Here is a 54,663-nt window from a genome sequence, read left to right on the forward strand (position 1 = left end):
TACGTCAAAATGGTTTGTGTTAATTATTGTTTAATCCATTTTTGTTATTTCTGTATTTGTGTAAGTTTATGTTTTAGATTATTTCTATATGATTAGTCATATATTGTTGATTTTGTGACACTAACAGAGGTAAATAAGTAATCTCTAAAAGCTGTGTGTGTTATGTTTTGTTTAGGTGTTCTAGAATAGTTGATGCACAAGAAACATTTGTAGGAATACACACAAAGGTCTACAATTTCTCAACTAGTGTATTGTACTACTAATGATGGGTTTCAACATGCACTGCAATTTAGGTCGACTGTGTCTGTGGACAAGAAAACTTATACTTTTCTTAATACGTTTTCACATCAAAAAGTAGCTGAGTAAGATGTAGCCAAACTTGCACTCGAGAACATATTACAAAAAGTAAAATATGAAATTTGACCTCTTATTCGTCAGGTTCGTTGCTTTAAGATTATACATTTTGACTTTGAGCATGTGCAACTCTTTTTTTTTTTTTGTTTTATATATATATATTTATTTCAAGGGTTCATATAACATTTTAGTATCTTAGGTCATAAGGTGTTAATTGCCGCATTTGAATTATTTTATTTTTATTTTTTATTTAATAGTTAAATAAATATTTATTAATAATTTCTAATTTTTATCTTTATTTTAAAATATTTAACGAGAAAAAAAAAAAAAAAAAAAAAAAAAAAAAAAAAAAAAAAAAAAACTGACCCATTCGTTCTCTTTCGGTGGCCTCCCTGTTAAAGTAGCATCATCGGTATAAAATATAATACAATGATTTTTTAGGTCTGCCGACTATGGCTGCTCCGTCAAAAGTAAATAGATTTCAAGAACCTGTTTTTATAAGACGGCCTAGAACTGATAGTCAAACTCAGCATATTATTGGTCAGGTTTATTATTATTATTATTATTATTATTATTAGTCTTTAGTCTTGCGGTGGCGTGGGTAAGGGTAGTGCCATTGCCATTGGCGGACCCCTGCAGATTCGAAGACCCTTCGGAGTGAACAAGAATCGTGCCAATCGCTAGCCGACGAAGAGAATAAAAAGGGTCTAAAGATCCTTCGTATCGTATCGTTTAAGATTTGGTCTCTAAATAGAAGAACTAGATTAAACTCGTTCCACTCTATGTAAAAATAAAAAATATAAAAAGACAGCCAGTGGCCGAAAGGTAAGACAGGCGTGATGAAAGATGAGCTAAAAAAGTTGGACCACGTTCATGACATCGATAGCACAGCAATCCAATAGCAATGTAGAATCAATATAAGGGGTGATTAATCATCATCAAGCCGTGGACCTATTATTTCAAAATAATAATTAATTTTAAAAATTAGAATTGTGAACCTACATTTATTACAAATTGAATGTGGATGTTAAAGCGTGCTATTTTTTGCAAAGCTATTGCGATGAATAATAAAGGATCAAGACACATAAATAGGATGGGGTGTGGGGTAAATTAGTAGCTTATAATTTAACTTTAAGATAAGGTTAAAAATCAAGATAAAAAATAAAATTAAGAAAAAATAAAATAAGTTGACGTAGACTCATAAAAAAAAAGATACAAATTATTAAATAGAAAGAGACTCAGACTTTTAAAAATTAAAGATTTCATGAGATAAATTAAATTCAACCATTTTAAAAAAATAAGGAGCACATCCCCCGTATATCGGTTTAACATTCATGTCACGGGTTACATTGTTTAAATTCGTGCGTTAAAAAATGATTTTTTTTTTTTTTTCTTTTCATAAAAAAGAGAAGCGGGGGAAAAATAAAGTAGTGGAAATATTCATTCTTTTCTGGTCGTAGACTCGAAAAGAAAACCAATACTGCAAGTAATTGTTGTCGCTTACAGTAGACGACGCCGTTTGTGCATTGTGTTAACACAAAGACCGACTCTCCTGTATTCCTTTCTTTTCATAAAAGACAAAAGACGAAAAAACCAAAAATCATCAGCGACCGGACCGCCATTGTAGTTCAACGAACCAACTGAAGTATTAAAGATCACCGACAGTGTCGGTGTCGCCGATTATGGCGGCGGCAAAGCCCAAAGGCTCCCGATGGAGCTCCGAGAAAACGAACGCGAGGGTCTGGCTCTACTCGGCCCTGCTCACCCTGCAATATGGAGCTCAGCCTTTGATCTCCAAGCGCTTCATCGGGTACCTCCACTAATTTCTTCCTCCAATTCAATACGCTGATCAATATGCTTCCATTTAGTAAATGGACGTTTCACAATTTCTCGGCTGGTTTATTGGCTGTTCACTCTTTGTTGCTGTTTGAATTGTAGGCAATTAGTGGGAGTAGATTATTTGAAATTTGGGTTTGTTTAAAATAATAGTTTTTGGCTTCGTTTTAGGGTTTAGGAAGTGGCTATTTGGTTTCTATAATGGAGAAATCTCCTTGATTTTAGTCGCTTTTAATTTCTTCAAGATAATAACGCAAGATTTGATTTTGGTTTGGAAACTGATTTGGTTAGATAAGAGTCTGAATAGATGTATTGAAGATGGTATGCGTACAACAGCGGCGTAATTGAGTTCGGATGACACCAAAAAGTTGTTTAGATCTGATATAGTTTCATATGGTTTGGCAAGATTTAAGTATGATAACCCATCAATGTACCGCAGCCGCTATACTAACATCATCATAGATTATTAATGCTTTCGTTCCATTATTTTGGAAATATTCACCATGGTGCAGCGAGAATATGAGAGGATTGGGGTCTGGAGTGGTGACTGCTACAAAGCAGTAGCAAAATTAGCTCAGAGCCTTGCCTCAGGCAGTGGAAGTCACTACTTAAAATCACCCTCATCCCCATTCTTGGGGCCAAAATTGATTCCAAATGAAAGAAAAAGAAACTAAACTAATCATGTGAGTTATGCAGGGATTTGAGCTTTTGGCATAGTATTGGATGGATAAGATTAGAAAAGGAGTTGAGAGGTGATTCGGTGGTTCAATTAAAAATATTGAAGTGACTATTGGAAGCCTTGAAAGGTTATGTTTTTTTTCTTCTTCTTCAAGACTACTCTTAAGCTTGTGGAAGTTTTCTGATAATATAACTTGCTAAGTAATAAGGACCCTAGAGTTTCTATTCATTACATGTTTGATTCCTTTGCCATTGCTGCACACTTTCCGCTATTCATGCCCATATTCTGATCTTGTTCATTTAATAACTCACACACCTTTGAGGGATTGGATTGAATGTGTGACCTTCCCCGGTGCCATTTTGTCAAAAGACATTAACATAATCTAATTTGCTTCTTCTTCGAAGTTCATGTTTTCAGATATGTGCTGTTGTAGGATGCAAACACCTGTGATATCTATTTATTATCGTGCAGTTCTTATGGTCAAGAAAGCCACTTTTTAAAATTATCGAAAAGAAAGAAAGCTACTTTTTAAAATCAGCACAAGATTTTATCATTTTGTTTTTGTCAGTGAGTAATTTTGTAATTATCACTTGCAAAGAAGTATCTGTGTTACCGTTTTACATTAATGGGATTATGGACTAGTTGATTCCTCACCTTGCTGTGCAAAGATTTAGTGTTTCTGAGGAATTGAGTCCTTTCTGCTCAATTTAGTCACTTTATGTCATAAAGAAGTGGTTGTTCATATGTGAACATATGAGGTGCAAGCCATTTTCTCATATGCAATTTTCTGCAGAAAAGAAGTTATTGTGACGTCATCTGTTTTGATGTGCGAGATAGCAAAGGTGATGTTTGGACTAGATATGAACTTCTTCCTCTCTGTACTGATTCCATATGAATTATGATTTTTGTTGTTTTTTCTGATTCCCTGACAAAGATACGTGTATTAATATGTTTTTAGGTAATATGTGCCCTAATTGTCATGGCAAAAGATGGCGGTTTAGAGAAAGTATACAATGAGTGGACTTTGGTTGGTGCGTTGACTGCATCAGGACTTCCTGCTGCAATCTATGCGCTGCAAAATAGTCTACTGCAGATTTCTTACAAGAATCTTGATTCACTCACTTTCTCAATACTGAACCAGACAAAAATAATTTTCACTGCTTTGTTTACATACTTGATTTTGAGGTATGTTCCATGATGGCATCTCTTGCAATGGTAACTTTGTCAGTTGGTCTTCATGTCAAAGCATAAAAACTTCTATGAAAAATTATTAGTAGACCCCATAAACTAAAATAGTGTTTATGTTCATGGTCTCTTGCAACTGCATTTAATCAAAAGACTTTAGCAGAACTTGTAAATCAGAGTCTGTTGTTAAATTCTCACTGCCCACATTACCATTATGGGGTCATATTTTACAGAAAGGTGCAAAATAATCGATATAATATTGATGTAAATAATGTACACTAGTCGCCTATAGACACATTTGTGATTGTGTAAGAATTCTTCAGCTACAATTTTATTTATTTCATGAGTATCCTGTAGAGAGGAGAGTGTTTTCTTAATAGTTCTATGGTAAAAGTAATTGTTTGACTTTCCTTCAATTACTATGCCTTTCGTTAGCAGCATATAGGGGACATATAAATTCAATAGTGCGATTGTCCAATGTTGATGTAGTTTTTCTTGTTCTTTGAAGGAAATGTCTACATTTGAAGTTCTATTGTACACTTTTTTATTTCCAATCCACAAAAATGAAAAATTATCTTCTAGAGGCACTTTCATTTTTTGATTACATCAATTATTCGAGAGACAAGCCACGTTAGAAATTATTTTTTATTCTATTACAAAATGGATAAAAAAAAAGCATGCTGGCAACTTTGACTGGAAAATTAAGGATAATGTGTTTGGATAAGCTAGTTATGCAAAATTCGAGGTTGTGCATGACAATAACTCTAGGCCAAATTTTTGGGAACACCATTTGCAGGCAGAAGCAATCAATTCAACAGATTGGGGCCCTATTCTTGTTGATAGTTGCAGCTGTTCTTCTAAGCATAGGTGAAGGCTCTAGAAAAGGATCTAGAAGTGGTAGCTCTGATCAAATATTATTTTATGGAATCATTCCTGTATTGGTTGCTTCTTTACTCTCAGGACTGGCTTCTGCTTTATGTCAATGGGCTTCTCAGGTTAGTAAAGCATTTCTTTTTCTTTAATTACAGTAGTACTTCCATAGTCTCTTCAATTTCCCTGTAATTAAATTGTCCTTTTATCACAGGTTAAGAAACACTCATCGTACTTGATGACTGTAGAAATGTCTTTTGTTGGAAGCCTGTGCTTGTTGATTAGTACCACTAAGTCTCCAGATGGAGATGCTATCAGACGGCACGGATTCTTATATGGTTGGACTCCTCTCACGTTGGTAATGATCATCTTGCTCTTGTAGAAAGCAATGCCAACCTATCTATAAGTATGATCTGGCCTTTCTATTGCTGGTAGTAAAAGTATTGGCCACTCGGTGAAGAAGTACTGTAACCATCTAAATAGTTTGTAGGACCCAAAAGAGTTACATCATAAACTGTTACCCTCTTGCTTATTGCTTATAGCTATCGTTTGAGGCAGAAAAATTTATATTTCCATTCTTTACAATTATCATGCCCTCTCAATATCTGTATACCATCAACACTTCAGCTTTGGATTGACATACATATGGGTGTATGCCTCTCGCTTTTTGATGAGCTGAATATAGGTTGAATCTTACACGCACAGGCCTATTTTTTTTTTTTTTTTTTGTGGTTTTTTTTTTTGGGGGGGGGGGGGGGGGGGGGGTTGATATCAGATAGTTATGCTTGTAGTATTTGGACCAGACCTAAAATTGTAATTGTCTGTTATAGTATTAATTGATTGTGAAAATCTGCAATTCTTACGATTTGTGAAAAATTTTTGGTGGCAGCAGTAGGTAGTTAGAAATTTCAAGAAAGTACATCAAGAAACATGATCTTGAAGGGATTTTTTTTGTTGTTTACTAGTTTAAGTTCATTAAGGAAAGAGGCACCAATGCCTGGGATATTCAATGATGTGGTGTGGGCATTGTGTGGATCCAAGTCGAAGAGGGTAGAGTTTGAAACTCCTTTTGGGGAATTGAGTTGGCAGCGTGATAGCCAACAGCAAATAGTAGGGATTCAGAGGTTTTATTGCTGTTACAAGGCACTTAATTATTAACCCCCACTCCCCCCCCCCCCCCCCCCCCAAAAAAAAAAAAAAAAAAAAAAAACGGTGCCTGGGGAAAAAATATGAGAAAAAGACAGAAGGCCCAAAAGAAATGAATCCCACTTACCTGCCCCCCAAAAGAGACCCAAAGAGATACAAAGCCCTTGAATGGGTATAGATATAGATACCGATGTGATTTAAGCTGGCCAGGACACCCAAGAATATAAAAAAAAAAGATATAGATACCAATGTGAATTATATCTCTTCTCTCACTAGTACCTAGAATTAGACATGCTTCTTGTATACTTCTGGTGTACTTCGTTAATGTCTTTATTTCAATAAAATTTTACTTTTACTATCAATTTTTTTTTTTTTTCCCTTTTGACACTGCAGTTGCTATTAGATATTATTGATGTGCATCAACTTCAGACGAATTTAATTGTTTTGTTTTATTTCAGATACCAGTTCTATCCAATGCCTTCGGTGGAATTCTTGTTGGGCTAGTTACAAGCCATGCCGGAGGTGTTAGAAAGGCAAGTTTGATTCTGTAAACGTAAATAATGTTCAGCATGGAACAATGATAAGAAAAGTACTGATTTAGATTGCTCATGCACATCTTTAGCTTTGTATAATTTTTTCACGAGTAGACTGGTTAAGTGAGAGAGGAGGGGGGGGGGGGGGGGGGGGGGGGGGGACAAAGAAAGGAAGAAAAAAGAAAAGAGTGAGATGTGTCTCCTAAATTAATCACCTTACTCATACATTCTGTCTGGTATCCATATGATTCATATTGACAGAACAGAAACGCCAAGTTACCCCGGATCTGCTGTGTTGTTGGCAGCTGAATTTATTGGCTTAGCTCTATTATTTCAATGTAACATGAGGGTAGGAAATTATACTGTTGAATACTTCTTTTGGGACTAGGACTACTGGATCCTTGTTGTAAGGTTTGAGATACAATGACTGATACACAGATCTATCTAATCAGCATAAATGTCTGTGGGAATTAACTGGGAGGATAGTTCTTTCTTTCTTAAACTATTCTTGGATTCTTCTCAACTTTCACTTATCTAGAAAACTATTTACCATTATATAAATGCTGCTAACTGTAGAAAGTATTCCAAACATGATTGCAGGGGTTTGTCATTGTTTCTGCACTTGTTGCCACGGCTTTGCTGCAGTTCGTTTTTGAAGGGAAACCGCCTTCATTTTTCTGTCTTGTGGCTCTGCCACTGGTACTTTGTAGCATTTCAATATACCAGAAATACCCGTACCAAGTTAAAAAGAAGGAATCATAAATTGTCACCATGTTACCACGAGGGAAGCTGTTTGATTAGCCCCTCGGCTCAGCAATTGATAGGGTTTTTCTTTTGCCCATTAAAGTGGTTTAGTCAGGTACATTTATTTTTCCTTTTTGAGAGAGTCAGGTACACTTAATGAAGGGAATTGAGAAGGCTTTCTATGATGCTTTCATCAAATCCGCAAGGATTTTGCTATGCTTATGACGTCCTTGAGGAGTTACAATCTTCTTCGAAGATGTTCGATTTCATTTTACTGTGTAATAAGAAGAATGGCTGTATCATTACGAGCTTTAGGTAGCAAGAAGAAATCAGATAAATCATAAATACATTTAGAATCCATAGAATTATCGTGGTCTTGAACTTTGCACTAAAAGCTCTTCTTGTATCCACAACTTCAAAGACTGTTAAAACTCTGCAAAATCATGTTTTCAGCAACAAAAATTATATTCGGTAATCGTACCCAGCGTTGAGGATTAGTAAAACGGTGTGTTTGGGAATTAGTAAACGGTATGTCGAAGGATATGATGAAACGATGCATTGTCTATAGATTGTTAAAATGCAGCGTTTTAAGTCATCGTTATAATTCTTGTAATTTTCATATATAAATAAGGGTGAGGGGTAATGGAAGGTATCCCGAAGTTGATCGTGAATGTAAACGGGAGGGTTGGATTTTTCTCGAACTAAATCCACTTTCTTGATTCAAGTTACCCATAACAATTGGTACCGGAGAGGTTGATTCTCTCATGGCGGAAGAGACGTGATCGACGACACTGAAAGTACACCAGGAGAACAAGCAGTGGCAGCAAGAGGCCATATAGAGACAACTAGGCTAGAGGGGGGCCATGGCGCCCCTAGCCTTAAAAGTAAGAAAAAATAGTTTCTATATTTTCTTACAATTCATAATTTTTGCATCCAAAATATAAGAATAGTCATAAAATACCAAAATATAAAAATATACATAAAAAAATACCAAAAATATGACACCAAAAATTTTAAAAGTGTTATGAAACTTAATGAAAAGGAAAGAGTTTCAAGAAATTGAGAGAGAACGAGAGAGGAGATTCTCTTATTGATCTGTTTATCATATAACATCAATATACTCATATATATAAGATTACAAAAGAGACTATGCTTTTGACGACTAGCATTATACATTTGATGGCTAGCTCACTATGCTAGTACTATGCACTATACATTTGACGGCTAGCTAAATGTGGTCATACAATTCAAGATAGTTTATAACACTTCCCCTTTGGATGACCATATTTAAAGAATATGTTTCGTTAAAACCTTGCCAAGGAAAAACCCTGTGGGAAAAAACCAAGGGCGAAGGAAAAAGAGTACAGTATTCATGTGTATCGTCGAGTGCTTTAGGATTGCTTCATTAAAACCTTGCAAAGGAAAACCCAGTGGGATAAAACCTTAGCGAAGGAAAAAGAGTACAATCCGCACAAGTTTTCAAGACATTACTTCTCCTGAAAAGTGCATGATAATAGGTCTTCAAACCTCCGCATTCCAATGTTCTGCATAATCTTCTTAAATGTTGCAATTGGTAATGCTTTAGTGAATAAATCTGCCAAATTTTTACTTGACCGTACCTTCTTGATATCAATTTCAACTTTCTTCTCATGAATTGCAATGATTTTCTTGTGTGTATCTGAAAGATAACTTGCATCTGTACATCCAACTAACTGTGGACTTGATCCATGTTGATAAAATAATCACAACTGGATCTTTCTGCTCATCACTACTCTTCTGGAGTTGTACTCTTCTGGAGTTTTTGTAAATAATACAGTTAGTGGAGAATTCATCAACATTAAACCGCTAACCTCCTTTTTTAATAAAAACTGTAGCCAGCCTTTTTAGATCAGACAATGTTTTGCTTCAAGATAATAAAATAATATTTCACAAATATTCATACTTGTGTTTCTATCTTTTGATAGATGTTTTGTGTGCTCCCTTTTATTTCTTCTTTAATAATGCACACTTCATATCAAACCCATAATATGAATTTAAAATACTAATTGTATTAAAAGATGGTATTTCATGACTAATAACATCATCCATCTTCCCCTTGAAGCCGCAAGGGTTTCAGATTTATATTTCAAATATATGCAGTTTTTATGAGCTCTTCTGGAACCTCAATGACATTTAAATCATATATATAAACTGCAATAATAGCTTGTTTCCATTTGCGTTTGGATTGCTTTAGATCATATAAGGATTTTTGAAACTTGATAGAATATATATTTCCAGATGTATTCATATTAGAAGTTTCAGACATTTTCTATCCTTCAGGGATTTTCATATATATATATATATATATCATGATCCAATGATCCATATAAATATGCATTTAATCATGCATATCCAATATCTCGGTAACTTTTAAGCTAATAAAAATCTTAATATGATTTCAACCACTTTAAAATCATATCAATATTGTTTATTTCAAATTTGGCCAATATTTTACGTCGTATTCTTCGACGGTTATTGATTCACTTTCATCATTACTTTTGGTAGTGTCAATTGTCATCTCATATGGAAATACGTTGTCGACAACGATTTTATTTCTATTCATAATTTCTCCATTATTCATGGAATGTAATGAGATCTCGTTATTTTCAGGTATCTGTCCCTCTTTAAGGGAAGACATTTTCATGAAAAACCTCTTCAGGAGACACTCTTCAAGAGTTTATATAGGAGAATTTTATACAGAGAATTTGGATGGACTTTATTGCTTGTTTTGTGGGTATGACCTCTTCAGGAGCACCAAATTATTTGTGCCTTTATCTTTTGAGATATTCTATCTTTTGTATCGATAAGTCTCACATGTCTTTATACATGTCTTTAAACTGCTGAATTTCTTAATTATCCTACAGGGACTTCAATCCTCGCTGGGATTTTAGCAGCTAGAATATGAGACATTTTTATCTTATTGTATCCAAAATTTAATTATCATCTGAATTTCTGGTTCACATATGATAATCAAGATAACGTCGAATAATTTCATCTTATTTGCTTTAAGCAAATTTTTCTTTCCACTTCTGGTGGTAAGACTTTATAGTAAAAGAATCTTCTGGTTCTTTTATGGACGTCCATATGAAAATCATTCGACTTATTGTAATTCATTTTGGATGATCAAGATAACTATGAAAAGATACAAATATTTTGAATCATATCACCTTTTTGATGCATCATAATATTTGATTCAATAATTTGTATAATATCATCTCAAAGAGAAACCTTACAGTTTTTCCAATACGAGCTTCTGGCCCGAAAAGATATTCATTATCACGTCCAATCTCTTAGTTTATTTGAATGAAATGTATCATTCTTTTCACTTCAGGGAATAGAATGATATAAATTCATTATCATTCACTTCAGGGAATGATGTAGATATAGTAAGACGTGACTAATGATTCTCATCAAAAGCTCATTATTTTGCTCAGTCATTGAAATACCATATATAAATTTAGAATATATTGTGAACGTTTGCATTTCATATTGCTACTTTAGGAACATACTCGATATTACTACTTCAGGAGCACATTCGAGACGTTCATTCAAATATATATTTTTTCCACAATTTCAATTATGCAACTTCAGGTGCATAAATCATAATGAGCTTTTGGTACAAGTATCAATCATTTAAACTATGAGATACTCACAAGCTATTATTGATTTAGGGCGATCCTTCAAGGATGCTCCATTTCCATGCTCAGATAAATCATATCATCAATAAATAAAACTTGTATCTAAACTATGTAAATAAACATAGAATTTATCAAGTAATAATAATGAATATAATCATAAATATTCACCTTAACAATAATATATTAAAAACTTACTTAAAGTTGAAGATCAATAACTTCAGAATCATCAAAACCATACACACGCAGCGTACTGAATGATTCCTCACAACCCCTCTTCCTTGTTGATCAGTCTGTCTCCATGCTTTCTATCTTAATACAAAATTTTATTTATAAACAAATAGTCAAATAAGATAAAGAAAGCATACAGTAGCAGGTTGCAGGAGTGTAGGCGGGCAGCAACCATCATAGGGCCAAAAAGTCCACCCACTAACCTATTATATTTATTTTATTTTATTGTAAAGATAGTTGGTCAGCTCATCTTATCAACCTAATGGACCCCTACTAAACATGTGAAGACAAAAATAGTAGCATCGATCTATGAATTATGAATCTACTATAGTTTTCTTTCTTTGACTAGTTAGCATGTTATGTTTGAATAATATTTTGCAATACTGTTACTGTCTTCCACGTGTTTCCGGTTTTAATGGCTCGTTTGAGAGAAAATTTGTTCATGTATTTCAGGCTCTTCCAGCTTACGCTTCTTTGATGGGTATCAAGGCTGTGATTCTTACGTGATACTGATTCAACTCGAGAATCAGCTCCCCTTTACCTCGACGGATTTCGGATCGGTGCTCATAGATCTTGAATCGATCACCATGGATAGCATCAGATCTGCGCCTGTGATTTGTACACAGAGCTACGGATAGAAAGACAAGAGCTTCCTGCGGTGGGTCACCGGTGGGGGTCTGGTGGTGTTTGGGTTGAAGAGAGTATTAAGAGCAGAATACACGGAAGACATAGAAGAAGAGAGAAAAATTCAATCGTCAATCCCCTCAGAGAGTTCGCCAAAATCAGAGATGGCTTTCACAGAGAGAAAGGAAAGAGAGCGACGGAGTTGATCTCCTTGTTAGCCTTCTGGCTGAACCAGTACAAGCCCAGCTGCATCATCAGCGCAGCGTCGGCACCTCCCGAGCTGCTTGGTCTGCATCACGAGGTCGTTGTTTTCCTTGGCGCGTCCCGATCAAGTTTGCAAACGTGGAAGCGTGGAGCTTGTTAATCACCATAGGCCCAGGATTTGCAAGAATGAGCTGGGCCGCCAATCTTTGTTTCCGTTTAGGGGTTTTCATGCTCAAGTGCTATCGATCCGTGAAGCTGATGCTCCGACTGGCCAACTCGCGGGTGTGCAGTGTCGGCGGTTACGGTACTAGTATTGTAGTGGTCTGTGATGGGTTAATCCATTGGTGCGCATGACGTCGTACACCGACAAGTGGCTGAGCACAAAGTTAAGCAGGTGGAGTAGATTAGAGATGAAAAATATCACGGCCAGAACCACTATAATGAAAAAAAAAAACAGTCGGACTCATTCTATTACCAGAGCTTCCTCATCATAAAGATTTGAGATTGGGTTTTAAGATCGGGTCTTAGCACTAGAAACTCAGAACCCAATTTTGACAAGGATTAGAGAAATTCAATCATGCTGATAACGTGTTATGAAACTTAATGAAAATGAAAGAGTTTCAAGAGATTGAGAGAGAACGAGAGAGGAGATTCTCTTATTGATCTGTCTATCATATAACATCAATATACTCATATATATAGGGTTACAAAAGAGACTATGCTTTTGACGACTAGCACTATACATTTGACGGCTAGCTCACTATGCTAGCACTATGCACTATGCATTTGACGGCTAGCTAAATGTGGTCATACAATTCAGGATAGTTTATAACAAAAAGTTGAAAATTTTAGTTAAAAAATATACAATCCAAAAAATATTTCTTATAAATTGAAGGAATATGAAATTAAATTAAGTTTATAATGTATTTTTCTTATAATTATAAATAACAAAGTGTATAATATTACACATTGGATAGGCGTAGATCAATGTGGCCCCCCCAAAGTAGAGTTTTTGGTTCCGCCACTTACTTGATAGCCAACAATAGACAACTCAAACTCTTACAGACAGGTTAGACCAAGTGCATGATATGATTTGAACTTTAATTGAACACCAATGTATTATTCTTTCTGGGGAAGTAACTCAAGAACCACAATTAATAGTCCAAGAAGATGGAATTTTTTGTCTAAAGGGATGCGTCTAGAATTTCTCCATTTCTGTGGGAGTAATTTGACAGGGTGGTTTTTAAAGGTAACTCAATACTTTGAATTTCATTAAACACCTCTTAATCAAATGTTGTTGATGGCCTCGTATCACATGCAGGGTAAGGCCTTGGTTTGGTATCAAGATGTGGTATTGGGGGGTTGGGGTGTTTAATCCATTGGGTGGGAGTCATTCGTAAAATCCTTGCAAATCAGGTTTGGCCCAATGGATTATGATAGCCCTATAGAAGACTTAACTAGGCTTAAGCATACATCCACAATGGTTGCTTACAAAACCCAATTATAGGTTGAAAAGACTTTTAGAAAAATATAAGTTGAGTTGCTTTTTGAGTGGGTTTAAGGATGAGATTCGATTGCCAATAAAGATGCTCAATCCCATTAATTTAGTATCTGGTTTGACCAAGATTCAAGAGGAGTACATTTGGGGCTTGAGGAAGGCATTGAGGACAGCAAATCAGCAATGGTTGTTGGTGATTATTGGTCTTTTGGGACTGGTGATGAAGTGTGAAGATTTTTTAGAAGAGTAGTGTTTAGAGCAGGAAGATTTTTTCCTCAAAAATAGATGATAAATGAAGGAAGAGATTGTGTTACCACTGTGAAGAGAAGTGAAATCCAAGCCATGTTTGCAAGAATTCAAGAGTGTATCTCTTGCAAGTGGAAGATAATGCAGAACATGATGAGTTAAATCAAGACAGTGGAGTTGATTAAGATATACAGAGAGAAGAGTTGACTAAAACACATGAAGAGAACTTAGAAATTTCCATACATGTAATTTTCGGTTCTCCTAGTGCTAATACAGTGAGGTTGTTGGGGGGTGATTGGAGTACAATCTGTGTTAATCTTGGTGGATTTAGAGAGTACACATGACTTCTTGGGTCCCCTAGGATTGCACAAGTGGCAAGGTTGGAAATTGAGGAAACTACTAAGCTGAAGGTGGCTACTGGTTTTCTCGCATTTACTAAGTAGGAGTAAATGTGAGAAAATCACGCTTAAGGTTCAAAGAAATAAATTCCTTGTTTCCTTTCATATAATAACATTGGGTGGATGTGATATGGTTATTGGAATCCGGTGATTGAGAACACTTGGACTCATTATTTGGGATTTCCTGAAAATGATTATGGAGTTTTAGTTAGTGGGAAGGAAGACTCTGCTGCAGGGGTTATGCACTGATGACATATCTGTAGAGGATGACAATACTTTTTTAAAACTATCTCCTAAGGAAAAAAGAAGGGGCTGGTTGTTGCAATTCATGCATGAGGAAAAGGAAGAGCATACTGGTAGTAATCAACAAGAAGTGGTGGGATTACTTGAGGAGTTCAAGGATGTATTTAAGGAGCCTACTAGGTTACCACCTTCAAGAGATTGTGATCATCAAATTATTCTTAAGGAGGGAACACACCACATCTTAGTAAGGCCCTATAGGTATCCATACTACCATAAAACTGAGATACAGAAGATAATGTAGGAGCTTTTGCAATCTAGGGTGATCAGGTCTAGTTAGTCCTTTTTCATCACTTGTGTTATTGGTCAAAAAGGCTGATGGGAGTTAGACGGATGCGTAGCAACTATAGGGCTATGAATCAAGAGACTATTAAGGACAAGTTTCAGATCCATATGATAGATGAGCTACTGAATGAGTTTTTGGGGCTGAGATATATTCCAAACTCGATCTGAGGTTTGATTACTATCAGATTAGAGTGAGAGCCCAAGATGTTCCAAAAATGACTTCTAGGACCCATGAGGGTTATCATGAATTTTTCGTGATGTATTTTGGGCTCACTAATGTTCTTGCCACTTTCCAAGGACTGATGAATAAGGTTTTTTTTTTTTAAACTTTTTTTAGGAAGTTTATATTAGTTTTTTTCATGACATAGTGGTATATAGCACAAGCCTCATTGATCATTTGAAGCATTTGAGGGCAGTTTTGGAGATTTTGAGAAAACACAACTTGTTTGCCAAGAAGTCTAAATGCATATTTTTTTGACTGGAATTGACTAACTTAGGCATTTAATATCAGAAAATGGAGTCAAGGTTGACCCAACCAAGATCTCATCTATGTTGGAATGACCACTTCCAACCTCTTTGGAGTTCTTAAGAAGAATTTTTGGACTTACTAGGTATTACAGGAAATTCATCTAGAACTATGAGTTGATTGCAACCCCTTTGACTACAACCCCTTTGACTTCCTTATTGAAGAAGAATTCATTTGAGTGGAATGAATTAGCAACTGCAGTTTTTCAGGAATTGAAAAATGCTATCATACAACCACTTGTGTCGAGGCTTCCTAACTCTTCAAAAGGTTTTAACATTGAATGTGATAATGTGATTCAAGTGGAATAGGATTGGGGGTAGTGTTGATGCAGGAGGGGCGCCCATTACTTACTTTAGTAAGGACTCCAGGGTTAGGCCTTACTTCTTTTTATTTATGAGAAAGAAATATTGGCTTCACTTACTGCTGTATAGAAGTGGCAATCATACCTGCTTGGACAATCATTCAAAATCAAGATTGGCCAACAAGCATTGAAGCTTTTGTTAGAGCAAAAAGTGGAAAATGAGGCCCAACTGAATTGGATCACCTAACTTATGGGATATGACTTTATATATATATATATATATATATATAGAATATAAGAAAGGGAAAGAGAATAAAGTAGCAGATGCCCTGTCAAGGAAGCTTGAAGAAGAGGAGGGAACACTAACTGTAATCTCATTCCCTACACCATTGTGGATTGAAGAGTTGAAGTAAAATTACTCACAGTCTCATAAAATTTAAGAAATATACTCGAAGTTGTAGAATGGACAAGAGAGTGATATGCATTACTCCATTCAACAATGGTTGTTGCTTAGAAAAGGCAAGATGTTGGTGGTTCTAGGTTTTGATTTCCAAGACAAAATTTTACAGCACATTCATCATAACCCATAAGTAGGTCATGTAGGCCATCACAAGACCTTGAAGAGAGCTAAGATGGAATTTTAATGGGAATGTATGCGTGGGGATATTAAAAAGTTGGTAAGGGAGTGTGACATCCGCCAAACTACTAAGTATGAGGCTACATATCATGCTAGTTTACTGTAGCCACTAAGTATGAGGCTACATATCATGCTAGGTTTTGATTTCCAAGACAAAATTTTACAGCACATTCATTATAACCCATAAGCAGGTCATGTAGGCCATCACAAGACCTTGAAGAGAGCTAAGATGGAATTTTAATGGGAATGTATGCGTGGGGATATTAAAAAGCTGGTAAGGGAGTGTGACATCCGCCAAACCACTAAGTATGAGACTACATATCATGCTAGTTTACTGTAGCTACTGTCAGTTCCAGTCTGTCCATGGACTGATATATCCATGGATTTTATGGAGGGTTTACCACTTTCACATGGATATAGTGTGGTATTTTTAATAATTGACAGATTCACCAAACATGCCCACTTCTTTCCACTCTCTCATCCATACTGTGACGCCCCCAAATTCCGTTTGGGATCGGACGGACATTTGAAGCGTCGAGACATGCAACACAAGGTTACCTGCCCCCGTTCATGACATATAAGATGCAATATTCCTAACATGCATCTAACAATATGCAATATTCGCAGCGGATAAATTTTTTTTTTAGCAATACTATGCACCAAATTGAAAATATCCCAAATGCTTAAAACATACTTCATACATAAAAATCCATTGAACAACTAAGATCACAACACTAGTCCAAAATGGTTATGATCCAAAAAGTAGTAGAGATGCAACTCAATCGTACAAGTAGTAATTTACGTTAATTACTATATCAACATTTATGTCGCACCGTCACTTAGTGAACTGTGTCTAGTTGATCAGCTCCTGATTCTCCTTCAAGTCCTGTAACAAGATCTACCATTCGGGAGAAATGGTAGTTGAGACTACCAAAGTGAGATTTGATTACAAATCTCAGTAAGTTAACAAAAAACTTCCACACAAGCTAATGATGCATGGATGACAGTAAAAGTATAAATGTATAATCAAATTCATAAGTAATTAAAGCATAACTTGGAGTACAACATAGCATAATTGACATAACTTAAATTGAAACATGAACTGAACTTGACTTGACATGAACTTGATCTGAAACTTGACTTAGCATGAATTTGCTTTGAAACTTGAATTAACATGAAAAATACATACTCCACAATTGTTGTGGCTCCATGTATTCTACGTGTAAATACATACTCCACAGTTGTTATGGCCCCATGTATTCTACACAAACTTGACTTAACATGAAAAATACATACTCCACAGTTGTTGTGGCCCCATGTATTCTACGTGTAAATACATACTCCACAATTATTGTGGCTCCATGTATTCTACGGAAACTTATTCTCTAACTGTTTAAATACATACTCCACAGTTGTTGTGGCCCCATGTATTCTACGTGTCACAATTGCTGTGTCTCACGTAGTGTATGCGCCACAATTGCTGTGACCCCATACATAAGTAATCAAGATGAAACGTGACTGGAATATGAAATGACTGAAGCCCTGACGTAACATAACGTGGCTTGAACATAACTTGAAATACATGACCAACTTGAGATAGAAACATTTCGTAACATGGCATAACATATAATAGACAACATATTTAACATGACATACTTGCAACAGTGAATATTACATGACTTGACATACATGTAATAGATGACATACTTAGCATGACGTACTTGTAATGTACAGTAATACATAACAGAATATATTATGTAACAGATAAAAATTGATGACAGAATAAATTCTGTATAATAGACAATTACGTAATAACTTGGCATGGCATGACATATATGATAACACACATACATGCACTGTAGTTCCTTTACTTAGCACACATACACAGTAGACTGCTAGTAAGTTAAAAGCTAACTTACCTCGATCTCCGCGTTTCTTATAAAACTTCAAGTGCGATCACGAGGAACTGTAATTAGTAATTCTAAAAGTTAGAACTAAATCACTAATAATTTGAAATATGGAAAATACTAACTTAAAGAGTAAAATTTTCATTTTACTCTCTACATGTGGGAAAATGACCGTTTTACCCATAACTTAAGGATTTTGCATACTAACTCCAAAAGTTTTCAAAATTTACATTTCTCATGTAAATTTTGTCCTAAACTTAAATATCAACTCAGAAAAATTTAAAACAAAACACAACTATGAAGAACACACTATGGCCGAAACATCCATAGGTTATTTTTCTTATTTTTGTTGCAATTCCTTCCAATTTCAAAACTCATGCTTAAACCAAAATTTTGCAACAAACATCTTCCAATCCTAAGTTCAAAACCATACTTAAAACATCCATTTAGAAAAAGCTAATAATTAACACCAAACTGTTTTGTAAAAAGATCCAAGCACTTGAATCACAAGTTTTAACCTTAAATCAAAACATCTCCAAGAATTTCAAAAATCAAATCTTATTTCTAACATATTCATAATATCATCCTAACATCAACCATGCTTTAAATCATCAAACTAAAGTCACCAAAATCACAAAATAACATTTGGAGTTTTTAGTTTTACACTTAGTCCAAAAACAGAAACTTTTTCCTCAACTAGTTTTGATAAATCTCTTGATCTATGACTTATAAATATATGATCTTCAAACCAAACCATCACATGGTTTAAAAAGATGTCTTAAAACATATATAAGCTTCTAATTCAAGATCACATGGTTAGAAATTAACCAAAACATAAATTTAGCCAAGAATATCCACACTTTGGCTTATTTGAATATCTCTTTGCATAAAATTTCATATCTTTAAAACTAACATCAAATATCTTCAAAATAATAATATAACATGTATATAAGATACTTAGGATTCTCTAATAAAATTATTAAAGTCATTAGAATAGGTTTAGACCACCAAAGAGTTAAACTTTTTCAAAACAGAAACTGTTTTTCTTCTTCCAGTTTCTAAGTTTCTAAATCTAAGAAAATCTTTCATCAAAACTTTTAATCATGCTAAAATCCTCAATCAATAGTCACATATACATGTTAACAATACTCCATAAAAATTTCGGACCAATATCTATCCATTAGCTTGGTCAAAAACTTCAAACTATAACATATTCTCCAATTTATCTCCCAGAATGACCTTTTTATAGTTTACATAATATTTGACTGACCAAATGATCTTCAAATGGGGCAAATAAGATATCCATGTAAACTAGACTAAAAAATGAACAACTTATATGAAGGAGACTTTATGATAAAACACTTACAAAACCTTCGAAATGGGTGTGCAAAAGACCTCCTAAAAGCTGTCTGAGAGAAAGTGTTTGATATTCTTTCAATGGAAAGTGTAAATGAAGATAATTTCGTGGGGAGAAGTGGCTGGAGATACTTATGGATGAGATATGGAAGAGATGTGGCTGGAGTTGAGTGTAATTTTCTCCTACCCAAAATATCTATAAAAGATTATCTCATAATATTCTATCCAATAGTATCTACAAAAAATCAACTTAAGATATTTTTATCTAATAATATTTATAAAATCAACTCAAAATATTTTTACCCAATAATATTCATGAAAATTACCTCAAGATATTTCTTTTTATCCAATAATATCTACAGTTTTGAACAGACGTTTTGTCCGAAAATGTGAAAAAATGTTATTGCGCCATAAGACTTTAAATAATCCTTCGAGTCTAATGGCACCAACCATAATACATTTTGATACTTCTAACTATCTCCAATAATCAAAAATACACTTCTGATACCATAGTAAATAATAATACTAACTATGTAGTTAGACAAAAGCCTATACGATTAATGGATTCGTGAAAACTTATGGGGTTTTCACGAGGTTCCTAAGTTAATAGAAATTTCACAATTGAATTTCTAGCGGGCTGTTACACATACACAGCTAGTAAGGTGGCTCAAGTTTCTTTTCTAGGGTGTTCAAGTTACATGGGATGCCGAAATAAGTGATTTCAGACAAAGATGCTGTGTTCCCTATTGTATTCTGGAAGGAACTATTTCAATTGCAAGGTACCACGTTAGTCTTTAGTTCTACCTATCATCCACAAAGAAATGGACAAATTGAAGCTCTTAATAAATGCCTAGAAGGGTATCTAAGATGCTACATTGGAACCAAATAAAAAGATTGGAGTCTATGGCTTCCTATGGTTGAGTGGTATTATGACACCACAAATCATTCCTCCTCTGGAATGTCTCCCTTTGAAGCATTGTATGAATATCCTCCACCAAGGCTACTTTCTTATGTTCCGACCATTGCAAACGAGGCTATTGACCAGCAACTTCAAACAAGAGAGGAAATTATGATCTTGTTGAGGGAGAACCTACTTAAGGCATAGCAGAGAATGAAGTGGTTTGCTATCCAGAAGAGGACTAAGAGGAGTTTTGAGATAGGAGATTGACACTTTTTGAGGTTGTAGCCCTATAGGCAGAAGTCAGTTGCCTTACACCATAGCCTGAAGTTGGCACCACGTTATTATGGTCCTTTGAAAGTCTTAGCAAGGTTGGGAGCTGTAGCATATAAGTTGGATTTACAAACTTCATCGAGAATGCACCCAATGTTTCATGTATTTTGTCTCAAGAAGAAGTTGGGGTAGCAAATTTCACCACTACCAACTTTGCCACTAGTGGACCGAGATGGAACCATTCAGCTAGAAATTGAAGCAATATTAGACAGAAGGATGAATAAGGTGAGGAATTAGGCTAAAGCTGAAATTTTAATTAAATGGAATAGTGCACCTCTAGAAGACATCATGAGAGTCCTTGTGGAAGTTATGTGATCTTTACCCTCACCCTGTGGGTAAGGTTATGTGAAGAAGGGGGGTTCTTGTAGCCTTATGGTCAAGGCTTTTTCAAGAGGGGGTGAATGTTATGGGCGTGGAAGCAACTACTAAGTTAGAGAAGAAGAAGAAAGGACAAAATGCAGTGTTGAGGATTAATAAAATGGTGTGTTGAGAACTAGTAAACGGTATGTTAGATGATAGAATGGTGCGGTGTGTTTAGATTGTTAAAATGCAACGTTTAAGCTCCATTTGATAGTGTTTAGTACTATTTATTATTTTATCACTATTTTTTATTATTGTTTAATATTTTATCATTATTTTTTTAATTACTATTTATAAAATATGTAAGATTACCTTACTACCCGTACCCAAACGTAGCTGTTTAATTCTTGTAATTCTCTTGTTGTATAAAATTATAAATAAGGGCGAGATGGATGATAGAAAGTATTTTTCTCATATGATGGAAAGTATTGGAAGTTGATTGTGAATGTACACTGGGAGCCTTGGATTTTACTCTAACTAAATCCGATGCAATAAAATCAAATTTTGTTCGTTCTGAATTTTTGTTCTTGCTCTGTTTCTTTACTTTCAAGAATGAGGTTTGCTACGGATCAACCACTGTTCACAGCTAATCCATAGCACACCTTACGTGTAAAAGTTTTTTTTTTTTTTTTAAACACAAAGTCGATTCCCTCTCTCAACTCACCCAACCCTGTCGTGCGCCACCTGCAGCGCCACCGACCACCTCACCGACTCTTCCTCACACTGGCGACCCTCCAGTCATCTTTGACCGTCCACGGCAGGCCCCACGCGCAGCCCCCTCTCCTCTCCCGAAATGGGTCTTATATGAATTTAGCCACCATGCCGCTGCCGTACGCCAGCCCAGTCACCACCACCGCCGAGCCCCACGACCTCCCAGCAACCCCTACCGTCGAACCCAAGTCACGGCAACCCTCTCCTCCCTCTCCATTGCATCTCACAACCCGAAATAGGTCTCCCCCTTTCTCGCCTCCATGCCGCTGCCACCGTACGCCAATCCAGCCACCACCACCGAGCCCCACGACCTCCCAACAACCTCCACCGTCGAACCCAAGTCACGGCAACCCTCTCCTCCCTTCCATCGCATCTCACAATCCGAAATGGGTCTCCCCCTTTCTTGCCACCATGCTGCCACTGTACGCCAGCCCAGTCACCACCACCGAGCCCCACGACCTCCCAACAACCCCCACCGTCGAACTTAAGTCAGCAAACCCCTCTTCCCTCTCCATCGTAGCACACATAGTCCCGGTAGTTTGCCATTTTTGGGAGTGGATGGCTTGAGGGTGTTGGGGCCTTAGGGAGAAATTGAACAATCTGCTTAGCCACGTAGGGTGTGTTTTGGCTGATGCCAAACAGTAGATGATGCCAATACTTTTTCTTCGAGAATACCCGTGGGCCGTAACACAATCCTCGTTTAGTTCTAATAAAGAAACAGAAACAAAAACAAAAAGACAACTGAATCGTGGCGGCAATGCTGAGAATGAGATAAAGCCTGGAACAATCCAATCCCTCCCTCTTCTTTGGGGTAAACGAATCAACAGATTGCTTCTCATCACTCTGTGACTCCTACACACCCTCCGCTGTCTTGCAGATACTCTTGAGTTCGACGCAACATAGAAAGCAAAAGTACGGAGAAGAGAAAAGAGAGCATGGTAAGCTGATTGCGAAGACGAGTGGTACACGTGGCGAACCTCCCAATCAAGCTGCTGATGCCCAGCACTTTCACTAACATCAAAGAGATCGCACTTAAGACCATCCCTTCTGCTTCCAAGAAACCAAGCGCGTCCTCGATTCCCTCTACGGCTTCGAGGTCGAGAAGTTTCAAACCCTCAACATGGAGCTCAATAGGAAGAAGAAGCGTGGCGGCCTGTTGGTCGCAAACCCGACCACAAAAAGGCGTACGTGACTCTGAGAAACCCTCTCTAGAGCCAGATGAACAAGCAATCCAAGTCGAGCGTGATGGAGAAGGCTCGGGTCGAGAAAGTAGGGGACAGATTCGGCAATCGCCAGCATGGAAACGTGGCGAAATTTCCGTGGAGCAATATGAGGTTTGCTGGTGATGCGAAGTAGACTTTAATATGAAAGGTCAAATTTTAACATGATTTTTTTCCCTGTTGAGATTAGTGAGCAATGGGATGTTGGGTGTCTAATGCCTTTTGATTTGTGAACCGTTTGATGATTTAAAATAAGTTAGTCGTTTGAGAGAAAAGAAGAATTAAAGAAGCCTTTAGATGGAAAGTGGATTGTGGAGGATTAAGATTTGGATAAAGAGAATTCTGTGATTGATATTGGAGCTCCTTTGTCCAAAAATGCATGATTGGCGCTTCTCTAAGAATTTTTGCTTACCGACTATGCATGGTATATAGTTTTTTTAAGTGTGGTAGAGCAAACCATTTTGCTTGATATGTAAACGGTCATGTATCATGTTCACAAAATTGTGCTTCATAGAATGTCTATCATTAGACTGTAGGTTCTATGAAAATACCATAAATCTAGAATTAACATATGAACAGAAGTACGATCTTATAGAATTAGATTTTGACAACGGATAACTTTTGAAAATGGAAGATGATCATAATAGATTGATTCTGCATGTGTAAGAGAAGTGGTGAGACTGTGGCTCTTCTACTGCATTGTAAGATTTCTAGAGCGTTATGAGATGGTGTGTTCTGCAGATTAGAGCTAACTTGGGTTATGCACGCCACAGTGGTTGTGCATTTGGCCAGTTGGACAAATCTAGGAAGTATTCCACAAATTACAGCCTTGTGGAAGATGATTCCTATCTATATTCTGTGGTGCTTATGGCAGAAGCGAAATGACCAGATGCTTGAAGACAAGGAGCGCTCATAAGAGGAACTTAGATCTCTTTTTATTATAACTTTATTTGTATGGGCCATAGCTGTAGATTTTAATGGCCTCACTGTTCATGACTTTTTTGTTTCTATTTCTTATTCTTAATAGGTTTTACCTCTTGTATACCATATTGTGTACTTGGGCTATCCCTATTCTTATTAATACAATCCTTTACTTAAAAAAAAGAAGAAGAAATATGATCTTCTCTTTTTCATCGCTAACTGATACAAATTCCATGTGCATCTGCTATATTTTTTGAGCTTGGACAAGCGATAAGGCAGATTTTCATATTTCTCTGCATGATCCTCTGAAGGCTTTTTGATGGACTTAGCATTTATAGTACAGGGTGTTTTTTCGGATGGTAAGTCAATTAGGAAATGGAGAACCTTCGTCTGAAGCGGTTGGGTATCTGCTGTCCAGCTCCAGTTTCTTTCCCATCCACTCTAGTATGGAAAGAGTTCTTGATCTTCCTCCAGCTGAAACTCCATCGGAATATGTTCGTTTGCTTGTTGCCTAGCTTTTCATACTCCCGTTGTAACTCAGAGTAGTTGTTCTGCAACTCTGCCATATTCATCTTAACAACTTCAAGCTCTGTCTTGAGCTTCTTTATCTCTGTGTCTGACTGGTTTCCCTCCTGTTCGGAGATATTGCCGCTTGGTGCTGGCTCTTTCTCTTGCATTACTGCCCTCATCTTTACTTGTTCTGAAGACAGCACCTGCACGATTCATCTTTATTACTAGGGAGAAATGTTAAATTTGATATGCATCATACTGGTATGCACTGTGCGCATGGGTTTTATGTAGATTGAGTGCATGTATTCCTATTGCTTTTCTGAACGACTGAGTTTTTTTTTTTCAGTGCATCTTTTATATTTACCACGTTGGCAGGGGCTGTGCTCCTGAGGTTTCTGCAATATTGCTATTTATCTGATGTGTCCTTTATATTACTTGTCTCTTTGACTTTTTGCTGGAAGTACTTTGTCGGAATGATGACATTGGGGCCCGGTAATCACACTATCTAATGTTAGTTCTAAAATATCTGGTCTCTTCCTTCTCTTGTTAGTTGAAATAGTTTCATTAAAACCAAATATTTAAACTTTGCAGGATATGAAAGACCGACTGTTATGACCTATTAAAAGACCTATGAAGGTTATGGAAGATGAGGCTCTAGAGTTCTTGGAAATAATACCTGGACAATGGTTCGTAGAGGTAATCGATCATTTTGTGCAGCATGCATGCATGCGTCAAAAGACAGTTTCTCACAGTTCATTATTTTGCACAGCCTTCTCCGGTCATGCTCAGATAGTGAAGGATGAGTCTGAAATGTAGATTACATTGTAGAGTTTAGAAAAGAAATATTACTTTCACCCCCTTGCCCAAAAGGAAGGATATTATATTATACAAGAAAAAGAAGAATGAGAAAAAGTTAAACAGGTAACCTTGAGGTAGGTGTCAATGGCCCTGTAGAGACCATCATGGCATGGTCGAGCATTTTCTGGTAGTGATTCAGCTAAAACCTGAAACTTAGTGATAGAGAGGTTTGGGTCTGTTGCAATCTCAGCTAGGTAATTATCTAAGATCTTACTAATATTGCATTTTCTAGACTTCTGTTGCTGTTGCTGCTGTTCTTGCATCAAAAAATAATCCAGTATCCTTTGCACAACATCTATGTCATGCATTGTGCATTGTTCTGAACTGCACCAGCCATTGATGAAAATTAAGAAGTATTGTTTTTATTTTACTTATAAAAAAAATTAACTAGTATTGTTAATTTGATGGATTATGATTAGGTTTTTCTGGATTATAATGCCAAATCATACAATGTAAGAAGAAAGAGTAAGCAATCACTCACTTTAGCAGTTTGCCTTGAATGGCATTTTTATAACTAGGGACCAGAAGATCGTTCACATTGGCATCTTCCAACATCATCCCGAGTCTCTTTTCCAACTCTGAAATCAATGCTGGTGTTGCAGAATATAGCATTGCCATCTTCAACATCTTGAACAGGAACTTGCATGAAACAGCTTCTTGTTGAGGAGGAAGTAAGCTTACTAGGCTTTCAATAATTTTTTTTTGCTCCTTACTGTTTCCACTGCCCCCTTTTTCACTATAGACACTAAACGACAGCTCAATCTTTCCATGCCCATAACCTCTTAGTCCTCCTAACTCCATGTCCATACCTGGCAGCCATCTATCTGCGTAGTGCATGATACATTTACCTATGATCTCTGGTTTTGTTCCCTTTGACCTTATTGCAGCTATAATCTTTATGAAATGATCCATATGAAGGGTAGCAACATCATCAAACCACCAGCCTTCTTCAATAAGTTCATCTTCAGTTAAGATTTCTCTAGAAGCCTTCCAAGCTATTGAGTCACAACATCTTCTGACTATCTGGAGATTTTCAGCCCATGGAGATAGAGTTTCACAGGATTTTAGAACAGTAATGGTGTCTTTCCAAGAGGAAAGGACTACAAATGTGAGGAAAGCTTCTGTCTTGGTGATGAGATTTCCAGCTTCAAACTCTTCCGTCATCTCTAGAAATTCTGATGCACATCTTAGTGGAGCAATGTTGTTAGAATTAAAGCCTACTGGGAGACCATAACAAAATTTTAGAACAAATGCAAATGTTTCTGATCCTCCTGGGAAGTTTTCAAGCTTGACGTCGTACCCCGAATTTAAGATTGAAGGCTGAAGTTCTAATCGGTGTATGTAGCCACATTTTGACACCAAGGGATACTGTTTCAGGAGAAAAGAGTTAATATATCTGGGTATGGGATGGGGTCTCTTACCCTTTATGCATCCCAATTGATATGATTTAGAGCTATACAAAAAGAAGTTTTACACTGATGATCCAAGAGGGAGGATCGAGACAAGAACACTCACCAGTAACAAAAGACAACTATGACTCTAATTGTTTTGGCTCATTCCTTTCAGAATTGTGAAAAATATGTTCAGAACTTATTTTTCACGAAAATCTATCAAAAAATTATTCAACCATGTGACTCTTGTACGATTATATGCTATATGATCCTAGTCAATACAATTAATTTCTCTAATTAATGAACAAATTAGATCGAGTGCAAAGTGGTGTCTTGACGTGCATGAGCCTGATGTGTATTAACCTTTGATATATCTTTGCTTTTGAAAGGTCAGGATTGTAGCTTTCATATAGCTAGCTTGCCAACAAGGAAAAAAACAGTTATCTGGACTTTAGAAATTGAGATGTATTTTGTCTTGTTTATATACGGTTACCTTGTGAACATTAAAGGTGATTCCCTGAACTTGGACTGATAAATCTTTAGGCATTGGTGAAGGAACAAACCTGAAAAGAAGATGGCACGGGACACAGAGATGTGAAGCTGTTGAAAACACAAAAGAATTGGAGGAAAAATAAGCAACAAACTTGTTATGCCAGAGAAATCCTATATCAGCTTAGATACTCTCTAGGAACAACGATCTTTGTTTTTCATATGAGAGACTGGATTTTATTGTCAATCATGAACTAACTATTATGTTACCACGAGAGTTCTTTCTCTTGAAAGCTATTAGCTGTAGCGTTGAGTTTGCTGTCACCACCGGCACCGGGGATTACAATGCTTTGGTTGTCAACTTGGTCGTTGCCATCAGAATCACTGCCAGGGCTTGGTGGTCGAGAGACTTGAGCCACTTGAAGAGACTTCTTCATGGTGATTCTCTGGCTGGAGAGGTACCTGTTATGAGTGACGAGATATATAGGTCAAATAATAAGGCATTGGAGAATGTGGGGTATGCTCCAATTAAATGCCTGAGAAATTAGCATGTGGTTGGAATAGGGGGTACCATTATGAGGGCTGGTGTGGATTCTTCATTTTCTTCCTTGCATGTGTAACAACTGTCATGAAATTCGATTATGACATTAGGGATGAATTAGGTCAGCGTCAGTGAAATACAGAGAATGTTGGGTTCATGTTCATTTTGAGCCACAAAATTAAACATGGATTGGGACCAATGTATAGATGCTTGTGTGGTTTGAGACCAAAGTAGCATGTAGATATGTTAACTTAATTGTGGGTCTCTTATGACAGAAAATGCATAAACATTGATGTTACACTTACATCTGTTGAAATTTTTGAGGTTGAATCCATTATCCATTTAATATTCGTATTTATCATTCAGATTTTTTCAAGTCCTTGTATGAAGTGGACACGATGGTATTAATTTTTCTTTAAATTCTACAAAAGGAAAGTTACTTCAACAGTAGAAGTACTATTTTTTAAGTTTCCTTCTATTAATTATTTGTTGCATGCTTTGATTTATAAATATCTTGTGTGAAATATGCCAAATAGAGATGATTCAATGGACTTGACTGTCTCGCAGCGTGCACCTGCACATAGCCATGTGCTTGCGCCGGGGAATTCAGAGCTGCTATCCCAATCGTTTGTTCCCCTGCATGCCAAAGATGCCCTGGCTGGTACCCCATTTCTTCCCCATGAATGATGTTGACAGCCGAGGACAGGTTGTTCTATATATAGAAGGATTCACACTTCTGTGCTGCTCACGGATTGATTCTGTTACCTTACATTACATATTCATGCAAGAGTTGTGTAAAATATACACAATCAGTCTATTTGATGGGTCGAACTCCGTCCTGTCTAGCTAGGAAAAGGGTACGTGCCAACCATGTCATTGATACAATCAAGCAACTTAACCTCAAGGGAGATCTTAAGTGACAAATTAAGTATTTATAACCTAGAAGTTTTAAATTTCACTTATAATACATATCTATATATTTGACGAGTTACGCATTGCATATCAAATTATCAAAATTAACACGTTTCGCCTTCAATTTTCAAATTATCAAAAGTTGACACTTACCATCCTTATGAACAAAAAATAAGTGATGTAACATAATCTCGACGATCAAATCTTAATGAAGTGTAAAGTAACGGTGTTTGATAGTTTGAAGATTAAGCACATCATTTTGATAGCTTGAAGGGCAAAGTGCAAAATGCTTCGAAGTGTATTTATCTATTGAAAAATTATATTTATAAACCAGTGTGAATAACATACGTAATAAAGTGTTTATATAATATAATTTGATTTGAAAAATAAATTATAAAATCAAAAATTTATAAATCAAAATCAGTTGAGTTACATGAATGGTATGCTCTACACACTTGACTGACAATAACAAAACTATGTTATCTGTTTATAACTTTGGTGGGTCTACGTCTACTGCTGGGGACTCCCGTTAATGTATTTTAAGTTTTTTTTTTTTAACATGATTTTTATAACATTTTTTAAAAATAAAAAAATTTAAAATATTATTAAAAAAATACTTACTTAGTCACGAAGTAAAGAAAAAAAACTAAAAAAAAAAAAAAAAAAAAATCCGGAGCCTCATCAAGAAGCATAGCTTTTTTCTTTTTCAACTTTTTATGGAGTTCGGAGAAAAATAGTGGCAAATTTGAATGGAAGACTTGACTTCTGATGCCTACTCTGCACCGTGGTTGGCGGTTTCTCCTCCGGACTATACATATAAATAGATTAAGCTCCAAACATTCTCTGTTTCTCTATCTATTCTCTCTCCTAAAAAATTCCGATAATTTCTGAGATTCAGATCTAAGTCCTCTTTCCGAAGTTTCCTTCACCTTCGATTTTTCCACAATTGGAAGGAGCCGAGAATCGGAGATATGGCGACGGTGTCCCCTCTCGCCAAATACAAGCTGGTTTTCTTGGGCGATCAATCCGTTGGCAAAACCAGCATTATCACCCGCTTCATGTACGACAAATTCGATACAACCTACCAGGTTCCGATTAATCCACCAATGCCTATTTCCTCTCAGTTTTCTACTCGTTTGTACGTTTACGGAATTCTGGCCTCTGATGCCTTGATTTGGTGGTCTATATAGTAGGAAAGATAATTCGATTCGGTTCTTGATCTTTTTCCTTCGTTTCCTCAACGTCGTCCATTGAGTTCTCTGTCATGTTAGGAATGTATGCTTCTTATAAGTTACTACCACGAGAATAAAGAAGTTTTGAAATCGGTCCTGCATGTTAACAATCATGTGTTGTTGTCGAATTAGTTTCGAAGCAAAGTTGAACATAGGCGATATGATACAATATTCAGTACAAACATCCTTGGTTTATTTATCCAGATTTCATGACCTTTCAAAGAATTCGCTGTCCTCTTAGGGATTTATTATCGTTGTCGCTTTAGGTGTAAGTGTTGTGTTTGATTGAACCAAGGTGACCGTTTATTAGATCTTGTGGTGTAATTAGTCGAACCGACTCTTAGCTTTCAAGGGAAAAGAAAGATATAATATGATAGATCTGCATGTGTTATTTGTTGTCAGATGCTGATGTACCTAGTTGTGGGATTAATAGAATTCGCATTCGGTTACTACTGCTAAAAAGATAGAAGGCAACTGAACACGAAGTGTATGAGCCGATCACTCACAATTTGAAAGATGACTAAACTGGGAAAATTAATTATGTCAAATTTCCACATTAACAAGCTTTTGCCTGATGTTTGGCTATATAAATTGCAGGCTACCATTGGAATTGATTTTTTGTCAAAAACGATGTATCTTGAAGATCGGACAGTTCGTTTGCAGCTTTGGTAAGATGTATACCAATTTCTTTTTTTTTTTTTATAAACAAGTTGATTTTTACGCTTGCCTACCCAATTGTTAGGGTGGATAACAGAAGGAGAATGAGGAGGGGGAGGGAGGTGATTATGTTGATAGGAATATTGTTATTAGTAATCATCAATATAAAGCAAATTATTCTGCTTACAAAATTACTCATTAGAAACGAGTTAGTAAAACAATTATGTCAGAATTTTAAAGTAAATTTTAATGTGATTTAGATATTTGTGATGAACTTTGTAGTATCTGATTATGGTAACACAATGTTCTTGCTTTTCCAATTCTTTTCCATGTATCGGTGATGTATGTGCTGATGACATACTTCAATTTTGTTACCGTAATATGATATTATACTCCACAGGGACACTGCCGGACAAGAAAGATTTAGGAGTCTTATTCCAAGCTACATCAGAGATTCATCTGTTGCGGTAGTTGTCTATGATGTAGCAAGTGAGTGCTTAGTCCAGCTCAAAAGAAGTTTATAATTTCCTTATATTATTATTATTTTTAATACTCCTTGCAAGTTCCCATGTCAATTTGAATCTATTTTACATGGATAATAAAAACTTTTTTTTTTTCCCCATGGAATGAATTTAATTGTTTTCTTCTCTCTTTTGGTAAAGAATGGGCTTCATATGACAGATTTTTATTTGCATATATTTGTGAATGTTTGCGAGAGTGTCCATTAATATTCGTGTAAATCTTGCCTCATCCCGTAGATCACGTGAGGTGATTACGTTAAATTGTTAATCAAGAATTAAGATGAAGAACAGCCTGTCTTATAGAGTTTTCTGATTACCTGACTAATCCGTCATCATGCAGATAGGCAATCATTCCTGAATACTAATAAGTGGATTGAAGAGGTACGTACCGAACGGGGAAGTGATGTCATCATCGTCCTTGTCGGTAACAAAACCGATCTTGTTGATAAAAGGTGAGGAAATAAAGCGGGTTTAATATATGTGCCGGATGAGTTATTTCGATTATTTATGGTAGTCAACATTTACCTATGTCTCCACTAATGTTCAAATCTAGTTTGGAAGTTACTTTTACCATGGTTATCCTGTTTCCAAAAATTGTTCTGATTCGGTTGTTTTGGTGACCAAATAGGCAAGTTTCTATAGATGAAGGAGATGCCAAATCTCGTGAGTTTGGAGTCATGTTTATAGAAAGCAGCGCAAAAGCAGGATTCAACATCAAGGTGAGAAGATTTAAGTGAAATAACTACTTCACATATTTTAAGTGAAATCCATGCGTATGATTAAACTCCAGGATGGGGAGTATCTGCCCATCTTCGGCCATGAAAAAACTGAAATAGATTATTCAAGTGAATCGCACTTTTTTTCGAAGTAATGCTCAAAACTTGTATTTAACATTCCTCGTTTTTGTATAACCTTGTTTTTAGTTTCTCACGTTTATGGTATGAAACTTCTATACTTCTATTATTGCAGCCTCTCTTCCGTAAGATTGCTGCTGCCTTGCCAGGGATGGAAGCCCTTTCTTCCGCCAAACAGGAAGACATGGTCGACGTAAATCTGAAGCCCACCGTTAATTCATCCCACACACAACAGCAAGGAGGAGGTTGCTCATGCTAGGGGAATTATGTGTTTCAGATGATGGAGAGATAGGACACAAAAACTCAACCACATGAACGACATATCCGGCAAGATAAAGTTGCAGCAGATCTGATACTTTGCGTTCAACATACCATAAGGTTGTTTCTTAGGTGCTCCCGGCAACAAAAGGAAGAAATGACTCTGTACTAACTAACTAAGGTCGAGCATTTTGGAATCTTTTATTACCATTACCATTCGATTGTTTTCTTTATACTTATCTTGAAGTTTTTCCCAAATGTTGTTGGTGTCTTTACACTGTTCAGAATTTCATTTATTACAGATTGTTCTATTTTCACCTTCCACAAATATCACCCCCTTTTGCAAATCTTTATAAGATCTTCCTTATGGCTTCTACCATGGATTCCACAAGATCAAAATACCATGACACCAAATTGGTCACACACCAAGCTCTGTAACTGTAAAGAAAAAAGAAACAAGGAAATGGTTGGTGGAAAGAACAAAATAGATGGAAGACTATAGGGTTTCGCTTGAGGTCGATTTGGAGAAGGAAAATCACAGCTCTAGATGAGGGACGTTGGCTTCCTCCAGAGCGTGTGGGCGTTTTGCTTTTTTGCTTCCTACAGAGCTCGGGGACAGCTTCCTACATAGGGAGTTTTGTTTTGTTTTTTAAATCAGTTAACACGTGGCATATCCGATATTGGAGCGGCTAAATAGCATTTTCCTTTATTTTCAGCTTCTACCGTAAGACTGGCTACTGGCTAGGTAACCACAGAATTTTATTTTATTTTATTTTTTCTGGGATCACCATATAGACTATCGAAGGTTTCAGTAAACATTGGAACAGACATAAAATCCTATTTGGGCAATTATTGTGTGGAAGAAAAATTCCATTGACATGCCCCACTTATCGACATTTAAGCATTTCACTAATGCAAATCAGTTAGTTTAAAAAATGTGTTTATAAGACTTTTTTATGACTGATCTGGTCCCACAGTAAATACTGTGTTTTTTAGATATTGGCTTTTAAGTAGCAGAGCTCTATGTTGAAGGCAGTAGATAAAACTGGCAAAATGAATATTAGGAGTTACCTGGTTAGTTCATGGAATTGGTAACATCCCACGCTGGGAAAGCAGTTTTGTGATTCAATCATTTAGAACTATTTCAGCCAGTTTTGTATTTCAATCAAATAGCATAAAAAGGAAAAAAAAAAAAAAATGACAACATCACCCGCATGGTCATTGCCGGTGACATTTAAGAATGTTCCGAGATGCATAAGACGGGGCATGAATTGCAAAACTATGAAGATCGTGACAAACTTGTGAGAGTTGGACATTACAGAGAACCTAGTAGAAATGCGAATGATACTACTTATGTACAGATAAAACTCAGAAACATGTTTTTATGAACATTACAAAGAAGCAAATCTCACAGGTAGTTCTCAAGAGAACTCCATAAAAGCAAGTTGAAGCATGAATTAGAATGCAAAGAAGGCGAGGAAATACCGTCAGACAGGAACATAACCATCACCATTCTGCTTGACTCTCAGCGTCAGATATATCAGTACCAATGTTCCCAAACTCGACCTGAAAAAATAATAAAAAAAAGAAACGTGTGGGCAAGTCAATTGTCGGTACAAGAAGTAACAGAAAAAGGATAGCTAAATATGAGACATATAGAGTAATTGACAACCCAGTAGCTGGTAATTGTTAAATATGGCACAAAGAATGAGTTCAGGGAAAAGTGCTCTATTAACCAAATAAATCTATCTGTACAAAGCACATCTCAACCTTTAAGTTCAAGTTCGTCTCCTAGTTTTGAAAGCAGTATGACCTTGTGCTGCCATTGAATTTGTGGATGTATGTAAGACTTCAAACCGTAGGTCCCACTTGCCAGAATGCCGGTGGTACCAGTTTGTGTTTCTAAAATTCTAAGTGACAAGTGTTTCCTATGCTCGAAATCCAAAGTGTTTAATGGACTAGAATCCTATAATCAAGAGTTTATTACAATTTTAACAAGAAGATGATAGCTGAGCAAAGCAGAAAATGGAAAAATTAAAATAAAATAAGAAAAAGTAGGAGGAAAAAAAGAATGGGTTGCTCTCAACTTTACTAAGCCTCATCCCAGTTACTAATACCTACACCACAAATGATTCTCAGTTAACATGTTTTACACTTTTATGTCTTCTTTGCAGACTATTCTTCTTAACATTCCAGGAATACACATTCTATTTTGCATATTTTGACCTCTAACATTCTGCTCCTTGATGGTCTTTCAGTAATAAAAGATGGTTGGCATCTGCGTTAACTACTCTTGGAAAATTTCAGCACCAAGCCTCTAATCCATGCACATGGTTTTCCTTCCTTAACAATTGCTATTACAATTTATGTTTGTTCCTCCTAATCCTAAATCAAGCATCTCTTAAGAATTCTAAATTGAGAATACATCATGGTAATTGTCTGGAACACAGCTCATAATTAACATTAATACGTTGGAGGCTAAAACCAGAGTTTATGGGTAACACTACCGTCCTTCCTCACTGTTGCCATGCTACTTATAGTTCCACCAGTATCTGAGATCAAGTCAACTATTGATTTAATACTGCCATATCTATACTACAAGTAACATTGGGATTATATTAACAAAAATCCAGATCATTCTACAACAAGTGGGATATTTTAAGATGTGAGAAGCAAGTTAGTATCACTATTATTTACGAGATAAACATGAGACTATATTCAGTTCCTTCAGGATCTGGAGCTTACAAGATTGAAAAAAGGAGAACGATCCTCCTTGAATCGAATGAGATCTTTCTTGAATCGAATGAGGCAGCACGCTTATATTTTCTCCATTGATTAGTTGGAGTATCATGGGCCCTCTCAGTCATTGATTTATCTACAAGATAGAAAAGAAAGTTGAGAAGCAAATTAAATGCCTAGTTGTAAAGCAGCTAAAGCATAACGTGTTAGAGAAAGTACAGGGAAGTTAAATATATCCATATTGAAGATTAAAATAATTAGGAACTGCTTCAGAGTATCTATGTAAGAGAAACTATAGAAAAAAGATTAACCATGCAACATACATCTCTTACAATTAAGTTGACTTCATTTTGAGAACAAAGAAATATTCAATACTAAAAAAAAAAAAAAAACACTGCTAGCTTAGGAATATGATAGCAAAGGCTCCAGATAAAATTTTACGAGCTACATTAGTATGAAGAGTTCCAATTTGATTAGCTGTACAAAGCAAAGGGAATATGACCAATGATTCTATCTTCAAGTTTAAGTCAACCAAAACTTTTGGAATTTCAAAGTGTGCATTCCGGTGATTCTTGTGGACTACCAGCTCACCATTCTACCAAAAAATATGTAACTTAAGTTCTCTTGTGCTTGATCTTGTGGCTGCAGAGGAATCATACCGAGCCCACTTGGCTAGAAGAAGTTTTAAATCTCTTCAGAATCTACAGGTAGCCATGCGGTAACTTTTTTTTGGAATGTCTCTTTACTTTGTTTCATAAAGGTTCTTCTTATTCTATACCTCACAAAAATTTGTGATTTGTCAAGCCATCAGTTAAACTCATGAATGAAAAATATTTCAACTATAGTCTGCTCTGCAACAGCTTGCTTATTGACAGAATATCCATTTCTTTTAAACATATACAGATTTGATAAGCCACCATAGATTTTAAAGACAAAATGCTTACATAAATGGAAATATAAATTCTTATATACCTCTCGAAGTGCCATGGTTCATTAAAAGTTGCATCAGTTTTCCACCTATTTTAAAGCTTGCCTGTCTCCGCAACAACTTCTGAAAATGCTTTAAGCCAAAAAGTAAAGCCATTAGGGACAAAGGAAAACAATACTCGTCCAAAACTGAAAGAACAACAAATTAATCAAAAGTCAAATGATTCCAGAACACATTTGTTGCCTGCAACCACTTTAGATATGGTATATTTCACATCAACCAAAGGTCTACAGTAAGAGATGCAGATAAAACTTACAGTTAGCACACCCTCGCTTTTCAAACTTTCCACTACTTCATCAGTAGATTCAAGTGTTTTTGAACATTCTTTTTCATTATTTATGTCAATAATGCAAGGGGGAATAGCATCAGCACTTTTCATTTGCAAATCAATGCAGTTCTTGAAATTCAATTTTGCATCCATGCACATCTGATTTTTTGATGGATTAGAAACTTCCAAGAAGCTTAGAAACGCCAACTCCGAAGCACATTGTTTATTGTTGCCTTCATCAGACAACACTGAAATGCTGCAGACATCTTGGCCCTGCAAAAATGGGAGACTCGAAAATATAAGCAGCATATTTTAACCAATCTCCAAAATTTCATTTTGGCACTAAATAAAGCATTCATAAGAACCAAAGGCTTGAAACCAATGAGGTTCAGGGACTTGGTGGCTTGGCTACAACTCTGACTAGAGAGATAACAAATAGATGTTTCTTAAAGTCAAGAACAATAACAACCGAAAATATAATCTACGACCAAGAAATATGACTAGCAAAAGTTAGCTATAGAATAATCTGTGTAAAAAAAAATCATGGCGCACGGGCATCTTCTCATCATCTCTACAAAAAGAGACAAGGCAAGTTCAAACACAATATTCAGAATTCACTATAAAATAACCACTTGGTTTTAGCATCCTTCAAGAATTTTGAACGACAACTTCCAAGAATCTTCTTGTGTACAACGTTTGAGAGACATGCCAAATTAAGCACACACTCTAGTTTTCAGTGTACAATTTGCTATAAGAAGCATGCATGCAGAAAAACGGTGTTTCTGACATGGTGTATGGGTAGTGAGAAATGAAATATCTTTTAAGCACCAAATTCCCAGTCAAACCAACAGAAATCCCCTTATTTAAGATTAAAGGAAAAAGAAGATAAGGATTGAACTAAGATTAAAGGAAAAAGAAGATAAGGATTGAACCCCAACATCACAGTGAGAAACTTACATGAGAACTGTGAAAGGGACAATTTAATCTTTCTGGAAAGGAAGCCTCCTCAAGAAGAATTGGCAGAATGCCTGAAATGAATCAAGATAACCATTAAAGATGCTTATCCTTAAAAAAGAAAAAAGAAAAAAGAAAAAGATAACTATTAAAGATGCTAACATAAATAAGGTGCTTCACCAGGAAATTGATTTAAGTACAATTACCTATAGAACAGTGATGGTTGACCTCATCAAAACTTGGCTTCAGTAGCTTGAAACAGGAACAGCTGGCAGGTGCTCTGCAACTTCCATCGAGGATGCCCCTGATGTTTTGTTCGCGCTGAAAGTAATGCACATGTCCATGATGTCAGTGTCATGAATGAAAAACCTCCAACTAAAAAAATGAGAATCTTCCCAACCAACAGAATCCTTAATGCAAAACATAAAAGTTCAGCCAATCATTTGCAGGTTTTGAGGGGGAAATTATCATTCTTGCACCACATGAAGAGAAGATGCAGTCCATTGAATCAGCAAGACTTGTAGACATACTTAAATTGAGAATGTGTTAGCAACACGAGAGTCATCGAATTTTACCGACAATGATTATTAGTCAAATTTATTCTCATTAAAGTACAGAGGACACAAGGTGAGTATCAGATTCGACAAGCTTAAACTTTGTTCAATATGTAGAGACACAAAGCCTTTAACACAAAAATACAAAGTTCAACATGCTGATTTCAAGTCGTAGAAAATAAATTTATTGCGGAAGGAACTGGATTAGAGTCTAGTTGGAGAGATTGAGATGTCAGTTCTGAATTTTAATTCTACAAAATTAAAAAGAGAAAAGCGTTCATAACAAGCAGTCAGAAAACTCAATGCCAAGTACAAAAGAAAACCACAAACAAATTACGTCTAGCCAAACAATCCCCGAGGTAGCTGAGGAAACTTAAGAGACAAGATTTTATTTTCTGAAGCCAAATAAGTGAGCCACAAGGTACTGATTTGTTATTTTTTTTTTGCTTTAATGTCTTGGAAACTGAACCTTGTAGCTTGGAACATAAGCACTTGAATTGGAAATAAACAGAGAATTTTAGCGAACAGAACTCCAAATGCAGGTGAATCAGAGATCCGGAGCTCGGAATAGTTCAAAATTGTGACTCACAAGCATATTAAATTTATAAAAGAGAACAGCAACTTTACCTCTTCGAACTTATTCGCAGCCATTGCGTAGAAATCAGTTGAGATTATGAAGCTGGGGGTTCCGTAATGTGTGTGTGTGTGTGTGTGAGAGAGAGAGAGAGAGAGAGAGAGAGAGGAGGATGCCTGGAAGTGAACGTTACGTTGAAGATCGAGGAAGTAGCATTTTTCTTCCTTGTTATAATCGGCGCGATTTGCCAGAAAAGCTCCCGAGTTCTGACTACGACATCCAAGACGTGACAAAATAGTTAGAATATTAAATTACCAATACTACCCTCTCGCTATGACCAAATTGGCCCGTTGATTCACAGTGATACATTTTGAGTAATTTTTATTTAAATAAAATTAAAATTAATTTGTCAAAATTTATACAAAAAACTATAATATGTAATAAAAATAATATATTTGTTTAAAAACTAATTAGCTGATTTTTTCTAATTTATATAGTGAGTTGAAATAAAATAAGATAGGATGAAAGTTGAATAAAATAATATTAAAATAATATTTTTTTAATATTTAAAAAATTAAATTATTTACTATATTTTATTTAAAAGTTTAAAAAAATTATAAAAATTAGATGAAATGAGTTTAGGTTGTTTTAGTATTCAAATTAGGCTTATTATATCTACAAAAGGTGTAAAATAATCTTACAAATTAAAATGGTTTTATTTGATATATTAAATTTAATTTATAATAAAAATAATTTTATAATTTGATAAATTATATCACAACACATTAATTTATTACGTAGAATTAGTTTTATGTAATTTTTTTATTATTAGAATATTTTCCAAAATAAATATAAAGAGATTTATAAATTCAAACTCGATTTGTTACCGTAACATACACGTCACTTGCTTGCTGTTTCATATCAATTGATCCATTTAGGCAGCCACTAGACACTAGGCACCAAAACGATCACGTGGGTGGGGATTAAGCGAGATGTGAAGGGCAAATTAAGCGACAGGAAATTAGGGAAATCTTCGGAGATGTTAGGGAACGTACGGGATTTGTCTGGACGTTGGGATTAGCTGCATGCATGTGAAGCCTTAAAGCAAGAAGAGAGAACAAAAAGGCACTAGAACACAGACAAGGAGACAAAAGTCAATCAAACGGAGTCACGGGTTGTAAAACTATTCATAACCTTGATCCGATTCTCTTACATGCATGCACACAGATCTTTCGAAGAGACGGTGATCTAATTTAAATGTCATATATATTTTATTGAGTAATGCTATTTATTATTTTAAGTTTGATTATTTTATAAAATAATGTAATATTAAATAATTAAAAATTATTTATTATATTTTATTTATATATTTATTATTTAATATCATATCATAAAATAATAAAATGATGATAAAAGTTAAGATAATGAATAATTTTTTTTTTTATTTTAATATGATTGTTATATACAATTATAAAGATTATATAATTATTTTTAAAAAAATAAGATTTATTATTAAAAAATTAATTTCATTTCTTGTAAGTTTCGTATTTATTTATTTTTTTTAAAATAATTAGGTGGCGCTTGTATATTGACGACTGTAATTATTATTTCTCATATTTTAATGGTAGGTAAATTTTATTTTATTTTATTTTTTTTAGATTTATATATCATAAGATTGTAAATATTATTTTAATTTGTTTTAAAAAAATTAAATCTATTTAAAAAATTACTTTTTAAGATTGTCTTTATTTTTTCAAAAAAAAAAAAAACTGTAGGGAGATATATAACATTACTCGTTTAAAAAAACATATAAACATAATATGTGAATTTTACAATATTTTATATGGTCTACATATATACCCTCATGAGTATATATATTAATATTTTGTTTATCTGTACATTAATTATACCATCCAATTTAATTAACTAATAAGATAGAATCTCATTCACTGGGTGTGACAGACTGATGACTTTGGTTTGGGCTGTTGGTTTCTTTGGTCAACTGTAATGATCTAAACCCGTTTATTTCAGGTTTACACATCCTATCCATATTGTGTACGTAGTGAGGTAGCTAGGCTTGAATTTCCTAAGCAACAAGTACGGGACCAGCATGTTTGTTGAAATGCCCTACGTGAGTCAGAAACAGATGATTCAGACCCTAATTTAGGACACGCTAATAATAGATAGGGGAGTCACGGGGACCAAAGCTCAGCTGAGAGTTTCGTAGCAAAATAGCAAGGAAAATGCTTTTGCCACCGACAATGGTTCGGATGCCCCAAAACTAAAGGATTTTTTTTTTGTTTTTTTGTTTTTACTGAATGATTTAGAAAGTGTTTTTTAACGAGCTTCTGAGTTTTAATTTTTAAATTGTTAAAAAATTTTAAAAAAATGTAGTAACAAATATAATTTACAATATCAGTACAATATAGGAACACTTTTCTTGACCCCAGCATTGTCCAGATAATAATATTCCTTGCTTCCGGGCCACCTACCCACCTGAAAGTGTCGAGACTCGAGTTATTGCTGAGGAAAAGTACTAGCATGGATCGATCTTGCGCCCTTTGTGATCAGATGGAAGGTAGCTGTTTCCCAAGCGTCGTTCATTTCACAGATGCAGTTCTGGGCCACTCCCCACCCACTTGATATTCTCGACCACTTCTCCGACAAATTAATTAAATTATTCTAGATCAATGGATGAACGTGGTACTTTGAGATTTAATTCTACGTCCTAATCAGTCATAGAGCAACCGAAAACTTCTTAAAATTACAAATTCACGTAACTGAATACGATACCATAGGTTACATTATAAAATTATATTTATTATAAAATAAATTTAATATATCATATGAAGTTATCTTAATTTATAAATTTATTTTTATGAAATATTTTTATACTATAACAGTTCTCAAATCCCAATCAATAATATTTAATCCCTACAGTTGCATTTTCTAGATGGTAAAGATCGAACTGCAGACATTTTCAGAAAACTATTATATCATCTATATCTTTAAAGATAAAGATACGACAATAATGGTCAGACGAGGAGTTTTCCATTTTATAATTTTATCTCCATGGATTAGACTTAGACAGGAAATTAAGAAAATGAAAATGATAAATCTACAATTAGTCTATAATTATTTTATAACTTTATTTAAAATGAAGGGTAATCATGTAAAATTAAAATTATTTTTTAATAAAGTGATATAGTTACATTGGTTAATTTATAAGGAGTTGTAAAATAATTATAAAAAGGTTAGTAAAAGAAAAGGGAAAAAAAAAAAAGGAAAATGATAGTACTTTGACTCCAAAAATATGTCGACCAAATGTGTTTATTCAAATATTTTTATTTATTTATTATTAATGGTTAGGGAAGTGACTATTAATAAATTTATATTTTTTATTTTTTTAATGCTTAAATATATTTAAAAAATAAAATAAAAAAAATTATTTATACTAATATGCATACTTGAAGTCCACATTTAGGTCCCTTAACTGAATTAATTTTAAATTAAGTTTAACATTCAAATATTAAAATTTTAAATTATTAAACTTATCTTAACTCAAAACTTTTTATACATGATATTCATAATATTTTTTAACTTAACATCTTTTTATATATAAGACTCATAACATTTTTTTAAATTTCTATAAATACATCTAAATTTATATTAATATTTAAATATATTTAAATTCATCTTAAATAAATTTTATAAAATTTATTTTATTATTTTAACTCGTTACCATTTATAAAAAAATTTAATTCATTTTAACTTGATTCAACAATCAAACAGACGCACCAAGATTTTTCAAAAGAAAAAGAGACTTTTAAAAGACGTGCGGCGTGCGGCTTTCTTTTCCGGATAGAAATGGTTGCGATTGAAACAACCACAAGTGTGAAAGTTGGACTTTGGGCCTATAGAACGGGCTCCAAACTCTTTTAGTATTTATTTTGTTTTTGAAAGCGGACTCGTTCCTACTTTAAAAATGACCCGTACCAGAGCATGAGCCCAAAAAAATAGAAAAACACTGGAGCTTAATCATCCCTTGCAAAGTCAGATTATTAAACATTATTTTTTTATTTTTTCAATTCTATAATACGGGACCAGAAAACAATAAACGTATAATAACTTTTTTATGATAAAACTTATATAATTAAATGATGATAAATGATATTTTTCAAAACTCAGAATAAAAATAGATTTTCGTGTTATATCCATCCTTTATCCCTATATCAATTAGGCGGTTTTTTTAGTTTTTTAGATGTTTGTAACTAGTAAAATTTTATATAGTTTTAGCGTGCAAAATTTTCTTATGTGTTTTTTTTATTATTAAAAAAAATCAGTACATACACGTATATTAGTATTTCAGACAAAAGTACTGATCTAGTTGTTCACGGGTGAAGAAAAAATGATTCAGTCTAGTTCAAAATCGGATCGGTTCAGTTTGGTTCAAAATTGGTTCGGTCTAATATCAGTTTTATTTTTCTCAAAATCGGCCAAAATCGATTCAGTTTTCTTTATTCTAACATTGGACCGGTTTATATATATATATATTATATAAAATAGTTTTTATATAATTTATATATATAATTATATAAAAAATAATTTTATATTATATATTAAATTACTAATTAATATAACAATAAATCTTAAAATCCTATTGTTCATATATAATAATAATCTAATAACATAAAATTAATATAATATAAAATTTTAATCTTAAATAAGAACATTTGATCATATGTTATTAACATAAACTGTATATATTAATGATAAATACATTTTATAGCATAAAAAATTATAATATATATTTTTTTTGTAAACACATTTCTATACATTTGATCGTATATTGTAACCATATATAAATAAATTAGTATATGATCAAATGTAAAGAAGTGTATATCATCAATATACACTTATAGAAAAAGTATATGTAATCATCATATTATCACTAACATATATGTAACCAATCATATTGTCATTAACATATATAATCAAATCTATAAATAAGTTAAACGCTAACATATTATCACTAACATAAATAATCAAATACTATATCACTATATAATACTATTATATATATACACTAATATTAATATTATTAGTAATCCACTATATATCACTATACTATAGTTATACTAACTATGTACTCCATTAATATTATACTAAAATCAGATCGAAATTAATAAAATTGGAAGTATTAATTTAGGAGTGTGGTATCGATTTTTTAAATTTTAAAAATTAGTATATACTAATATAATTTTAAAATATATAAACTTTAGACTCTACTGTGATTTGAGATTTGATCGAGGCATTACAAGATCTGATCTAACACGCATCTATATTATATATATGCACACCTATCAACATACGTCAGAATGAATTTGCAACCTTATTATTCCTCATAAGCAACCTAACTCTGAATAAAAAACTCTACGTACGTAATCACACCGAGCCGCCTAGACTTGGAAAAACTACATCCAACACGTGATTTGTGTCCCTGTGTCCGTTTATGAGCAGCCTTATAACGTGCTCTTTTTGTTAATTAAAGTGTCAAAGAAGCGATTATTGAGACGCATATGCAGACGTAACATATATAGAAAACTTACATATATAATATATTTATATAGGAATTAATAATGCATGCAGTGGAAAGCAGATTAGTACGCAATAACAGAGAATAAAGAAGCAATTTCTGCGCTCGATTCACGCGTTGCCACTATATACTACATTATTAATAATCTCGTGTTCTTTTAAAATTAAGCACGTGAAGTTACGTGGGAAGAGGGAACTTTATGTCACCATTCATTATAGTTGAAAAATGCTTTTCATCGTCTTATATATATCTCTTTGGAATCAAATAATTGATAAAGAAATAATAAATAATTTTGGTATCAAAAAATGATAACAAGATTATAATTATTTTAACTCGAACTCAAAACTTTTGATTTCATACTATATAAAATCAACACTTGTTACAAAGATTAAATAAGAAGAAAGGAACAATAAATTTTATTATGTTGTAAAATAACATTATTGTAAAATAAATTGTATGACCATCTTGAGTTAGCTGACATATGCATAGTGCATAGTGCTAGCATAGTACCAACATAGTGAGTTAGCCGACATATGCATAGTGCATAGTACTAGCATAGTGAGCTAGCCGTCAAATGCACAGTCCCTTTTGTACGCCTAAATATATCGTTGAATCCTTTAAGAAATTCATAAGTTTCATAACCTCTCTGAGTTCTATCTCTTTCTCTCTCCTTTCGATAGTTTTATAACACATTATCAGCACGAAAGTTCTGACGATTTTGAAGCTAGTAGTCCTCTACTTCAAGTAAGTTTTTCAATATATTTTTATAATTTTCAAAATAAACATGAAATGTTAAATATACTTATATTCCTGATTTATATATGTAGAAAATGTCAAATCTTACAAAATTAGAATTCGTTGCTCTTGACATTTCTGGAAAAAATTATTTATCTTGGATCCTTGATGCTGAGATCCATCTGGATGCAATGAACTTGAGAGATATAATTAAAGAAGGAAATCAAGGGTCCCTGTAGGACCGTGCTAAGGCAATGATTTTCCTTCGGTACCATCTTCATGAAGAATTAAAAACTGAATATTTAACGATGAAAGATCCACTTATTTTGTGGAATGATTTAAGGGAGAGATATGAACATCAGAAAACTGTAATCCTCCCAAAAGCTCGTCATGATTGGATGCACCTGAGGTTGCAAGACTTCAAGAGTGTTAGTGAGTATAACTCTGCATTCTTTAAAATTAACTCGCTATTGAAATTATGTGGTGAAAAAGTCACTGATGATGACTTGTTAGAGAAGACATATACTACTTTTCATACCTCGAATGTGCTCCTGCAGCAGTAGTATCGAGAACGAAAGTTCAAGAAATATTCTGAACTTATATCTTGTCTTCTATTAGCTGAGCAAAATAATGAGCTTTTGTTAAGAAATCATCAGTCACGTCCTACTGGTTCTATATCATTCCCTGAAGTGAATGATACTAGATTTACATCATTCCCAGAAGCGAATGGTGCATCTTTTCAAAAAAAAAGAGGGCGTGGACGTGGTAAGAAAAATTATAGAAGTGGAGGTCCTAGAAGTGACCACACTAAAAAGGATAATAAAAGATATACACTGTACTGCCAGAAGTGGTTCAACTCAGAGAAGGGCAAAGGTCCTCAAAACAAATTTTTAAAGAAAAATGAAGATGGATGCCATAGATGTGGTATGACTGGACATTGGGCTCATACTTGTCGTACAGCTAAGCACTTAGTTGACTTATACCAATCTTCTATAAAAGAAAAAACAAAGAAATTTGAAACAAATTTTGTTGAACCATCATATGCTTTAAATTCTATAGACGGAGAAGATATTACAAGCCTTGATGTTTCTGATTTTTTTTAAGATTCTAGTGGTAGAGTTGATCATGGAAGTGTTCCTTTTTAATTAATGTATTTCCTTTATATTATTGTAAAATATTTTTATTCTGCAATGTTTTGTAGTAATGAAAATTTTATATATTTTGTAGAATCATGAGTCTTATTGATGAACTTTCTATCTCCGAGATGAATAATAAAAATGTATGTCTGGCTGACAGTGCTACAACTCACACAATTCTTAAGGATAAAAAATATTTTCAAAATCTAACATTGAGTAAAGCCTATGTTCATACCATTTCCAGTTCATCGAATCTAATTAAAGGCTCCGGAAGAACTTATATTGTGTTGCCTAATGGCACCAAATTTTGTATTGATGATGCTCTATTTTCTTCACAATTAAGAAGAAATTTATTAAGTTTTAAAGATATACGTCGTAATGGTTGTCTTATTGAAACCGTTAACGAAGACAAGAAAGAGCATCTTCTCATTACTAAAATAATTTCGAGCCAAAAGCTCGTATTAGAAAGACTGCCTGCCCTCTCATCTAGATTGTATTATACAGAAATGAGAACAATTGAATCACATGTTGTAATGCACCAGAAGTGCATTGATCCTAAAATATTTATAACTTGGCATGATCGCCTTGGACATCCGGGATCAATAATGATAAGACGAATAATTGATAATTCGTATGGGCATCCCCTAAAAAATCAGAAGATTATCTTACCCAATGAATATCCATGCTCTGCATGTTCTCAAGGTAAATTGATTATCAAACCATCTATCTCAAAGGTTGTTTATGAATCTCCATCTTTTTTACAAATGATTCATGGAGATATATGTGGGCCTATTCAACCATCAAGTAGACCGTTCAAATATTTTATGGTTTTAATTGATGCATCAAGTCGATGGTCACATGTTTGTCTACTTTCCACTAGAAATCCTGCATTTGCTAAACTTCTTGCACAAATAATTAAGCTACGAGCACAATTCCCTGACTATCTAATTAAAACTATTCGATTGGATAATGCAGGAGAATTTACATCTCAAGCTTTTGATAATTATTGCATGTCAATAGGAATAGATGTTGAACATCCAGTTGCCCACACACACACTCAAAATGGTTTAGCTGAATCATTGATTAAAAGGCTTCAGCTAATCGCTAGACCTTTACTCATGAAATCAAATCTTCTTATTTCTGCTTGGGGACATGCTATAATTCATGCAGCATCATTAATTCGAGTTAGACTATCAGCATATCACAAATATTCACCATTACAGCTTGCATTTGGTCAGCAACCAAATATTTCTTATCTTCGTATTTTTGGATGTACTGTATATGTTCCAATTGCACCTCCACAACGTACAAAGATGGGCCCTCAACGTAGACTTGGGATATATGTTGGATTTGATTCTCCATCTATTATCAGATACCTTGAGCCTCTTACAGGGGATATGTTTAAGGCACGTTTTGAGGATTGTCATTTTAACGAATCCATTTTTCCAACATTGGGTAATGAGAAGTCGGTGCCTGAAGCACGACAGGAAATTACTTGGGAAAATAAAGCTCTTTCCCAATTTGATCCTCGTACAAAAGAATGTAATCTAGAGGTTCAAAAGATTATTCATTTGCAAAGTGTTGCAAACCAATTACTGGATGTATTTATTGACACTAAAGGTGTGGTAAAATCATATATTCCTGTTGTTAATGTTCCAGCAAGGATTGCAGTCCCTGAATGACAAGTTGCCAAAATAACAATAGGCGAGTCTAAGATACGCCTGAAGCGTGGACGACCTATTGGTGCTAAGGACAAAATTCCTCGGAAGAGGAAAATACAAAATGAATATGGTACTCCTGAAGAGTCTATACCAACATAGGCCATAAGAGTAATTGATGCTCCTGAAGAGAGTAAATCTCCTAAGAAAGAACCTCCTAAAGAGGTATTTCATGAAATGTCTTCCCTTGAAGAGGGACAGGTACCTGAAAATAACAAGATCTCGATACATTTTATGAGTACAGGAGAAATTTTAAATAGAAATAAAACTGTTGTCGACAACATATTTTCATATAAAATGGCTCTTGACATTACCAGAAGTAATGAAAAAATTGAGCCAAGAACTGTCGAAGAATGTCGACGTAGAAATGACTGGCCAAAATGGAAATCAGCTATTGAAGCTGAATTAAACTCGCTAGAAAAGCGAGAGGTCTTTGGACCAATTATACAAACATCAAAGGGTGTAATGCCCGTTGTATATAAATGGGTATTTATACGTAAACGTAATGAAAGCAATGAAATTGTACGATATAAAGCACGACTTGTTGCACAAGGTTTCCTGCAGAAACTGGGGATTGATTATGAGGAAACATACTCTCCTGTTATGGATGCAATCACATTCAGATATTTGATCAGTTTGGCAGTTATAAAAAGATTGGATATGCAGTTGATGGATGTGGTCACTGCATATTTATATGGATCATTAGATCATGACATATATATGAAAATCCCTGAAGGATATAAAATGCCTGAAACTTCTAATCTGAGTACATCCAGAAGTATGTATTCTATTAAGTTTCAAAGATCTTTATATGGATTAAAGCAATCCGGACGCATGTGGTATAAACGCCTTAGCGAATATCTATTGAAAGAAGGATTTGAGAATAATCCAATATGTCCATGTGTTTTTATTAAGAAATTAGACTCCGGATTTGTTATAATTGCGGTTTATGTTGATGATCTAAATCTTGTTGGAACTCCTGAAGAGATCAGAAGAACCGCTACATATTTAAAGAATGAATTTGAAATGAAGGATCTTGGCAAAACGAAATTTTGTCTCGGCCTGCAACTCGAGCGTTTGTCAAATGGAATTCTCATTCATCAGTCAAATTATACAGAGAAAGTCTTGAAACACTTTTACATAGACAAAGCTCATCCCCTGAGTATTCCAATAGTTGTTCGATCACTTGATGTGCAAAAGGATCCATTTCGTCCTTGTGAAGACAATGAAGAAATTCTTGGTCCTGAAATACCTTATCTCAGTGCAATTGGAGCCCTGATGTATCTTGCAAATTGCACTCGGCCTGATATTGCATTTTCAGTTAATTTACTTGCAAGATATAGTTCCACACCAACTCGAAGACATTGGAATGATATTAAACATATCCTTAGATACCTTCGAGGTACGGTTGATATGAGATTATTTTATCAACATGGTTCAAGTCCACAATTAGTTGGATATGCAGATGCAGGTTATCTTTCAGATCCACACAGAGGTAGATCTCAAACTGGATATGTATTTACTTATGGAAATTCTGCTATATCATGGAGATCTGTCAAACAAACACTATCTGCTATCTCTTCAAATCACTCAGAGATCATTGCAATTCATGAAATAAGTCGAGAATGCATTTGGCTAAGATCAATGATCCAACATATTCAAGAAAAGTATGGTCTTCCAGTGATTAATGATAGTCTAACAACTTTATACGAAGATAATGCTGCTTATATTACTCAAATTAGAAGAGGATATATCAAAGGTGATAGAACGAAATATATTTCACCTAAATTCTTTTATACTCATGAACTTCAGGAGAAAGGTGAAATTAAAGTCAAGCAAATACGATCAAGTGATAATCTGACAGATTTATTCACAAAAGCATTACCAACTGCAACATTTAAGAAGATTGTGCAGAACATTGGAATGCGGAGACTTGAAGACCTTTTATCATACACTTTTCAGGAGGAGTAATGTCTTGAAGACTTATACTGATTGTACTCTTTTTCCTTCGCTAAGGTTTTATCCCACTGGGTTTTCTTTTGCAAGGTTTTAATGAGGCAATCTTAAAACATTTTACGGTACACATGAATATTGTACTCTTTTTCCTTCGCCATTGGTTTTTTTTTCCACAGGGTTTTTCCTTGGCAAGGTTTTAACGAGGCATATTCATTATATGTGGTCATCCAAATGGGGAGTGTTGTAAAATAACATTGTTGTAAAATAAATTGTATGACCACCTTGAGTTAGCCGACATATACATAGTGCATAGTGCTAGCATAGTACCAGTATAGTGAGTTAGCCGACATATGCATAGTGCATAGTGCTAACATAGTACCAGCATAGTGAGCTAGCCGTCAAATGCACAGTTCCCTTTGTACGCCTATATATATCGTTGAATCCTTTAAGAAATTCATAAGTTTCATAACCTCTCTGAGTTCTATCTTTTTCTCTCTCCTTTCGATAGTTTTATAACATATTATATATTTTATATTTTAACAACTTATATAATTAATCTTAGCTCGTCCCAATTGGAAAAGGTTGGCGTGCCTTTGAGATATGGGTTACTTTTTTTTTTTTTTGTACTTTTACGTATACATATTATAAGACAATTGTCTTAGCTATAGAAAGATTTCATAAAAATAAATTAATAAATTATTTATATAAATTGATGTAATATATTATATTATAAAATTATTTTTATTGTAAAATAAATATATTATATCATATATTAATTATCATGATAGTGTGTATATATATATATCGTGTGTGTATTTATATGGGTCCTTCGAGTTTTATTATTTTATAATACTAACGACGAAGATGATTTATTTATTTATTTTTTACTCATAATTTCACAACTTAACAGCTATGTCTTACCGGACAATATCATCGGCATCAAATTAATATCTTAACAACCTTAATTATTTGTTTTTATAAGTAACAAACTCAATTATATATTTTAATTTGTACGTGCGTTCGTCAATGATTTTGATAATTTCAAAATCATTTCTGATAATGATTTTTTTTTTTTTTAATTTACATCCCAAATTAATTAAACAATGATCAAACCGTCAACTTATATCCAAACTACGATTCTTCAAGTTCGAATTTCTACCATCGTTTAGATCTTATAATCACGAAGAACGAAAAAGAAGAGGATCAAGGGGATATGTAGCAAATGAATGAATGAAACCAATTGAAATATATGAGTCATTATTCTCACCAGTTCACTTTTTCAGATCAGAGTTGATCAGCAACTCTTCCAATTTTTAGTATGAACAGTACAAAATTTTATTTCTTCGTACACCATTTTATGTTTTCTTCCCTGCAAAGATTTTGCTACAATTATTAATAAATTCTATAAATTCATAAATTGACATGATTGTACATGATACTATATATCTATTTTATAATAATAAAATAACTTTATAATCAAAAATACTACATATACTTACATCTATTTCTTGATTTAATGTGTGTATATATATATATCTAACTCTATTAAGTGCAAATAGAGGGATGAACAGTATTTTCATCCACTTTTATTTATTTATTTATTTTATTTTATTTTTTTCAATTTCATCCCTCACTTTCTCATGATTTTCTCCCCGTTTGGTCCTTTATAGTATTCTCAAGGCAAAAACCACAAGTCTCCAGGCTTCAAGCACACCACAATAACCCATCTTAGCAAGTTGCCAACCTCAACGTTATGGCAGATTTATTCTTACCGTGTTGAACCTCTTATTCAACTTAGATCTAGATTAACAACAAAATGGGGAAAAAAAAAAAATCTTAGGCTACCCTTCAGATTCAGATCCCATCGAGAGAAAAGAAAGGGGACATAAAAAACTAAAGCACACCTAGAAGAAAGAACAAAAAATTTCACATCCAACCAATCGAGAAACCCAACAAAAAAAAAAGCTCCATTTCGACAAATAGAAATCCAATAATCAAATTTCCATCCAACAAAGAAAAATTGGAGAAGAAAAATCCAACAAATAGAGAAATGAAATAAATAAAAAATCCTAACACAATCATGGTCTTCGTTTAGGCGGTGCTCCTCATCTTCGTCGATGTTGTTGTTGTTGAAGGGCCTCTATTTGTGATTTTGGTGTTTGTCAGGCTGAGAGGAGGGGCACGCGGTTGTCTATACACGACGAGGGTTGTAGCTTCTGATGTGGTTCTTGTACCTCACCATTGTTGTAGATTCTCTCACTCTTGCTAATGATTAAAAGATGCTTGAGAAACCCTAGGTGGTGCAAGGCAGTCCCATGGCTATTAGTTAGTGGCTAGCAGTGAGGTTTGGACTGTACTTGGTGGCTAGTGGCGACCGAGAGATGGGAGAAACTGAGAAACAAAGAGGGAGAGAGAATGGGGTCTGGGTTGGGAGAGAGAATTTAGGAGGAAGGGAGTCGAGAATGTGAGAGAAGATTTGTATGTTATGAGTAGTGCTAGAGGCAGGCACAAATGTGTGCCTGCATGCGGACTCCACTGGCATTTATATTAAAAAAAAAAACAAAAAAAGAGCAAACCAGCAGGAATTATGACATTTCAAGCTCGATGGATAGCAGGAAATACATTCATTCTCTCTCTCGTACCTTTCATTCCTGCTATCTATTCATTCATCCAAAATCATTCAACATCATTGCAGATTTGCTACAGATCTTCATTTCCAAAATCATCCAAAATCATTACAGATCTCCTCTCTCATATGATTTTGCTATAGAAATGAATGGATAGCAGCAAAATCATTCCTATTGCAAATCTCCTCTCTCTCGTACCTTTCATCCTTTACTTCTCATAAAAAGTGTTCAAGCTTAGCATAGCAGGAGAAATCAGATTCTCGGTTTAGGAGGCAGAAAATCGACAAAAGAAAAGCTAATGAGGAGGTAATCTTCTCAGATCTAAGATTTAGAAATTGTTTTTGTATATTTCTATCTCTAGATTTTTAATATTTACCAATGGAGTATTTCTATGGAGTGAGAAGGTTGGAGAAGTGAATATAGAAGGAAAATGAAGGAGAAGAAGAGCATTGAGGAGGCCTTCATAAGGTTGTTTCTGTTTTAGTAGATTCAAGATCAATAATTTTAATTTTTCCAGATTATTTTAGTCACTAAAATCTGATAAATGAAAAGGTAAAGAGGGTTCTCAGCGCAGTGAGAGCATGAATGCTTTTTTCGACGGCTATGTGCATGCTAGGATAAACCTTAAAGAGTTTGTTGATCAGTTTGACAATGTATTGAAGAAAAAAATTGAGAACGAAAACCAAGCAGACTTTCATTCTTTTAACTTCACCATTCCTTGCATATCACACTTGGCTCTTGAGAAGAAGTTTCAAAATGTGTATACAAATGAAAAATTTAGAGAGGTATAACAAGAGATAATGGAAATGATTTATTGTCATTGTCGTTTCGAGAAAATGGATGGAGTAATCGCAACTTACTCGGTTGATGATGAAGTTAAGGCTGAAGATTTCATTAAGGAGGTTACTTATACTGTTTTGTTTAATGAGGCCGAGTGTGAGGCGAAGTGTCTTTGTGGGTTGTTTGAGATGCAAGGGATAATATGTAGACATATTCTTGCCATCTTTTTAGCACGGAAAGTTCGTGAGTTGTCGGACAAGTTTATATTGGACTGATGGAGAAAGGACATAAAACGTAGGTATACTATTATTCCGAGCAGTCATGACGTTGCTGATCAGAGGCTAGAAACTGTTAGGTATAAACGTCTACTGAAGATTTGTTATGAGGTAATAACAAATGCTTGTACTGAAGATGGGCATACTGAAGATATGGTATCAAAGTTGTATGCGATGAATGAGGTATACTGCACCTCGAAGCCCCACAACATAGATTCCAGTGTTGGAGTAAGTACTGTGAATGCAGCCACGGAAGGAAGTTCGAAAAAGATGCTAAGCCCCCATGTTGTTAGAGGCAAGGGAAGACCCCCATGTAAGAGGAGGATGTCAACGATGGAGGAACAAATAAGGAAAAAAAAAACTAAGGTTGTGAGAAAGAAAGGAGATAAAGGGAAAAGCAGATTGGTAAGAGTATGAAAAAGTAGATTTTTTCTTATTTAATAATATACTATTATTTGTGAACATGGTTATTTATGTATTTTTTTATGTTGTCAGAGGCATAGATTGGACATCGAATTATTGGAAAGCAGTAGAAATCCACTTTGTGGACATAAAGAAAATGCACAAACTCCTGTAATGGTTGATCAAGAAAGTGTACAACAAGAAATGATGGGGACACAAGAAAGTGTACTAAAGCTTTACTTCATTTATTTCTTATATTTTTAAGTTATTTATGTGGGTTTTATTTTGTCTGCTATTACATACACAGATGCAACTAGAGATGGATGGGACATAGCCAGAGACGGCAGATGGAACGAAGCCAAATAACATGTTGTAGCAAGACTTTGTGTTTGAGTGTTGTTCTATGTTGTGTGTTTAAGTTGGTTTGTAAACAGATGCTTGTTGGAGTTTGAGATGTTTGAACCCAGCCAAGTGAACTTGTATTTATTGTTGGGCTGTTATTTATGTAAATGAAGTGCTTTGAGTGCATGTACTCAGTCCATAGTTCAAGTTTGCTGCTATAATGAAGATTTTTATTTTTAGTGACATGCAGTCTGCAGATTTTTAGATTATGGTCCTATGATGTACTCAGATCCATAGTTTCTGTAATGCACATGGAAAAAGTTGCAGAATTTTTCAGTTTATATGCAGATTTTGTAGTTAATGCAGCAGATTTTTTTTTCCACCACATGCAGTTTTTGTGGTAACTTTTTAAGTTCAAAATGCAGCAAATTTTTTCCACCACATGTATAATGCAGCAGATTTTTTCCAACACATGTATACTGCAGCAGATTTTTTCCACCACATGCATAATGCAACAGTTTTTTGAGTAAAATAGCAAGTTTTTTAGTTAACCTTTTAAATCCATAATGCAGCAGATTTTTGAGTGAAATGCATAATGCAGCTGTTTTTTTGAGTGAAATGGCAAGTTTTTTAGTTAACTTTTTAAATCCATAATGCAGCAGATTTTTTCCACCACATGCATAACGCAGCAGTTTTTTTAAGTAAAATGACAAGTTTTTTAATTAACATTTTAAATCAATAATGCAGCAGATTTTTTCCACCACATGCATAATGCAGCAACTTTTTGAGTGAAATGACAAGTTTTTTAGTTAACCTTTT

At 34.6% G+C, this 54,663-nt stretch overlaps 6 protein-coding genes across 30 annotated transcripts; 4 read left to right on the plus strand and 2 right to left on the minus strand.

The window, feature by feature from the left end:
* The first annotated feature begins 1,908 nt into the window (after positions 1-1,908).
* Positions 1,909-7,563, plus strand: LOC122307699 (UDP-N-acetylglucosamine transporter ROCK1). 2 transcript variants are annotated; one of them, XM_043120743.1, is made up of 7 exons: positions 1,909-2,164; positions 3,663-3,711; positions 3,828-4,054; positions 4,851-5,049; positions 5,139-5,282; positions 6,529-6,603; positions 7,204-7,563. In XM_043120743.1, the coding sequence occupies exons 1-7, from the start codon at positions 2,037-2,039 to the stop codon at positions 7,363-7,365; spliced, it is 984 nt and encodes a 327-aa protein (XP_042976677.1). In that variant the 5' UTR covers positions 1,909-2,036; the 3' UTR covers positions 7,366-7,563. The 2 variants fall into 2 exon arrangements, with proteins under 2 accessions (XP_042976677.1, XP_042976678.1); XM_043120744.1 differs by lacking the exon at positions 3,663-3,711 and having other exon boundaries at positions 1,914-2,164.
* A 14,958-nt stretch (positions 7,564-22,521) lies between these two features.
* Positions 22,522-28,701, plus strand: LOC122307249. 23 transcript variants are annotated; one of them, XR_006241686.1, is made up of 4 exons: positions 22,522-23,207; positions 23,830-24,997; positions 25,079-25,183; positions 28,334-28,701. XR_006241686.1 is itself a non-coding variant. In XM_043120002.1 (3 exons), exons 1-3 carry the CDS (start codon positions 22,832-22,834, stop codon positions 25,108-25,110), a joined length of 402 nt encoding a protein of 133 aa, XP_042975936.1. In that variant the 5' UTR covers positions 22,528-22,831; the 3' UTR covers positions 25,111-28,142. The 23 variants fall into 23 exon arrangements, 2 of the variants coding, with proteins under 2 accessions (XP_042975936.1, XP_042975935.1); XR_006241688.1 differs by having other exon boundaries at positions 22,522-23,170; XR_006241685.1 differs by having other exon boundaries at positions 22,523-23,207; positions 23,798-24,997.
* LOC122307248 (BTB/POZ domain-containing protein DOT3-like) lies at positions 23,970-27,662 on the minus strand. Its single transcript, XM_043120000.1, has 6 exons — positions 27,496-27,662; positions 27,230-27,299; positions 25,827-26,713; positions 25,414-25,669; positions 25,164-25,292; positions 23,970-24,690 (listed from the first exon to the last, which is right to left on the minus strand). The coding sequence occupies exons 1-6, from the start codon at positions 27,660-27,662 to the stop codon at positions 24,346-24,348; spliced, it is 1,854 nt and encodes a 617-aa protein (XP_042975934.1). The 3' UTR covers positions 23,970-24,345.
* Positions 28,702-29,376: 675 nt separating the features above from the next.
* LOC122307739 (ras-related protein RABH1e-like) lies at positions 29,377-32,528 on the plus strand. Of its 2 annotated transcripts, none has more exons than XM_043120810.1 (6): positions 29,377-29,766; positions 30,508-30,578; positions 30,968-31,056; positions 31,429-31,540; positions 31,717-31,807; positions 32,058-32,528. In XM_043120810.1, exons 1-6 carry the CDS (start codon positions 29,650-29,652, stop codon positions 32,199-32,201), a joined length of 624 nt encoding a protein of 207 aa, XP_042976744.1. In that variant the 5' UTR covers positions 29,377-29,649; the 3' UTR covers positions 32,202-32,528. The 2 variants fall into 2 exon arrangements, with proteins under 2 accessions (XP_042976744.1, XP_042976745.1); XM_043120811.1 differs by lacking the exon at positions 29,377-29,766 and adding an exon at positions 29,835-30,397.
* Positions 32,529-33,451: 923 nt separating this feature from the next.
* On the minus strand, positions 33,452-38,516 carry LOC122307738. Its single transcript, XM_043120809.1, has 7 exons — positions 38,331-38,516; positions 37,356-37,470; positions 37,153-37,223; positions 36,184-36,468; positions 35,912-35,990; positions 34,946-35,075; positions 33,452-33,766 (listed from the first exon to the last, which is right to left on the minus strand). The coding sequence occupies exons 1-7, from the start codon at positions 38,352-38,354 to the stop codon at positions 33,688-33,690; spliced, it is 783 nt and encodes a 260-aa protein (XP_042976743.1). The 5' UTR covers positions 38,355-38,516; the 3' UTR covers positions 33,452-33,687.
* A 14,365-nt stretch (positions 38,517-52,881) lies between these two features.
* Positions 52,882-53,836, plus strand: LOC122306247. The gene is made up of 4 exons (XM_043118681.1): positions 52,882-53,064; positions 53,164-53,505; positions 53,596-53,727; positions 53,810-53,836. Exons 1-4 carry the CDS (start codon positions 52,882-52,884, stop codon positions 53,834-53,836), a joined length of 684 nt encoding a protein of 227 aa, XP_042974615.1.
* Positions 53,837-54,663: the final 827 nt, after the last annotated feature.

The sequence above is a fragment of the Carya illinoinensis genome, chromosome 4, assembly GCF_018687715.1.
Source record: "Carya illinoinensis cultivar Pawnee chromosome 4, C.illinoinensisPawnee_v1, whole genome shotgun sequence".
Taxonomy (NCBI): domain Eukaryota; kingdom Viridiplantae; phylum Streptophyta; class Magnoliopsida; order Fagales; family Juglandaceae; genus Carya; species Carya illinoinensis.

What these genes read in the sequence shown, in the direction of transcription:
- LOC122307699 (XM_043120743.1), top strand. Translation starts at nt 2,037, where the DNA reads ATGGCGGCGGCAAAGCCCAAAGGCTCCCGATGGAGCTCCGAGAAAACG. An exon ending in TATGTCAATGGGCTTCTCAG is followed by an intron (nt 5,050 to 5,138) that starts GTTAGTAAAGCA and finishes CTTTTATCACAG; the next exon opens with GTTAAGAAACACTCATCGTA. An exon ending in GTTGGACTCCTCTCACGTTG is followed by an intron (nt 5,283 to 6,528) that starts GTAATGATCATC and finishes GTTTTATTTCAG; the next exon opens with ATACCAGTTCTATCCAATGC.
- LOC122307249 (XM_043120001.1), top strand. Translation starts at nt 22,832, where the DNA reads ATGCCCAGCACTTTCACTAACATCAAAGAGATCGCACTTAAGACCATC. An exon ending in TTTCCGTGGAGCAATATGAG is followed by an intron (nt 23,171 to 28,333) that starts GTTTGCTGGTGA and finishes ACTGTCTCGCAG; the next exon opens with CGTGCACCTGCACATAGCCA.
- LOC122307248 (XM_043120000.1), bottom strand. Translation starts at nt 27,662, where the DNA reads ATGAAGAAGTCTCTTCAAGTGGCTCAAGTCTCTCGACCACCAAGCCCT. An exon ending in TCACCTTTAATGTTCACAAG is followed by an intron (nt 26,714 to 27,229) that starts GTAACCGTATAT and finishes CTCCTGAAACAG; the next exon opens with TATCCCTTGGTGTCAAAATG. An exon ending in CTCTACGAACCATTGTCCAG is followed by an intron (nt 24,691 to 25,163) that starts GTATTATTTCCA and finishes TGAATCGTGCAG; the next exon opens with GTGCTGTCTTCAGAACAAGT.
- LOC122307739 (XM_043120810.1), top strand. Translation starts at nt 29,650, where the DNA reads ATGGCGACGGTGTCCCCTCTCGCCAAATACAAGCTGGTTTTCTTGGGC. An exon ending in AATTCGATACAACCTACCAG is followed by an intron (nt 29,767 to 30,507) that starts GTTCCGATTAAT and finishes TATAAATTGCAG; the next exon opens with GCTACCATTGGAATTGATTT. An exon ending in ACCGATCTTGTTGATAAAAG is followed by an intron (nt 31,541 to 31,716) that starts GTGAGGAAATAA and finishes GTGACCAAATAG; the next exon opens with GCAAGTTTCTATAGATGAAG.
- LOC122307738 (XM_043120809.1), bottom strand. Translation starts at nt 38,354, where the DNA reads ATGGCTGCGAATAAGTTCGAAGAG. An exon ending in CTGCGAATAAGTTCGAAGAG is followed by an intron (nt 37,471 to 38,330) that starts GTAAAGTTGCTG and finishes CATTACTTTCAG; the next exon opens with CGCGAACAAAACATCAGGGG. An exon ending in AAAGCGAGGGTGTGCTAACT is followed by an intron (nt 35,991 to 36,183) that starts GTAAGTTTTATC and finishes AAGCATTTTCAG; the next exon opens with AAGTTGTTGCGGAGACAGGC.
- LOC122306247 (XM_043118681.1), top strand. Translation starts at nt 52,882, where the DNA reads ATGGATGGAGTAATCGCAACTTACTCGGTTGATGATGAAGTTAAGGCT. An exon ending in CCATCTTTTTAGCACGGAAA is followed by an intron (nt 53,065 to 53,163) that starts GTTCGTGAGTTG and finishes GTTGCTGATCAG; the next exon opens with AGGCTAGAAACTGTTAGGTA. An exon ending in ATAAAGGGAAAAGCAGATTG is followed by an intron (nt 53,506 to 53,595) that starts GTAAGAGTATGA and finishes TTATGTTGTCAG; the next exon opens with AGGCATAGATTGGACATCGA.